General features: G+C 45.0%; 1 protein-coding gene across 1 annotated transcript; it reads left to right on the top strand.

Moving 5' to 3' along the window:
• Positions 1-38,404: 38,404 nt before the first annotated feature.
• Positions 38,405-61,901, top strand: LOC149328660 (acetylcholinesterase-1-like). Its single transcript, XM_089559054.1, has 4 exons — positions 38,405-38,762; positions 58,085-58,274; positions 60,106-61,113; positions 61,754-61,901. The coding sequence occupies exons 1-4, from the start codon at positions 38,405-38,407 to the stop codon at positions 61,899-61,901; spliced, it is 1,704 nt and encodes a 567-aa protein (XP_089415180.1).
• The last annotated feature ends 10,188 nt before the right edge of the window (positions 61,902-72,089 follow it).

The following is a 72,089-nucleotide window of genomic DNA, read 5'->3' as shown; positions in this document are numbered from 1 at the left end:
GAAGGAGCATGCCTAAATGACGGTGATTTCCACCTTGTTCTAACCATGAATTCGGTGCGTTTTTCCACAGCTGTTACTAGTGACAACAACCGGGAAGTCGAAAAGCTGTACGACGTCGACTCTCGTTGCGGCAACGCAGCATTCTTGCTCCAGCGCGTCGACCCTCGCGGAGAGAAAGGCTTTGTTTTCGCGAGAGACGTTCCTGAACCAACGAGTCCTTGCGTGCAAGTCTCGCTCTGCCCGCCTCAGCAAGCTTGAAGACGCTGAATGAGAGAGGAGCTTTGTTCTTGCTTCGATCTTGAAAAATAAAAGCAAAAGAAATTACACACTGACGCCTTTGCTTGGGAGAAAAGTAGAGGGCAATGGGTGCTAGTCATTTCGGCACAAAATTTTTTTAACGAACTTTAACGTCTTTTATCACAGCAGCGGCGTAACTCGACTACGAAATCCGATTTTGAATAAAAATTTTGGTACCTTGGAGGTCAAGAGCCGGAGGCAATTCTTGTTGGCTGAGAGCCCAGCTATTAACGGCGCGCAGCAATTTTCAGTCTTCTACTGTCTTCGTGCTTTGAACAGCGCTGAGCAGTTGGCCTGGACGCCGCATGTAGAGTGGCAGTCTGACAACCGCCGAGATTTGGAATCAGTAGAGCGTGAGATGTGCGCACAAACAGGTGTCTTCAACATATGGGTCTATGGTGAGTTGAAGGATACACTTGAGACGGCTATCTTGATCTAGGCACTCGCCTCCGAGACCACGTAGACCACGCAAGGCACGTGGTATGGCACACCCAAGCTAAGTGCCGTTAGCTCAAGTATTATTGAAAATAATTACCCACATTAAAACAATTCAGATCAAAAGTTTCCCTGAAAAGCACGCTTTTTATTTTGCCTATTTCTCTGCCTTCCTGTTTTCGTTCCCGTGCGCCATTCATATTTAGTAAGAACCTACTAGCCCAAGAGCAAGCACGTATTAGTTTGTTCTAAATATTTTTTGAGTGTACAAAAGTGAACATGAAAAATTTTCGGTTCCAGAGTAGAAGCAACCCAAAATTTGTTATTTGTGATAATAGACTGCTCCCTTTATTAACGGACGTTCGTGTGCATGCCGTTTTCTTTTCCTGTTCACTTTTATCCCCCAGATACTTTCCTTCAGGGCACAGTTCATGCCAATGCGTTGTTTATGTATTCTAAACAAAAACGCAGGTGCGATTAGTTGATCAGCTATTTTTAACCGTGGCTGCATGAGACTCAAACAAAGCAAAAATAAACCACTGCGTTGGTCTGCGTTAAGGGGGCAAATCGATGCATACAAAGGCTAAGTCGGGGCTGGTGCAGCGCAAACCTTGCGGAGTGCAGCTGTTCGCGACGGGATCCGTCAGGGTTCATTTGCGTCGCGATTGACGTTGAATTTATATCAGGATACCCAGGTTTCTATATAGTTTCTATCCGAGGATCATAATCAAATGAAGTACGACCGTAAAGATGAATGTCCTCATGCATCCTTACACAAAATGCGGCCCGAGCTTTTTTCTGGAGCAACGCCGTAGATGTCGTCAGGCCGGCGTTCGGTAAAGGAGGAAGCATCAATTGAGAAAGCATGAATTCCGGGGCAGGTAAGTGCACTCATATTATTATAGGCTCATATCATGCGAGTTCTTTGACCGCCGCAGGTGGAACGATTAGGTAGACTGGCATTTCATTTCAGAGCACTTCACTGCTGAAACACTTAGATCTTGCTATAGGAGATAGGAGGAAGTTATGATGGCTGCCAGCTGAAGTCTTTCTCTCACCTGGATGCGTGTCACAGAGGGGGACCATATGCAGAGATCATCGACGTACGTAGAGATGTGAACGGTGTTAGGTTGTCCGCCTGGTAGGGTTATAAGTGTCACATGAAACTAAGTGGGGCTGAGCACTCCGCCCTGGAGCACACCCCGGTAGGTGTAATGCACAGGTGTGAGGCCGTCTTCACACATGATAAAAAATGACCTTCTGGTCAGATAGGTTTATATCCACCCAAAACATCCTAACACCGATTCCAACAACTTGAAGCGCATCCAGGATAGCCTCAGGTGTTACGTCATCGTAAGAACCTTTGACATCGAGAAAAAAATTGGCAGAGGCTTAGCTTGGTTAAGCCCGGTAAGTTGCGAAAGCAATAGCCCTGGCTGCGCCTGGTTTGGCTGGTAACGTAGAGCGAGCGCCTCCCCCACGGCAGCGGCGCGTGGAGGATTCGCTGGGACGATCACAACGAGCCAAGTTGGGGGGGGGGGGGGCGCTTTTCCACAGCTGGCATGACGATGGACGGACGGACGGACGGACGGACGGACGGACGGACGGACGGACGGATGGATGGATAGGAGCACCCCCTTTGAACGGACGGACTGACGGACTGACGGACTGACGGACTGACGGACTGACGGATGGATGGACTGACGGATGGATGGATGGATGGATGGATGGATGGATGGATGGATGGATGGATGGATGGATGGATGGATGGATGGATGGATGGATGGACGGATGGACGGATGGACGGATGGACGGATGGATGGATGGACGGATGGACGGATGGACGGATGGACGGATGGATGGATGGATGGATGGATGGATGGATGGATGGATGGATGGATGGATGGATGGATGGATGGATGGATGGATGGATGGTGGATGGATGGATGGATGGATAGGAGCACCCCCTTTGAAACGGGGTGGTGGCAATTGCCACCATGGTCAGCTTTTCTTTCCTTACTATTTTTTTGTTTACTGTGTTGGCAATTCCCGTTAAGATTCGCCATACGTCACGTACAGCAAGCGCCCTTCGTGGCAGCGCCGCGTAGCTGCGGCATGGAGGATTCGCTGGGACGATCGCGACGAGCCGACTCGGGGCCCCGCTTTTCTACAGCTGATATGACGTCACACATAGGTCACGCTAAAGGGCAATGGTGGACTCTCCTGGAGGACTGCCAAGAGCGGAAACCTCGAGCAGTATTGCTTTCGCAATAAAAGTGCTACGCACGCTCGCTTGAGGCATTTCTGTTGCTGAACTGTGGACACAAGATCAATGACGATGCCTATAGAGGAGTGACCCCGCTTGAGGCCCGCCATGGCATCAGGGTACACTTCACAGTGTTCAAGGTACTAACTTCACAAGGCGGGTCAGAATAATTCTTTCCATGACTTTCGCCATGAAACTGGTCAAAGCTACTGGCCTGAATGATGTCAGGTTCAGTGGGGATTTCCCTGGTTTTAGTAATGGTATCCGCCCAGTGGATTTCCACTGAGGAGCAACAACACCGTCTTGCCGTGAATGGTTCTAAAGTTTAAGTAGCTCTCTTCGTGCGTCATGGCCAAGCAGGCGCAGCGCAGCGTATGTCATTCCATTTGGCCCTGGTGAAGTCGAACGCCCTACTTTCTGCACGGGCAGCATCGAGTTCCTCACGAGTGAAGATAACATCCATTGCTGATTCTTGTGATTCAGGAGGAACACGCTGGGAAATCGAGGTAGTCATTGCATCATCAGTTGCCCTGCAGATGTTGTTTCTTTTCTTGTTTTAGGTGCAGAACAGTTTTCGGTGAGGTCAGTTGTTTTAACAAAATATTCCTGGTTGGAATCTCGGAGCGATTATTCTCTTCAGTGTTTCAAACTACAACCAGCTCAATATCCACGGTTTCTTACTCCCTCTCACCTTCTATTGCTTTCCTGATTTTTTCAGCGTCTTATATTACGTTTTATTTGGATTGCGTAGCATTGATTCTATTAATTAAATTGCCTCCACATGTTCTAAAACGCAAGCGTTAAAATGCTTTGAAGTGCAGCGCTATTTACGGGACTCTTATGCGAAATATGCGCAGCAGACAAGTTGTGTATCAAACTATGCGTGCAGATTTTAAACCTTGTCTCGTGGGCTAGTAACTCCATTAACACATATCTGTTCCAGCTGCTTTCTCTCAGGGGTTTGAAAACATGAATATCTAGAAAAACTGAAGATAGACAGCGTGTGTTGGTAGCGAGCGCTCGTGTATTCTTTCTTTGTCCATGTCTCGTGTGCCACGCTCAATATCGAGACATTCGAGCAATTTTTTCTAGCCAAACTGCACCAAAATTATCACGTTGCGGTTCAGATTTTTATTCATGACGTTGTTCTTTAGTTGTCTACTAACTCAAACTAGAAATGTGAAATTCCCGAAAATTTTGACTGCCCGAAAAAAAAAATTTGGAAACGTGGATAATAGTAGAAAGAATCTTATAAAGCAACATACGACTGAAGTTTTCAAAGCGAAGAGTGTTTTTCCTGCGTTTCGGTTGTTCCTACCAATACTGCACAATTTTCTTGGTCTAAAATGCCTTAACGGCACTTTTTCATGGCTCTAGCGCGCTTACTATTGCTGATCTGCCGACAGTTTTCAGTGACACCACTCAGCAACGTTAACACGTTCTAGTGTGAGCTTTGGGGGAATATTCAGATGACAAGAAAGTCCGTTTGGGCTTTTGTGATGCTTTGGTTTCCCGAGGACCGCCGTGTCGATGTGCGGCAAAAGCCGCGGATACATTTGGCGGCGACTGTAGTCATAATGAGACCTTGTCCCTACATTTCGGCGAAATTTAACGTATTGAACAACTGCAAGTCAAGAGTGATATGCAGATTGTGCTGAGTCAAAAAGGAGTTGCTGAATGCAATGCGCTTTTGGAGCCACATTGAACAGTGCCTGAAATGCCCATCGGACGTTAGATCCTGAGCACATTCCGTGAAAGACGACACTTCAATCACTGCGTCTGGTTGTAGTCGCTTCTGAAGCACATCCTTTGACGTAGAGTGACCGGGGAGTCTGTCATCAAAAAAAAGGGTCAGCATGACAAATAAAAATGATTCTGGAGGAATAGCCGTTCAAACTGCTTTCATAGGAACATATCTTGACCGATTGTCACCAGAGCTTCAAAACCAGCTTAAAAATGCCCCAGCACTAAATATACACTCCACCAATGGGCAGCTTTGTCACTCATAGAGAACATTAGACAAGAAGCTTTCAAGCATCTATGGACTGCATTTTTGCAGCCTTCACGGCATTCATTGGGGGAGAGGTTTTTAGAGGTTCAGTACGTCCGGGTGGTGGCACGCTGAATATCTCTTCGGTTACTGACAGCTGGGCTATTGCACGCGCGGAGAGAGTCTTGAACTTTGTTGTGGCTACACCGGACCCAATCTTCCACAGCGTCATAAAAAAGATGCCCAGGCTTAGCTTGGTTGAGCCAAGAATGCGTTGCATATTGCGCGGTCTTTTTGTGCGAGATATTGCTTGGCGGCACTCGATTTTCTCAGCAGCTTTTCCTCCTTGACGTATGGATGGATGGATAGAAGCGCCCCCTTTGAAACGGGGCGGTGGCAACCGCCACCATGCTCAGCCATCGTTTTTTTGTTTTTTCTTTCTTTTTTGTTTTTGTTTCATTTTTTTTTTAATTTTTTTCTTTTTTTCACGTGGTTTGGTGACGTCACGTCACCACGCGACGTGACGTCACGTCACGTGGTTTGGTGGCTGTCCGGCCACGCCCAAGGGCTGAACTGAGTGATTGCAATATGCTACGCATAAAAGGTTTGCCATAAGCACACAGGAGAGTATATATAAGGTTATATTTCAAAAGTAAGAGAACATTTTCGAAATGAGGAAGCTTTTGCCTTGCTTACAGACAACGCCTGCAGCAATGAGGCTGTATTGGCGCTCTAGAAGCCGCGGTATCCCACTGTAGCTACGTTCGGTTGTATTGTCGAGCTATAGTTTTGCTCTTGTGAGGCGTGGTTAACGTAGCGTTTTAAAGGAGTTAAGAAAGCGAATAGTATGGTAAAGTGTATGAACTTTCCTCACGTGGTTTATGCTCACTTTGCAAAGGAATAGCAAGAGTGCTGCAATGGAAATTAGACCACCCTCAATCCAGCAGCTGAAAATCACTGGGCAGGCATTGTTATTAACTCGGAAGCCTTCTAAAGAAGATTCAAGCTTTGCAAAAAGTTCTGATCTCCAGTAAAGAATGAGTGAGCAAAGACATTAGAACAACTGTATTTGATGACGACCATTTCTGGAGTGTTTTGCAGAACTTTTGCAGTGTTGAGCTTGATTTCGCATGAAATTTCCGAAACCGAGTCCGACATAGCTCGCTTATCTGACGTTCACGAGATCTTGCGCAAAGTATCTGCAGTAGCGGAAAAGGCCCTGCCTACATTCTACTTTCACGACAAGCGAGAAAGAAGCTGTGGTAGAAATTCGGCGAGGCTGAGGGGTTGTCATCCTACGTCGAGCACATGCTACGGATAATTACTGTTACCTCAGGTACAGAGGATGCTCGTTAAAGGCTAACTCTGGGTTCTTTTGTAACATTTTAATTTGATAAGCACATCATATTTCTTGCAGTTCCTTCACTTTGGTACAAAAATCGTTTTCCAAAATACCAAGTACAGGTATTCAAAAACAGCAATAAGCAGGGGATCGAAACCGAGACGGGGTTTCCAGTTGATGATGGCGACACTGCAGACCGTCCTTTGACGTCGCGGGTACTGTCACAAAACATTGCACCTGCGCGTTGATTGGCCAAACTGGTGACCAACTGAGAGCTTGGGCCGTTATTTTTCTCAAATGGCCAAAAACCAGCTTGAAATTTTGTCTTTCAGCAAAGGCAGAGTGAATGTTGATGGTTGTGCTTCCAGTGACGTCACACAAGCAAGGTAGGTAACTTTGCTCTGACTAAGGACACAAAATGCGAAAATTTTAAATTCGTTTGTGGAGCAACAAAACACCACACTACTGCGAAATTCGGCAGAGCCAGGAAACTGCGGACAACGACGCGCGAAAGTTTCAGTAAAATCAGAGGTGGTTGGAAAAACGCAGGAGTTGCCCTTTAGCTAAGAGGACATGCAACACGCTTTTCATTATATCACGCAAGCTACTGAAGGCCTTGATATGAGCACCAGAAAAATGTGCGTCTTATCTCGCCGAACGCAGAATCCTCTCAAACGCGTTGTCCAGGAAGAGCCTCGACTACTATGCAAACCACATCTCGCAACCCCCCCCCCCCCCCCCCCAACTCCCCCCTCAGTGGTTGCTATGCCTTTGTGCAATTCGGCCTCAGACACCAGTTGACTCCAGCCTTCTACAGGGTCCACCCTTCACTGGTGCCTGTGAACAGAACCGGTGAAGGATCGGCAGTGTGGACACCAACTGCAAGAAGAGGCTCAAAAGAAATATATTTAAAAGCAGGTTTTTGCCCACTCCAACCAAGAGCTCCAGAAGTTTCGTCTGATCAATGACGACGGAAAAACTCAAGCAGCGATTCGGAGTATCCTGACTTGCCTGCAAATCTTCTGCAGGCTTCTGTGCTTTCCTCTTCTTAGTTCGCTGTAGTCTGTTCATGCGATAGATTGCTTGCTGTTTTTTCTGCTTGACAATTTTCGCCTACACTTCAAAGTTTATCGCACTTTTCCATAAATGAAGCATGTAGCAAGAGACCAGTGTTTTAACCATAAACGTTTATTACTAAACTTGAAAATTGAATATCATGCTTTTTATGCTTAATTTTAGCAGACATTGTTCAGCCCTCATTGACATGAGAGGTTTGGTAATAATCGCTTTTCATTCGACACAATGTTTTCTGCGAAATAAGGCACGTAAGATTTCCCAAGCTGGTGACTGTTGAGGCCGCTAGCAATTTTCGCGTCTGATATCACCATTCGAGGCAGTCATCGCCAATGGTGAAACCAATTAAGAAAAAACAACTCAGAGCTCTATTGTTGTAAATGCCGGAACGGAATCCCAACTTTTTTCTCTCTTCTGAAGAGGAATTTGATTTGCGCATAAGTGAACGGCCGGCAGCGAATTCAAAGACAGGTTGTTTCCTGTAGCATCGGGAGACAATGAAACTTCGTGAGACAATGTCTGGGTCCGGCACACAAAGAACGCAATGAAAAAAGTGCAGAAGATGACTACAGATTGCCAGCGTAGTGTTGATTCCAAGCAATTTTGGGCTCTCTATAACGCAGTGTCAAGGCTGACACTTTCATTGCAATTGTAAGCCAAAGCTACTTAGAATGAGGCACCTTGTGACCTTTTTTGTTTTTCTTTGGACGCAGTCATTTCACGCAGTCTTAATGTACAGCAAAATGTTTCCAACGTTTCTTCTAATCGGTCCAATACTGTGACAGTTTTCTGGACGAATTCTATGCCTCTGAAAAAAAAACAACCTGAAATCCTTGGTTTCCGAGCATTGCTATGTGTATTCGAAATGTTGCGCTGGATCAGCACCGCAAGCTGGCTTGTTTTGAATGTATGGCCTTGTACTTCAGCTCCGATACGACGCTGCATCTACCCTCTCTGGAATGTAGGTGATATTTCACTGTGTCTGAAACGAGGTTTTTAGACCACAGTGTATTTTTTTTATTATGAAGGCATTTTGAAAACAACCAGTACCACTGCAGCTGCAGGCTCAAGCGTAGCTGTTGATATAAATTTTTCTCTGCACCACCTTCACTCAGGTGTTCGGTCTTTATGTACTCGCACTTAGTTTAATCACGCATTCTTCACGCTACTTTGGGGTGGATACTGAGTGTTCTTCTCTTTCTGCGTTTTATTTCTTTGCTTGCAGTATGTCGATTCGCACAAGCAATTCGCACAAGCTTGTAGTTATCTTTCGTGTTGTATGTTTTGCCACTTTCGTGTTGTTTATTGTTTGTGCAACCCTCTCTCATTCCTTGCAACAGGCACAAAAAATTGTTCACGTAACTTCTTGAGGTGAAAACAAAGGGCTGAACCCTGTACTGGGTAGTCACAAGTCGTTTATAAAATAGGAGAGCCTGTTCTATGCCGAATGGAATTTCAATTTGCATCTATGGCCTCCATTGTTATTATTTCCGCAGCTTGTTCAATAAAGTACTTAAGACGAAGGCCTACCAAGCGGAAATCTATTACAATAACGGTTACTCTTTCATACAGCAACTTCGTCCATACCTACCGCCATCGCTGGGTGTGAGAGTTGCATCTGTGTTGGTTATTCGGAGAAGTGTGATATAGTGCGCGCTCTCCGCGACATGCTTAAGGCATCAGTTTACTTTTTGGTTTCCGTGTCCTTAGTCTTCAAATACCTCTCGCTGAGGTTTTAAATAACTTGATGACGCGAAGAACTGGTTTGAGCCGAAATTTGTGCACAAAAGTCGTGTTCGTCATCTGGCGCGCTCGATGTCGGCGTTTGAAAGTGACAAAATATTTCGCTGACACAAAGTGCAGAGAGAAAATGAAGTTGATGGCACTGACGCGAACTTGAAAATGAGTTTGTTGCCTTGAAAGTAAAATGTTATATTGACAACCCTAAAAAACATGCCCCGAAAAGAGGGATACATGTCATGCCACTGCGTCTGTCCAGCGAAACGCCAACGGTCTACACTGTGCATAGGAGGTCGCACACAGTCCATGATAGTGGCACCCTAAACAGCAAACATGGTGGTATACGTAGCCGAAACAGTTTTCTAGGCCAAGCAGTAGCCACAACAGATTCCGTCGAAAGCCAAAGAAACGAAAAGTCTGTGATCATGCTAAGCAAAGCAAAAATGGCAGGGTAAAACATGGGAGCTTTCAGTAAAATGTGATGTGTACATTTTGGCGCTGAGTGAAATCGGACTTTGTGATTTATTACGCGTAAAATTAGTAGACAAGCGGGAAAGTGAGTTAACACGAGGTCTCAAGCTGTCTCCGCCCTGTTCCAACTTTTTAAGAGAAATGTTTGCGTCTATTATTTGCTTTTTCTAGCCCCCCCCCCCCCCAAAAAAAAAGAAAAAGCACTTTAGGCGAGAAGAAAAATGAAAATTGGGCTTAAGAAAAAGAAACAGCGCAGTAATTGTCTCACATATCTCGATAAACGCCCGAACCACCCCTGAAGAGGTGGGAGTGAAAGAAGAGTGGAAGAAAGAGGTGCCTCTGTGGAGGGCTGCGGAATAACTTCGACCACCTGGGAGGGTCCTCACCGTTTTGCCTTTGACATCTTTTTTGTTAGAGGATACGAGTATATGTGAGCGAGGGCGTGAGAAATTTGTGTTCGGTTGCCGCATTTTTTCCAAACCACTCCTGTTTTTGCGCTCCTACGAAAGGGGAAGGCAGGGGAACTGTTGAATAATGCTGAAGAAGGCTGGTGTATACTAGAATAAAAGAAAACAGTAGCCATTTTTTTTTTCAGTTTTAGGCTAGCTTGTGTCTTTAAGCTAACGTCTTCTTTGTTCGCGTATACGTGCGATGAAATGAACTGGAAAAAGTTGATGATAGTGATGACGATGCATTTTTTGGGGTAAAGGGTATCCATGGCCGAAGAGCGCCGAGCCACAAGGTTTCTTTTGTGCTCGAGACGGGGTTCAAGGCAAATTTTTAAAGTATTTCATCCCAGGTAAGCCTAGAACAAGGGACAGGAAAATCTTGTATCCAGTGCATCACCGTTGTGTGCCCGGCAGAACTGGTTTCGAGATGGATGTTCAAACTAATAGTCCACCGCTGCTCTATAAACCAAAAAAGATTTGACAACTCCTATAAATTCAATCTTATCAAGGATCAAGTTTTGAAGCCTAAAGTGAAATTCGGTTAGATACGAACGGAGTCCGAGGCTTCTAAGGGTCAAAAGGTCTTCGAAAACAGTTGCTTTGAAAGTATGTTCATACAACCAAGAAACAAAAAAAGCTGAACCTCGCACAACTAAATGAGCTCAAAGCTTGCCGTGATGCGCTCTCAAACAGTGTCATCAAACTAAAGCAGTTGAGCTGGATCTGTTTTTTTCTCTGAGCGCATAAGCCACACTCACGCTCCGCACAAACTGCACAAACTAGCGCACACCTGCGTGAACTACACAGACCTGCCCAAACTAGCGCAGCTTTTTGTAGTAGGCATTCAAGTTTTGCTTGTGTTTTTTTGGGTTTGTCTATGACGCAGGCGTAAAACTGCATTGCTCATTGCCGTTCATCCCCACCGCAGTTTCCGCAGACCTAACTTTTTATGAAGCGTTAAGCATTCTTTACTTTGACTTGCCGCTCGTTCGCATACAAGATTTTGCGTATTAACAAATGCCTGGGACTTGCCTACCACACGGCTTATTTTATCTTTGTGGTTAATTTCGGTTTCCAGGACTCCAGTGCTGTGTTAAAATACTTCTGTCCCTGTGGCAAAACACCCATAAAATTTTCTGTTTCACAACAAACTTTTCAGACGTTTCACAACAAACTCTTGGCGTGACTACAACATTTTTTGTACTATTGTTGACTCCACTGTCGTAACAACAGAGCCGGTTATGTCTCGGCAACAGATAGCGTGACAATACTAAAGAAACATATTTTTTGGGACAGACTTTGTCCTATAATGCGACTAGTAGGGTCCTTGAAAACGGCACTGCACTCGATTCGCCTTTAGGCAACATGTGTTGCAAAGCCAGATGGGCCGATAATGGCGACCAAGTTTGTATCCTCATCGATATATCATTCGTCGAGCATTCGAGCGGGAGCTGCCAAAAAGGATGCCTAAGCCGGTGAAGCTTTAGGAAGAAGACGCTCGCTCTCAACGAAGCTTCGGCCATCGTGAAAGAAGAATATTGTGCTTTAACTAAGAACGTTTCTTTAAGAGCCTTGTGGTAAGTTATAGTTATTTTCTGGAGCGTTTAAAATTCCTCCACGCTTTCGAACTATTAAATATGGACGCATTGAAAAGAAATAATGCGCCACTGGTTTCTAATCTACGGAAGCGAAACAAGTTTAAATTTCAATAAAAAGATACGTTTTAAGAGTCTGGTAAGAAGATCAGGAAAAGATGCAAACGGCCAGTAGGAGTGGGCTAAATACGGGTGCCTGGTATATGTTTCTTGGATATTTCCAGTCTTTCATGAAAGAATATACAACTCTTATGTAGGAAGTGCAGCGCTGTTAAATACACTGTTGTGTCTCGGTTAGAAAAAGAAACGTTATACAACCGCAATTTCTGCAGTCGAAGACCTACTGGCTGGCATCAGCCATGTGTTCACTATACAGGGTGTTTTATTTGAGATTTTACACAATGTTTAAAAATAGGCTTTCTGAGTTAGAAGGGCGCATTTTTCGGCATAGCACTGTGAGCGGTGCAGTACATTAGATTATAGCTAAGATATGCTAACTAGCAGTGCGGCGGACAAAGATTGAGTAGCTAAGTTTTAACTGTTTTGTTACGCTCCTTAATTACTGAGAGGCGCGTAGACTAGCGAGAATAATATTCATATCAGTTATAATAATTTCGAAAACGCCGTTACCCTCGACGGTGTGGCCCAGCAAATTTTGGACATTTCGACGCGGAGAGGTTGCTTTGCCTGCAAGCTTCTCGAAAATGCGTGTATCTCTATGCCATGCAGCCAATATTTTTTGTACCAAAGTGCCGAGGGTAACCACGTTTTCAAAATTCTACAAACGGATATGGATATTACTTACGATGGGCTACACGCCTCATAATAATTAACGAGCCTAATAGTAGTGGTTAAAAAGTTATTTATTTTGCACCAGTTAAACTGCCGGCGAGTTAGCACATGTTAGCTATATGCTGATGTACTACACCGCCGACAATGCTATGCCGGATACAGAGCTCTTCTAACTAAACAAGCCTGTTTTCTAAAACTCCGTAAATTCTTGGGAGAAACACCCTGTATAATGATCTCTCATGCTGTCGATGAGGCGCATCCAACGTTGAACGACAGTGACTTTTTAGGAAGACAAAACGGTGAAACCAAACAAATGGCACTCAGTGCGGCAAGTTACGCATCGATCCTTGCACTGATTAAAATCTTACGCAGTTACCAGCGTGAATGACGTCTGTCTGCTTGTTTATTTTGTCTACTCCCACTGAACCCGTATACTTATGCTGAACATTTTTAATAAAATTTGATTGCTTACGGAGAACTGGATTGTGCTGTATTTTGTAGGCTAGATTTGTGAGCCCGATTGTGAGGGCTTTCTGTTCGTTTAGCCTTTATGTGAGTGCGCAAATATATATGTACCACTTAGGCAATGCCGAAGAACAGGACTTTCTTTTAACCTGTGAGCGAATCCTGGAGTCTCAGGAGGCCAAAGCACGGCAGCTATTCGTGCTTGGCTCTGAATGAAGTCTGGTCCGCAGCCGTGCATGCAGAGTGAACTCAAGGTGCTTTTTTGGTTTCGTATTAAGGAGGCTCAACACGAACATATCCCTGAGCACAGATGCGAAAACTAAACAAATATAAAGAGGCCAAAAGTAGGATTGTCGCAAAAGAAAGCAAGCTTATTTACCAATCTGTAATACAGGAAATGGCACGACGTCTAAAGAAAGAATCAGACTTTTCTAACAAAATGATAAAACCTTCTAAAAAGTTCAGAAAGCCTGGGTAGTCATAGCTGTAGCTAAGATGGTCTAAATCGAATTCGCTTTTTCATGTTATCCTTATATCTAAAACCAAAGTTGCGTTTGGGTATTCAATGCTTTTGTAAATATATTACATACCAAAATGCAGAACGGCGATAAAACTTATCTTTAAAATGTATTTTCAAATGTTAAGTAAAAACACTTTGAGGGCGCGTGAAAGTGAGAAATGATTTAGTAGAAGGAGATAAATAGGAAGAGGGAAGGCAGGGATGTTAAGCGGAGGGTTGTTCTGAAATAATTTTGCAGACCAGCAGAAAGGGAAAGGCGCTCTACATGAAACCAATATACAGAACAGTGAAATACTTTCTGCTCAGAGCTCGCACACCCTTTCAAGCATGATTTTATTGGCAAGCTGTCAGATAATCATACGTGCTTTCAAAAGGTAAAAAAGTATGTTTCAAACTGCTAAAGAAGGAACTTTTTACTTCGACGGACGAGCTAGGAATATTTAGACAATTTTTTTTTACGAAAGAAAACATCATAATTAGTTGTAAACTTTGTGCAAGACAAGACAAAAAAGAAATCATTCATTTCATTTGCCCTGCACTTGCATATATCTTAAAATTTGGTATATACGTTGCGAATTTATAAGTTCAAAGAAGACAGCTAGATTGCCAGTTTTTTATAAAGGGGGTGACATCGATGCACCGACAAAATATCAGCCAATATCTTTTCTTCCCGTCTTCGCAAGAAGCCGCGAACATATTTTTCACTGGAGATTAAGTAGTTGTTTCAATAGGAGATGACTCTTTTTCTCTAGCGCGCTATTGTTTAAAAAAGTTTTGATCAACTAAATGAGCCCTTCCAATACTCAAAGAACGCATTATCCAAGTCACTTAAAATGAGCTTACAATCCCAGGACTCTTTCAGACGTTAGCAATGCTTTTAAGCCTTCATGATGGTGTTTTATCTGAAGAACTCCCATTGAGTGGCGTTCGTGGTCAGCCTCTTCACGTATTGAAATAATGTTTGCAAAATAGGTTTTCTGCTTAATAAATTTGTAAAAAAAAATGAAGCCTCCATAAAAGCTTACATAGTAACTTAGTAACACACGGCAAAGGATTATTTCGTTCGCAGTCATGTCGAAGATTTCTTGTGGCCCTAACAGAACTTCGAATTGGAGCTAATTCAGGGACGCCTCCGTTGTTGAGCGTTTGATGAAAATTCGTGATTTGCTTCTTCTGTTTTGTAAATTTCGTGTTCATAAACCTTGAAAACAGCAAGTTCAGTTTAACACTAAGATCACGATAAGACTACAGTAATTCCTACTAAACTTCGGAATTAATGTCCGAAGTCTGGAAATTTAGCAGGCTACCGCAAACAGAGTTTCAATAACAGAAACGATAGCGCAAAAGCAAAAGACTACTGGCGCCTTACGAGGGTTTTACGGATATCGCACGCTGACGTGAGAACTCGGCCGCTTGGACTAGATCACTCCTTTCAAATGCATCAATACTCTACTGCGGTAGCGCATACAGTAGAAATAAGAAGGTAACTGTGCAAGAACACCTGAGACAGGAAAACATGAAGGATTACTGTTTTCTACATTCGGAAGTGCAATCATTCGGCAACTTCAGCGGCGCAATGAAAGTCGACATTGCAGATTGGCACTGTTTGGCGATGAGTGACGCCCCACTAGAATGAAAATAATATAATCTGCGCTTCGTAGGTAACGGTCTGTTGAAAATTTTGTTATAGAGGCTCACATTGGAGGCGGAAAAGAGGGTTTTCATGCGACAGCGTTAAGGACCCCTTGTCGCAGAAAAGACAGTGTCGTCGTAGGCATCGTTGCCCGTGAGCGAAAAAAATCCTAGAAGCATTAATAAATAAAACCCAGCACGAAATTTGTCGAGATGGGGAATCGAATCAGGGCCTCCGGAATGCGAGACGAGGACGCTAACCCCTTCGCAACGCTAGCTAGATGGTTTGGAACGAACAAAGGCGCGTCTAGTGAATACGATGTTGTTTTTGAAGGGTGCTTCAGAAACATATACAGCCGGCCAAATCATTAGCTGGCGTGCGTGACGGTCACGGTTTCCGTGCTCCTGCAGCTTATGACGGTGCAAACTTGCTAAGATATCAAATTTAAGCGTACGCTCACTAATCCCCTGCTTAATATTGAGATTTCCCTAAGTTTGCTGCGTCACAAAGCGCAGGAGCGCAGAAAAAGCTGCCGTCGCGCACGCCAGCTAAAATATGGCCGGCTGTACAGTGGTGTACATTAGTAATTATGAGCATGGAAACTACAGAAGTCGCAGTTAAGCGAGTAGCAAAGCACGTTTCAGCTACCTTTCATCTTCGCTGGCGCGCACGTAGGCATATGGCGGCACCCACTAAAACCTCCTCCTCGCAATGTTCGCCACTGCCCCAACTTATCCAGCTCGTCTCGTTCGGGCGCAGTGGGGCCGTGCGGGGACGCAGGAGTCACTGAGTGAGCGCCTAACAACGCAGCGCTCATCCAAGGCGCGTTCACCCCGAAGCTTGCGGCTTGCTGCCCGTTCGTTCGGCGCGGAAGCTATGCTGGCGTTAGTGGGATCGGATTTGTTTAGATGCCTCCTAGAGACTCCGAGCGATTTTTCCAAAGGCAAGGCGTCGCGCCGAATGGTCGGTGGCGTTCAGTGGACTCCCTGGCAGGCTGCGACACGCTGTCGCGTTCTACTCTTCGCCCTTCAACCTTTTTTCTTTCATTTTCTCTGGGTTATTACGGTTTCTACAGCTTTCTGTAATTCGCGTGTAGATGATATTGTGAAAAAGACGTAAGAACAGCGGCATTTCTACGAGCTGAAAATAAAAGCATACACCGGACAGTTCATACTCAACTTTCTCAGAAATGCGGTCACCTCTTCATGCCGAAAAAATGCTAATAATGTTCCCGAAGGCCGATCTATGAGCTTGATTAAGTTATATTACTGCTGAGTTTCTTTTCAATGCCCCTCTCAGGAGATACTTAGACCAGAAGAATTCTCCAAGTTCGCAGAAGTGAAAGGTAGATACTGTTTGGTGCTTGCAGGTGCCATCGAATGAGCTGTAATAGCAATGCAACATGCTATTTCATGCGGAGCAGTTAACGATCATGCCAACATCTATATCTAGCTCTTTGGAAGCCGGCGTTATTTACCATATTTCTGTTTGCTATAGGCACCAAACTCAAGCAAAAAGATGCACTGATGGGCACAAAATCGCTTGTCCTCTATGAAAGGGACTATTGCACGAAAAGTGAATGCAAAATTTCGTTCTGAACAGAGTGGCTTTTTCAGGCCGCTTCGGAAATATTTAGTATTTCCTTCAAGGACTTGGTACGAAGTGATGAGTGTTTATCATGCCCAGAGGGATGTCTTTAAAACGACCTGCGGGTGTAAATTTTGCAATCACTGAAGGACTTGATGAGTAATTATATGAGTTTGTTTTCCTCAGTCAGAGGGATATTTTTTGCGGTCACTGCTCGCTCGCTTTAGCCTTCATTGAACCTTGTACAATCCGGGAGCATTCGAGAAAGAGTAGAAATGACGCAACGTATTAAAGTGGTCAATGCAGAGTAACTGAACAAGAAAGAAATAACAAATGTCTCGCAGCTAGAGTCGATAGAAGTACAGGTGTCGTTCTTTATTCTTCGGAAGGAAATCTCATGTGCTCATTGCGATGTTGCCCAATCAGTAAGCTATGACACGAGGCTATAGCTCAGGTTAAATGTGTGACGCGGACCAGAAAAAAGAAAGGAAGGCTATTTACGAAAATAATAAGAGACATTAAAGTAAAATTCCATGCGTTTGCCATCCTAGTAATAAGAACAGGTACAGGAGGTGAGGTGGGAAAAATCTGGCCATGGACACATTCATCGCATGCATAAATGCCTATAATAGTAGCGCTGCTCCAATTTTCAAAGACGCAAAGGGTGTTATAAAAGTTTCAAGAGTGCAATAAAATATTAGAATTGGTGAAGGGTTCAAAAGAGCATACTAGTGCTTTTCTACGCTTTCGAGTTCTGGTACCAATACAATGCCTAGTCGATGCGCTAAAAACCGACAGACACACAAACAAATTCGAGGGCGATGAGAGGGTGTTTCTCCTTCAGAATATTTACCTGCCAATTATTCGCCGAAGCATTGCACCTGAAGATACCTTTGAGAGGCTGTTGTCTTCATGAGGCGAGCGAAGAACACACACCTTTCCGCATTGTACACTGGACAGCGCATAAGATAATGTTCTATATCCCCGCACACACCGCATGTGGAACACAGAGGAGACGAAGACAGGCCCGTCTTATACATCCACGCAGGTAAACGAGCAGAGCCCGTGCGAATGCGATCGAGCAAAGTGGCATGTGATCTTTTTAGTCCCTTGGTCACACATGGCTTGATGGGTGAACTCCATAGGGTGCTCAGATGTCCGAAGAGTGTTTCTTCGGAGAGCCTCTTGACATCTTGAGGAACTCTTCTTGATGGATTATCTGACACATGCTCAGCATTCTGGGAGAAAAATTGAATATTTGAAAACGGTACGGTACCGGTATAGAAATATCGAAGGTAATGGTCTATTCTTCAAATATTTAGGAACATCTTTCTTTTATAGCATTTCCATCGCTCGCATCGAGCAGTTAAGACTGTCATAAGAAAACCAATGGGGCACGCTTTTGACTAAAGCAAAAACGCTAACAGCAAAAACATTTAAGCCTGCCGACAGGACACGTACAAATAATTTGATTGTTATATGGATATCTTGCAATATACAGGGTGTTTCACCTAAGACTTTCTGCAATTTTTAAAAATAAGCCATTTGAATTAGATGCGCGCTTTTTCTGTCATAGCATTGTCAGTGGTGTAGTACATCATAATGCAGCTAAGACGTGCTAACTAGCAGGCTTGTTAACCAATATTTAATAGTTAACTTTTAAACTATTACCGTTGGGCTCCTTAATTATTGAGAGGCATGTAGCCCACCGTAAGTAATGTCCAAATCCGTTTTTAGAATGTCGAGAACGCGATTATCCTCAGCGCTATGGCCCAACAAATTTTGGCTATTTCGACGAGTTAGGTTCACTGGAGAGGTTGCTTTGCCTGCAAGCTTCTCAAACCGCATGCATTTCGCCGCGATGTAGGCGAAATTTGTTGGGCCACAGTGCCAAGGATAATCGCGTTCTCGAAATTCTAAAAACGTATATGGACATTACATACGGTGGGCTGCATGCCTCTCAATAATTAAGGAGCCCAACGGTAATAGTTTAAAAGTTAACTATTAAATATTGGTTAACAAGCCTGCTAGTTAGCACGTCTTAGCTGAATTATGATGTACTACACCACTGACAATTCTATGCCAGAAAAAGCGCGCATCTAATTCAAATAGCTTATTTTTAAAAATTGGAGAAAGTCTTAGGTGAAACACCCTGTATGAAAAAGCGCTAATAAACTCTTTCCTGCTCAAGAATGCTTTTGCCCAGAATTGTTGGGAAGTCATTATGGCCAAGGCTGTCCGTCACCTGGTTGCCTATGACACCTATGTGCGGGGCAATCATTGGGAAAAGTACTGGAGCTTTTGCTGCGCAGATAATGCACCATGCGCAAAGAGCTGAGAGACAAAGCATCCGTACGGAACCCGCGCTCTATGCTTTTAAAGGCGGAATTGTAGTCTGTGAGGATAACAACAGGTTGAACCAGTGAAGACCCTAGCTTCCGTTAAGCGGTCTCAATGACAACGCTCTCGGTCATTGTGGAAGACGCGATTTCACTAAAGCACAGAGACCAGGCAGCATGCGTCCGATTAGCTGGCTGGCTACGGGGGATGCAGCATCTTTATACCACCACAGCTGGTCTTGCTGTGCCAGCTTATAAGGCTTAGGCACTTCGTTTCACACGAAAATTTGGTATAACCATCATCTAAATGAAGTTATGAGCGCTTATTTCCATACAGAATTTGGCTCCGATAATGTTCGAATGCAGGGAATTTAACTCATGCCAATACAATCGCTAGCCATGCAGCTAGCCCTAGAATTGTTCTTATGCATGTGCAACAATATAAATTCTAAATATGACATCTTTTTGTGCCGCTGGTGGGCATCAACACGGAGGGAGCCAGCATTTATCTCTGGACATCCTGTCAGTGAATCCGAAAGTGTGCAGTGCCCTTCACCAGCTGGAGAAGTTCAAGATAAATTGGCAAGAATGTGCACCTGAAATTTAGTATAATTTTATGCAGTAAATTTATAGCTTTAACAAATACGTTTGTGTTTCTATAGGTACAATTTCCTGTATATCTTGCGTTTACTACCCGTATCATTTTTATCTTTCTAATTCAAGATTTTTACAAGATTTCATTTCAATCTAATATTTATTAGATATCGCCTAGCGAACTACCACACATCCACCACCTATTAGCGTATAAGAGCTAAGTGAATTGCATTTACAATTATATAATCTGCGTCACAAGAACGTCCCGCTCAGAGAGACACACATCTAATCCTATAGTTGTCTTTGATTTCACTGAAAACTTTAGTTGGTAACTGATATTAGTATTACTGCTAGATGGCTGCGTGATAAATCTGCTGTCAGTATCATGATAGCCCACTTGACAGACCTCACAAATTTAAATGATTTTTATTCACTTGACTTTGGATGCTTAATTCCTCTGCAACACATGCCTTGACGATCTGGGCTAAGAAGCAGGATTTGTATGTGTACAATTTTTGTTTCTTCTGGAGCATTGTAGATAGGCTTGTTCATTTAGGCGTTTTGGTACAAGTTGCAGCGTAGTGACGCGGCACCTTTACTATTAAGAATATGCAAGGTACCTGAGCGAAGGACATGGCTTGCTCCCCGTTAGAAAATATGAGTGGGTAATATTAATAAAACACTGCATTTTATTCTGGGTGCCTCAGTTCAAATAACCAAACTGTTAAAAAGTGTAGTGTCCTAGCTCAGTAAAACCAACTGAGGGCTTCTGAGATTTGCGTGGCCTAGTCTGCAGTATTTTTTGTCTTTAGCATGTTCAGTGGTTAATAAAGACCAATTGGGAAAATTTATAAATGTTTGATTCAAGAAAAAAATTGTCAATTTCAAAGTTGTACATCGTCATGGAAGAACAGCTTGCTGAAAATTACACTAAGGTACCATTTACATAACATCGTTCTTTACTGGCCTAAAAAGACAACGGTGCTTCTTTTTCGTCTCAAGACATGCCTGAAATTCAAATTCAAATTTATTTATTTCAGCATCGTTCCCATCGACACTAGTGACCGTAGACTAAAATTCACGCAAACGGCTTGACAAGGCCCAAGGCCCCATACACTTGACATAGGCTGACACAGCAGGAAATCGTATAGAGTGCAGAAATTTACACACACTGCCAGCATGCAAGCAGGAAAACGAAACTGCAGAAAAAAGAAGGAAAACCAGAAATTCGCAAAGAGAAGTAAGGTTGCGCAATAGTAGTTAAATAACTGGGAAGCAGAAAACAAAACATTTGCTTTCCGTAGTTAGTGGGAGCCCGGAACTTCCCGCTCTTGCAACGTGTGAGTGTCACGCGCTTTTTTTCTGTTTGTGAGACAGGCAACAGTGTTAAAGAAATTTTTATTGTATTTTATGGCCATTTTAAAGCGCTCATGAAGGGTCATTTTATGAAGGTCACGTATTGAGAGTAAATTGAGGTCTTTAAAAAGGGGTTCGTATGACAGCCATGCGTAGATTTAGTTAGAGCACGGACTCCTTTCTTCTGAAATTTATGAACTTTGGCAACGTTGATAAAAGTGGTCGTTGCCCTAACTAAATGACCATAGTTAATGTGAGGCATGAATAAATTATTGTAAATGGTGAGTTTGATGCTCCTAGGTAAGTAAAACTTTAATTTGCTGAGTATTCAGGACACGCGCGAAATCCTGGCTGTGACCAAATCTATGTGCATGTTCCAGGTCTTATGTTCTTCAAAAAGTAAGCCAAGACATTTAATTTGAGAGACAATTTCAATTTGAGATGTTCGTATTTTATTTGTAAAGTATTGTTTATTCTGCAGTCTTTTGGCCGGAACAGCACGGCTTTTGTTTAAGTTGCTTTATTTGCAAGAGAGTTTGCAGAGCTCCATAAGGAAAGTCTTGCTAACACAAGGTTGGCATCGTTAACCACGTCAGTCGGATCTCGCCCCGTGAAAAGCAATGTGGTGTAGTCCGCGTAAATGATGAATTTAGTGGCATTATCTAAGTTGACTATATCATTTATATAAATACAGAAGAGTAGCGGCCCCCGTATGCTTCCTTCTGGCACACCTGCTATTGTTTCGGCGAAATGTAAAGATTGATTTTTAATGCATGCTTGCTGCTTGCGGTGTTGAAGATATGATTGTAATAATTCGCGAAAGACACTTCCAAAACCGTAATGATTCTCATTTTTAGACAAAGTAGTGTGATTAATTGGGTGAAATGCTTTTCAATAATCCACAAACACACCCCGGGTGCATTGCTCATGCTCAAAAAGTCTAACAAAAGTGCATGTTCTGTAGAGAGGCCCTTCATGAATCCAAGCTGAGTGCTGGTATTTATATGGTGCTTACTGATGAAGGAAGCCATGCGTATATGTATTAGCTTCTCGAAACGTTTTGAAAATACGGGAAGTATGGATATTGGCCTATAATTGGAAAATGTATATTTATCCCTACGTTTGTGTATTGCAGTCACTTTCGCCTCCAGCATTTTTTTTCGGAAAACTTTCTTCAACGAAAGCAGGGCTAAAAATGAATTTAAGAGAGGAGAAGTTACGCCTATAACTTCTTTGACTGGTTTTATTTGCTATCCATCGACATCACGGCAATAAGTATTGTTTAGTTATCTAAACACAGTCACTACCTCAGCTTCTGTGGTAGGAGCTAAGGACGCACTCTCACGCGTCTGAGCCCTAACGAAACGCATGCAGTCTTCGTTCTGGTTGTTGGTGCCACACGGAGATGTAACATAATCATTAAAAGAGGTTGCTAAATTTACACCTGTAATAGCTGTGCCGTCTACGGAGAACAAGTTAAGTTTTTCTCCTAGGCGCTGTCACCAATAAGGCTTTATATGTCAAGTGGGTGACATATATGTGTCAGAAGCTGGTCACATGTCCTTTAACGTAAATAAACCTTTGTAAACGATACCTTGGTGCTAAAGGAGCCAGCTGTCCTTCAAGACGATCTACAACTTGTGAATTGGTACTGTGTTTCCAAAGCCAATAACTGGAAAAAATTAGTTTTACTAAGCACATAACTTTTCAGCCCCAAAAAAAAAACCCCGCAGACTAGGCCACACGACCTGCAATAGCATTCATTTGGTTTCATGGGGCTAGGACACTCCCGTCTTTCTAAAGATTGTTTGCTTTAGGTGAGACCCGAGGTGTACACGAAACACGTGCAGCATAAAAAAAACACCATTGTGTCTATTCCCGAAAATGAACTTTGTCACAGTTGTCACATGACCCCTCTACGTTAATCTTTTTACCACATGAACAATACTGCTGCTGTAGACAACTTGGCAAGTAGTCATGTTGAAAGCAACAAGTCGTGTCATAATGGTTGCACCACATATGCCGTGTTGTGGCGTGACGTTCAAAAGTAAACTGCCCATGGACTGTGATGTGCAGCACATCTGACGTCGTTGCGGATAACGTAGCATGTGGGCGCGAACCTTGTTGCCGCAGAATGCGCCGTACCATACTTCTACGGGACACGTTCACAACGGAGTGGTACAACACATGTTTTGGGAACAAGCTTAGCGCACACATGCTACGTACTTATGCGGGGTTTTATTGCGAAAGCAATACTACTTGCACTTTCACGCCTTTGCCGTGCCGCGGCCGGTGACCACCATCGTGCCGCGGCGGTGACCGCCATTGACCTTCATTTGACCTTGATTGTATTAGATTGGATTAGATTAGATTGGATTGGATTGGATTGGACTGGACTGGACTGGACTGGACTGTATTGGATTGGATTGGATTGGATTAGATTAGATTAGATTGGATTTGATTGAATTGATTGGATTGGATTGGATTGGATTGGTTTGGATTACATTACATTACATTGGATTGTATTGAATTTTGATTGGATTGCATTGGATTGGAGCGGATTGTGTTGAAGTGGATGGCATTGGAGTGTATTGCATTGGATTGGAATGGATTAGTTTGGATTACATTACATTGGATTGGATTGGAGTGGATTGGATTGGATTGCATAGGATTGGAGTGGATTGGATTGTAGTGGATTGCATTGGATAGCATTGCATTGGATTGGATTGATTTGGATTAGATTGGATAACATTACATTGCATTGCATTGGAGTGGATTGGGTTGGATTGCAGTGGATTGGATTGGATTGGAGTGGATAATTGAATTATATTGCAATGGATTGGATGGGATTGGATTGCATCGGTTTGGATTGGATTGGATTGGTTTGGATTGTATAGGAATGGATTGGATTGAATTGTATAACCGATGCATCACCACAAGTCTAACCACAAGCACCACCACCAGCTACACTACCAGCTGTACCATGGCGTAGGTACGGATATTGCTTTCGCAATTACCGGGCTTAACCAAGCTAAGCCAGAGCGAATTTTTTTTCTTGCATGTGCCGTAGCATCGAGGCTGTGTGGGTGAACGAGAGGCAGCAAATCCCGCTGTAGCTACGTTGGGTTTTACCGTCGTGCTATACTTGATCTTGTGAAACGTGGTTAAGGTAATGCGTTTTCAAGGAGTTAAAAAGCTAAATGGGTTAGAAAGTGGGTGAATCCTTCTCAGGTGGTCTCTGCTAATTCTGTAAAGGAAAAGCAAAAGTGGTAAGATGGAAACAAGACCGCCCTCCAACTGGCGGTTGAAACTTGCTGGGCAGGCATTGTTATTCACTAGAAGCCTTCTAAAGAAGAACAAAAAATTTGCAAAAACTGCAATCACGAGTGAAGAAGGAGTAAGCAAAGAAATCAGAACGACTGTATTCGATGAAGACCATTTCCATTTGCGTAGCTTGTATAGCGTTGAGCTTCATTACACATAGAATTTCTGAAGCCATGTTTGACAGAGCTCGGTTATCTGGCGTTCACAAAATCTTGCCAAAAGTTACTTCAGAACTGGAAATGGCCGTGCCTAGTTCTATTTTCACGACTAGCAAGAAGGAAGCTGCGGCAGAAATTCCGCGAGACTGAGGTGATTTTATCCTGCGTCGAGCATATTGTGCGGCAAATTACCGTTACCTATAGCACACTGGAAGGCTGTTAAAGCCCAGCTCCGGTTTTTTTAGCATTCGAGTTTATAATGACCTCACGTTCTTTACAGTTTACTCGCTTTGGCACAAAAGCTAGTTTTTCAAAATTCGAAGTAGAAGTATTCAAAAACAGCAAAAATAGCGAAGCTGAAACCGAGACTGGGTTTCGACCAAACAATGGCGTCACGGCAGACTGTCCTATGACGTCATGGATACCAGCACTAAACCTAGCGTGGGCGCGTTGATTGGCCAAACTGGTGGAAATTTGTTCTAGCTCGAAATTTTGTTTTTCATCTAACACAGATTTAATATCGACGACTGTGCTTCTATCGACGCCCTACGCGCAAGGTTGCCCGTAGATATCTCTCCGACTCAGTTCACGCGCACGAAAACAACACCCCGCTGCAAAATATGGTATAGAGGACCAGAAAACTGCGTAGAAGGTACCATGAAAGTTTCAGTAAATTCACAAGAGCGTGCAGAAACGCAAAGTGCAGCAATTTAATTGAAGGTGACTTGCAACACGCCTTTGATTATTTCACACAAGCTGGTGTGGGCCTCGATATGAGCGGAAGAAAAGTGCTGCTTAATCACGCCAAACGCAGGACACTCTCAGGCGTTTTGTCCAGAATGGAGCCTGACGAGTCTGCAAACCAAATCTCTCCATCCAAGTGATTGCTATGCCTTTCAGCCGTCCAGCCTCTGATGCCAGTTGACTAAAGCTTTCTACAAGTTCCTTCGTCCGTTGCTGACTGTGAAAGAAACCGGCCAAGGACCGGCATCGTCGACACCAACAGCAGGAATGCTCTCAAATGACGTGTAATGCAGAAACAGGTTTTTTTCCGCTCCACCCTAGAGCTCGAAAACTGTAGTTTGATGAATGACGGCGAAAATGACTCCAGCAGCGATTCGCAATAACCTGACTTGACTGAAAGTGTTGGATAGGCTTCCTGTGTTTCCTTCCTCCTAGTTTGTAGTAGTCAGTTCATGTGGTCTACTGCTTGATGTTTTTACTTCTTAGCAATTTTTGTCCACTGTTAAAAGTTGATCGGATTTTTCAGTAATCAAACACTTTCCAATAAACGAATGTCTCGTATCTGCTCAAAAGTCTTGTCGGTGATTTCGCACCCCCAATGTCAGGGTTTCAAACTGACAAAAAATATCGCTGACATAAAGTGCAGGCAGAAAACGAAGTTAATGCCACTGGCGGAAACCTGAAAATTATTTTATTGTCTTGAAAGTACGAGCTTACATGAACAACGATAAACAACACGCTCCAAAAAGAGGGACACAAGTCAAGCCAGTGCACATGCCACGGGAAACGCCAACGGTATATACGGTGCATAGTAGGTCGCACAGTGTCCATTATAGTTGCACACTCAGTAGCCAACGTGATGATATACGTAGCCGAAACAGTTTTCTGCCCCAAACAGCGACAGAAACAGCTTCCACCAAAAGGCAAAGAACTCGAAAATATGTGCTCACGTGAAGTAAAGCAAAAAGTGCAGGGTAAAACATGGCAGCTTTAATCAAAACGTGCTATGTACTTTTTGGCACAGCGTGAAGTTGAGCTAGGTGTTTCATTGCACGTAAAATTATTAGACGAGCGGCATGGTAAGTTAACACGTGCGCTCGAGCTGTCTCCACCTTGTTACAAGTTTTTAAACATAAATTTTATCGTCTATAATTTGTTTTTTCTAGCCCCTAAAACAACAGAGCAGCTTAGCTTAGAAAAAAATGAAAATTGGTTCTGCGAAGAGGAAGTGGAGCTGTAACTATCTCACATATCTCGGTGGACACCCGAACCTAGCCCTAGGGCAGGGGATAAAGGAAGGAGTGAAAGAAGAGAGAGATAAAGAGGTGCCGTAGTGGAGGGCTCCAGAATAATTTTGACCACCTGGGGATCTTTAACGTGCCCTCCCAGTTTGCCTTTTGGCCTCCTTTTTTCGGAGAAGATAAGTGAGCTAGGGAGCGAGAAATCGGTTGTGTTCGGTCGCCACCTTGTTTCCAAAACGCACGTCTTTATGCGTCTTCTACGAGCAGGGAAGGCGTGACAACTGCTGAAAATGCTCAAGAAGGCTGCTGTATACTTGAATAATGAAAAGCAGTAACCATTTTAATGACATTCAGCCGCAAAAAATCTAACTCTTCGTTCAATTACATGCTCAATAACAGCTTAGTCTCTCAGGTGTCTTCTTACATATACCTCTGAGTCCATTTTTCATGTAACTTGTCCTGGTCCACTCATATACAGAAAATAACAGCTAAAGCATCCCGGACCTTATGATACCTAAAACGGAATCTTCATGGAACTCCTGCTACTACCCGTAAGCTCGCCTATCAAACATTTGTTCGTCCGCAACTCGAGTATGCATCATCCATTTGGTCACCTCACTAGGCTTATTTAATTAACTCCCTTGAATCAGTCCAAAATCGTGCTGCGCGTTTCATCTCCAGAAACTATGACCGTCACTCAAGCGTCACAAACATTAAATTATCGCTCTCTCTTTATACCTTGCCATCACGAAGATTAATTGCCCTAGTCTGCTTATTTCACAAGATAGTCTATAGCACTAATCATTCGACTCTCCGTCTTGAGCAACCTCACCGCACCTCGCGCCGTTTAAACAACCATCTCAGCTTCCAACGCCTTTCAGGTAAAACCGTTGCATTCAATTCATCCGCTTTGCCGCAGGCTATTGTTCACTGGAATGGTCTTCCGGAACACATCGTCAATATTCGTGATCCAGCTTCTTTTAGGACCGAAATAACAGCCATTTTTTCTAATTACTGACGCGTCAATAACTATTGCATAATGATGTTCTTATTGTTTTATGGTGAGTACTAACAGTCAGTTGGCATTGTGTAATGATGTTCATAATCATGTCATTTATGCTCCTGTTATTACCCCTATTTATGTCATCCCCCACTCAAACAATACTCCACGCTTGGAGCCTGTGAGGCAACGTGAAGAAATTTTGCCGTAGCTTTAGACTAGCTTGTGTCTTCCAGCTACCATCTTCGTTATTCGGGTACTCCCGGTGAAATAAACAAAAAAGAGGTGATTATGGTGCTGGTGATATATATTTATTTAGAAAGTATACTTGTGGCGGAAGGGCGCCTAGCCACAACGTGTGTCTCATCTACTCAAGATGGAGTTAGAGGCAAATTGCCCATGCATTTCTCCCCAGAGAAACCGAGGATCAGGCACAGGGAATGCTTTGGTCGATGGTTTCCCTGGTGTGTGCTCGGCGGCACCCTTTGCGAGATGGGTGTTCGAACTACTAGGCCACGACTGCTCTATAAGCAAGAAAAGAATTGACAAATACTATAAATGAAAAGATATCATAAATCAAATTCCGAATCCTAAAGTAAAATCCGCTGTGACTATGACCGGAGTTTTAGGCGTCTAATGAGGGAAAGTTCCTTGAAATAAGTTGAATTGAAAGTTATGATCTGCTGCGCTCAGAAACACGCACACCACTTAGAAGACATCACATACGCTATAGCGTTTCCTTCGTGTTGTCCGTATTTCCGAGCGCTGTAGACTTCTTAATGAACAGCGAACTTGCCCAATCAGCTACCCGCTTTGAAAGTGTGTATATAAAGCCAAGAAATAAAAAAAAAATCAACCTCGCGGAACTAAATGACCTCGAAGCTTGCCGTGATGCACACTCGAACGGTGTCATCAAACTAGGACAGTTGACCTGGATCTTATTTTTTCACAGAGTGCATGCGCCACACTCACGCCCCGCACAAACTGTACAAATTAGAGCACCCATGCACAAACTGCGAAGACCTGCACAAACTAGTGCAGAAATTGGGAGTAGGCCTTCCAGTTTTGCTGGTATCTTTTTGCGTATGCTACAGACATAAAACTGGTTTGATTTGGTTTATGGGGTTTTACGCCTCAAAGCGACTAAGGCTATGAGAGACGCCGTAGTGGAGGGCTCCGGAATTTCGACCACCTGGGGTTCTTTAACGTCCACTGACATCGCACAGTACACAGGCCTCTAGAATTTCTCCTCCAAAGAAATTCAACCGCCGCAGTCGGGATCGAACGCGCGTCTTTCGGGTCAGTAGCCGAGCACCATAACCACTGAGCCACTGCGGCGGCACAGATAAAACTGCTTTGCTCGTTGCCGTTCACCCTCGCCTCTGTTCTTGCAGACAAAACTGTTTATGAAGCATTAAGCAATCTTTGATTTGTTGGTAGTTCGTGCACAGGATTCTGCGTATTAACAAATATGCCTGGGCACCATAACCACTGAGCCACTGCGGCGGCACAGATAAAACTGCTTTGCTCGTTGCCGTTCACCCTCGCCTCTGTTCTTGCAGACAAAACTGTTTATGAAGCATTAAGCAATCTTTGATTTGTTGGTAGTTCGTGCACAGGATTCTGCGTATTAACAAATATGCCTGGGCCGTGCCCCACCAGAATTTTTGGGTTTGTGGTTAATTTCGGTTCCCAGGACTCCAGCGCTGTCTTCAAATACTACTGTCTCTATTGCAAGACATTCAGAAAACTTTCTGTTGTCACAACAAACTTTTTCCTAGTATTTTCGGACGCGATTACAGAAATTCTTGGCGTGACTGCAAGATTTGCTGTAGTATTGTACAGCCCCCTGTCGTAACGACACAGCCAGTTCTGTCGAGGCAACAGATAGCTTGGCAATACTGAAAAAAAAACATCTGTTTTTTGGGACATGCTCTGTCCTATATTCCGACTTAGTAAGGTCCCTGAAAACGGCACTGCACTCTATTGGATTTTTGGCAAAATATGTGGTAATTTCAGACGGGCTGAAAATGGCGACCAGGTTTATATCTTCATCGCCACACCGTTCGCCGAGCCTCCGACTGGGATCTGCGATAGAGGATGTCCGAGAGGGTGAAGCTGTGGGAAGAAGACGTTCGGTCTCAAAGAAGCTTCCACCTACATAAATTCCAGCCAAGAACTATTCTTTCGGAATCTTGTGGTAAGTTATAGTTCTGAATGTCACATTTCTGTGGGGTTTAACATTCCGCCAAGCATTTAACTATTACACATGGACAGACTGAAAAGAAATAACACGCCACTGGATTTTAATCTACGAAAGCTAAAAGAGTTTAAATCTGAAAAAAGAAACGTTGTTAGAGCCTGTAAGAAGATCAGGTTTAAGTGCAAGCGGTCTGTAGGAATGGGATAAATATGAATGTCTGATACATGTTTCCTTGATATTTCAAGTATTTAATAAACAATAACCTCTTGGTTAAAGGGTTCGGCGCACTTAAAGGCACTCGTGTGTCTCGGATAGAAGAAGAAATATTACGCAGACACAATTTCTGCAGTGTAAGACCTACTGGCTGCCATCAGCAATGTGTTCAGTATACAGGGTGTTTCACCTAAGTTAATACAAAATTAAAAAAAAATAGGCATTTTGAGTTGCAAGAGCGCTTCTTTCGGCATATCATTATCAGGAGTGCAGGTTATCAGAATACAGCTAAGACCTGCTAACTAGCAGGCCGGTTAACCAATATTGCATAGTTAACTTTTAACTACTGCTTTTGGGCTCCTTAATTATTGAGAGGCGTGTAGCCCAGCGCAAGTAATATCCATATCAGGTTTTGCAATTTCGAGAATGCGGATATCCTCGGCAGTATGGCCCGATAGTTTTGTCCATTTCGACTAGCTACGTGCACTGGAGAGGTTGCTTGCCCTGCAAGCTTCTCGAAAGCGAATCTATTTTGTCGCCATGTAGCCAAAATAACATATTTTGGCTACATGGCGCCAAAATAGATAGGGGGCCAACATGGCCCCCAGTGCCGAGGGTCACCGCATTTTCGAAATACTAAGAACTGATATGGATATTACGCTCGGCTACACGCCTCTTCTTCGAGCGCCTTTTCGGCGCAGCATTGTGAGTGGTGTGGTGCATCAGGATGAAGGTATCATGCGCTATCAGGCTCGCTAACTAATACTGAATAAGCTTACTAACTACTACTGTTAGGCTCTTTAATCATTAAGAGGCGTGAAGACCACCGTAATCAATATTCATATCAATTTTTATAATTTGAAAAACGAGATTACCATCGGCGCTGTGGCCCAATAAATTTTGGTAACATGGCGCAAAAATACATGGGCTTTAGAGAACTTTCCAGGCAAAGAGGCAAAGCAACCTCTCCAGTGCGCGTAACACGAAGAAGAAACTTTGTTGGGGTGACAGCTCTGAGAGAAAGAGCTTTTCGAAATTAAAAAAAAAAACTGATGAGAATATTAACTATGGTGAGGTACACGCCTCTCAATAATTAAAAAGCCTTACACTAATAGGTAAAAAGTTCACTATTCAATATTATTTAAACAGCCAGATAGTTAGCACGCCTTAACTATAGTCTGATGAGCTACATCATTCGCAGTGCTTTACCGAGAAAAGCGCTCTTTTAACTTTTATTTATTTATTTATTTATTTGTTTATTTATAGATACTGCGATCTTGTACAGATCATAGCAGGGTGGGACAAAACAAAATACAAGCATATAAACACACACAAATTCACAACATTTACAGGCACTTTTCAAACAGAAGTAAAGAATTTTGATTAACAGTCTCGCTATTAAGTTTATTCCAATCAGTAATTGTCCTCGGAAAAAAAGAATATTTAAAGCAGTTATTTCGCGCGTTCAAAGGGGTGATTGTTAGTGCATGCCTTTGTCTCGTGTTATAACCTGAGGAGTAAGAAAAATAATTAGAGGTATCAACTTTATAATGTCCTTTTATAAGCTGGAAAAAAAACTTCAGTCGACAAACACGATTGCGCTCAGTGACGGGGGGTAACCCACTTCGCCTCACGAGCTCACTTATAGATGCACGGCCATATGAGTTAAAAACAAATCTAACCACTTTATGCTGTATTCGCTCTAATTTCTGAATGTTTGTTAACGTGAAAGGGTCCCAAATGATTACGGCATATTCTAGTAATGGACGGATGAGAGAATTGTAGGCCAATAGACGAACACTAGATGGGGATGACTTTAGGGAGCGCCTCAAGAAAAATAACTTCCGCATTGAGTTTGCTACTACAGCGTCTATGTGTTTTGACCACGAAAGGTTGTTAGTAATCCATAGGCCCAAATATTTATACTCTGTGACTTCTAATAATGATATGCTGTTAGTACCGTACACATAATGAAGAGGCATTTTCTTGTTTGTAATTTTCATGAACACGGTTTTTTCAAAATTAATGCACATCTGCCATTTGTTGCACCACGCAACCACTTTCGCTAGGTCATTATTTAGACGCACCTGGTCGTCAACTGAAGACACCACTTGATAAAGGATACAGTCATCCGCGTACAGCCTCACGCGAACTGAAAGATCTGCCACAATGTCATTAATAAACAAAAGAAATAAGAGTGGTCCCAAAACAGATCCCTGGGGGACGCCAGACATAACCCGGACACTGCTAGAAGAAATATTGTTCAGAGTGACGAACTGACATCTGTTCGAGAGATAAGCTTTAATCCATGCAAGTATCCTGTCATTTTTAATGTAATAACTTAATTTATGAATTAGTTTGTTATGTGACACCTTATCGAATGCTTTACGGAAATCCATGAATATTGCGTCTGTTTGTTTCCCCTGGTTAATCGACTGAGCAAAGTCATGCACAGTTTCAACTAATTGTGTACTTGTGGAAAACCCGCGCCTGAAACCATGCTGAAAATCGGTAAGTACTTTGTGCTGTTCCAAGAAACTTAATATATGTTTATGAATTATATGTTCTAAAATTTTACATGATGTGGAAGTTAGAGATACGGGTCGGTAATTCTCGATGTGTGCTTTTTTTTCCGGTTTTGTGCAGAGGTTTAATCGCGGCTGTCCTCCAGTCATCCGGTAAAGATCCGTCATGTAAAGATCTGTTGAATATTACTGTCAAGTACTTAGCGCACCACTCCGCATAGCGCTTCAAAAAAGTGTTTGGTACGTTATCGGGACCTGCTGATTTTTTGACATCAAGGTTCAAAAGCAAGTTACAAACACCAGTCTCTGAAATTACAACATCAGATATGGCAGGGAGTGCTGCAGAAAAGTTGGGCAGGCATCCATTATCCTCTGTGAATACTGACTGAAAAAATTTGTTGAACGCAGAACAAACAACAGCCTCATCACGCACAGATTTGCCGTCTACTATGAATTCGTTCGTGGAAGAAGATTTGGGCGTGATTTGGCGCCAGAATCTCTCGGGAGACGTTTTAATGAACGAGGGCAGGAGCGTTCCGTAATACTTTTCTTTGTCGCAAATTATTTTCTGCTTAAGTTCCTCTGAAATTGCTTCCACAATTGGTTTTAATGATGAATTCCTGCCTGATTTCTTTTTTAACCTTTTAAGCCTTCGTTGCAAGCGTAACGTCTCCCGAGAAATCCAAGGATTGCGGTACACAGACTTTTTTGCAATTTTGGGAACGAAACGGGCAATACAATGGGAGACGATCATTTTAAAAGTAAGCCATAGGTCATTCACACTATCAGTGCTATTCCTAAAATTCTCATAACATGAATCAAGCATGTCCAGAATAGATTCGTCTTCCGCACGCGAAAAATTGGGAAAAAATTGCACGCTAGTTTGACGATCTGGGTACACATTTGACAAGCTCAGCAGCACAGCTTTGTGATCGGATATTCCGTTTGTGACTTCACAGGCTACCAAATTGCGGATGGCACCACTGACAAAAAATAGATCAAGAATTGATCCCGCGGCTCCTTGCATTCTCGTAAAATTATTTACTACTTGCAGCAGGTCAAATGTGAACACAATGTCGAGCATTACAGTATCAGCATTATGGGCAGAGAGTGATGAAAAGGTGTGCCAGTCAATATTAGGCAAGTTGAAATCACCAGCCAGTATTACTCTATCATCTCTTTTTACATGGCATTGTAAATATGCTCTTAAGTTTTCCAAGACCGCAACAGAAGAGTTGGGAGGCCTGTAAAAAACACCAAGAACAAAGCGAACCCTGTTGATGTATGTTTTGCAAAATATGGCTTCAATGCCTTGAGCATCAGGCATCCTGAAAAGTTGCAATGATGATTTCATTAAAATTGCCACTCCTCCACCTCTTCTGTCACGGTCACTACGAAAAACCTTATAATCTTTAGGTACAAATTCACTGTCAAATATTTCATTGCTTAGCCAGGTCTCGGTAAGCATGGCAACGTCCGCGTCATGTGAGAACAGCATGCCTTCGAGTTCTGCAGCTTTGTTTACGACGCTGCGACAGTTTATGTTAAGAATTTTGAAAACCAGACTGTTCCCTTGTTGGTGTCACTTTTGGTTCCTCGGGATTTTATACCGAGTGTTTCTTGCATTATCCCATCCGAACATGTTACCGTCGATGCTAAGCTTGTCAAACACCAGCTTAACCTTGGCACCATTGCTCTTTTCCCGAGATGCGCTTTCCCATAACTTTTTTCTGACGTCACGAATTCTTTTTGAGAAGTCTTCACTAACCGAAAAATCTGTGCCTTTCAACTTCGGGCATGCCTTCATTATTGAAGCCTTTTCTCGGTAGTCACTCAATTTTATGATGACAGGGCGATTCTTTGTTGATTTCATACCTATTCTGTGGCACCTTTCTATACTTTTTATTGCCACTCCTAACTTCTCGTCAAAAATTTCCCTTGTTATTTTCTCCCTAAGCTCTGCTTCTGATTCTTCATTCTCTTCTTTTATTCCGAAAATAAGTAGGTTGTTCCTACGGCTCCTGTTTTCCAGGTCGTCTGTTTTATTTAACAGGTATGTAATGGTGCCTTCCATTTTAGTTACAGTCGACTTCAGGTCCTGTAATTCCGTTTTTAAAGTATTGATCGTTGCTACCTCATTTTCAAGATTTTTAATCCTATCTGTCAAGCCATCTATCTTTTCTTCAAAAGAACCCTGTTTTGCCAGAATGTCGTTCACAGACGACGCCAGGGTGCTTTGGCCCAAGAGTAGCTGCTGCAGCATTTCCTTTTCTGTCATATCTGGGCCTGGATTTGATTCTATGTCACCACATTTTAACAGATCGTCTTGGAAAGAATAAACGTAAGACAAAGCATTTTTTATACACAGTGGGCAGGGCAGCAGCAACAGAAAGCGGTTATCGCTACGATAGCAACTGGCAGATAAATAGTTACCAACCTGCGCAATGAAGCAAAATGGGTTCCTGAGCATTGTGCTCGATGTGCTGCTGCCGAGCCCACTGGATGCCGGCGGCGATGAGGAGCTTCTTATATAGGCGTCGATACCCTCGTGATGTGACGTTCCCAGTGATGGCGCAGTCGCAGAAACGGTGGTGATAGGCACGCTGGGGTGGTTAATCAAGCAAAGGGTGGCACGTGCTGGAGTCTCGAAGCAAACGTCACTTGATTGATATGAAGGCACTTCGAAGAAATCATAACCGATGCATGATGGTTGTACGGGCAGCAAGACGGCCAAAACCTGCGCAATGAAGCAAAATGGGTTCCTGAGCATTGTGCTCGATGTGCTGCTGCCGAGCCCACTGGATGCCGGCGGCGATGAGGAGCTTCTTATATAGGCGTCGATACCCTCGTGATGTGACGTTCCCAGTGATGGCGCAGTCGCAGAAACGGTGGTGATAGGCACGCTGGGGTGGTTAATCAAGCAAAGGGTGGCACGTGCTGGAGTCTCGAAGCAAACGTCACTTGATTGATATGAAGGCACTTCGAAGAAATCATAACCGATGCATGATGGTTGTACGGGCAGCAAGACGGCCAAAACCTGCGCAATGAAGCAAAATGGGTTCCTGAGCATTGTGCTCGATGTGCTGCTGCCGAGCCCACTGGATGCCGGCGGCGATGAGGAGCTTCTTATATAGGCGTCGATACCCTCGTGATGTGACGTTCCCAGTGATGGCGCAGTCGCAGAAACGGTGGTGATAGGCACGCTGGGGTGGTTAATCAAGCAAAGGGTGGCACGTGCTGGAGTCTCGAAGCAAACGTCACTTGATTGATATGAAGGCACTTCGAAGAAATCATAACCGATGCATGATGGTTGTACGGGCAGCAAGACGGCCAAAACCTGCGCAATGAAGCAAAATGGGTTCCTGAGCATTGTGCTCGATGTGCTGCTGCCGAGCCCACTCTGCTGCCTATTTTTAAGAATTGTGTGAAGTCAGGTGACACACCCTGTATACGTTGGGTTGACTGTACTGGATAAGATAATGAATCAGAATTATATGCGTTCATAGACCGCAGCAGCACGATCAACGCCTGGTCGACAGTATTTTAATGTTTAAAATGCAACTCACGGAGCATGCCCGGAGTGATATTTAGGTGAGTTTACTACGTATATTACATCTCTAGAAATTCTGAGGAGTGCTTTGAGGAACTCTTTAGCCTCATTTCTGACCAACGCGGAATAAACCTGCCCTAAACATTTTTAATACTAAAATATTACATACCACTGGAAGCTGCGACTTCAAAGCTTTTTGTCCAGAGAGAGTTTTGAAGATATTTTGTTGCCGTGATGCTGCCCTTCTATCGTAGACCAGAGACGATAATGTTGTATGCCAGGTTTGACAGTGCGCTGCATTTGAAGAATTTTGATGTTAAGGTTCGTGTTTTACTCGTACTTTAGCCACGAAGCAGTATTTAATGAGTTCACTTGTTCGAGTGAAAGTTTTGCGAATCATGTCTTGAAGCAAATCCTTTCCTTAAGATTTCATATGACACCCAGCCCACTGATTGGATTTGCCTAATCTCTCGCACCTTCCCTTACTTTCTCATTGTGTCAATGAGAGATCGTGCGTTTCATGTGGTCTGCGTAGCTCTCGATGGCAGCGGTAAAAATGTCTCCCTACATATGGTCTATAGGCAAGCCTTGGTGTTCTGCAGAACGGAGCGGCATATACAACACTCTTATGAGATTGATATCCAGCACACAACCATCCTGTGAATCTCAGCACGGGCAGATTTTTAAACATTCCTCGAGGGCATGTTGAGCGAAATCGATGAACGCAGGTCTGTCATAGCTCATATATCTTGGATGTTAGAAAACAGCTCCCAAATAAGCAGCCAGTCTGATAGAGCTCTGCCAGTAGCCGGAACAGTGGGCGCATTACGGGAATGAACGAAGGAGACAAAACGACTGCTGAGTAACTGGAAATTTGTTTGGCAGTCAGGACTAATTTCTTTACACTATCGCACTATATCACACTTCGCTATATTCACACTACCAATCAGGTGATAGAGAAACGCGCAGAATATAACCACCCCCTATATGTATCCTTCGTTGATTGCGAGAGAGCATTTGACTCAGTGGAAACCTCAGCTGTCATGCAGGCATTGCGGAATCAGGGTGTAGAAGAGTGTTATGTGAAAATATTGGGAGATATTTGTAACGATTGCACAACTACCGTAGTGCTCCATAAAGTAAGATATATTTTTAATAAAGAAAGGTGTGAGGCAGGGACACACGAGCTCGCCAATGCTATTCACAGCCTGTTTACAGCAGGTATTCCGGGGCGTGAGATGGGAAGAGTTGAGGATAAGAGTTAATGGAGAGTACCTAAGTAATTTGCGATTCGCTGATGACATTGCCTTGCTAAGTCACTCTGGACATGAACTGCAAAGCATGATGAATGAATTAGACAGGCAGAGCAGAATGGTGGGGCTAAAAAATTAACATGCAGAAAACCAAAGTAATATTCAACAGTATAGCAAGAGAACAGTGATTCGCGATTTATGGAGCAGTGCTGGAAGTAGTAAGAGAATATGTCTATGTAGGGAAGGTAGTGACAGCTGATCCGGATCATGAGAGGGAAATAACTAGAAGAATAAGAATGGCGTGGAGCGCATGTGGCAGGTTCTCTCATATCATGAATGGTAGTTTACCAATATCCCTCAAGAGAAAAGTATACAACAGCTGTATCTTACCGGTATTCACCTATGGGGCAGAAATGTGGAGGCTAACAAAGAGTGTTCAGCTTATGTTAAACGCAGAGAGCTATGGAAAGCAAAATGATAGGTGTAACGTTAAGAGATCGGAAGCGGCGGAGTGGGTGAGAGAACAAACGCGGGTTAATGACATCCTAGTTGAAATCAAGAGGAAGAAGTGGGCTTGGGCAGGGCATGTAATGCGAAGGCAAGATAACCGCTGGTCCTTAAGGGTAACGGAGTGGATTCCAAGAGAAGGGAAACGTAGCAGGGGGCGGCAGAAAGCTAGGTGGGCGGAAGAGATTAAAAAGTTTGCGGGAATACGGTGGCCGCAGCTGGCAAAGTACAGTGTTTATTGGAGAGACATGGGGGAGGCCTTTGCCGTGCAGTGGGTATAGTCAGGCTGATGATGATGATGACTAATTTCTTCCTTAGTCCATGGCTCGTGCGTGACGCTGAACGACGTACAAAACGTTCGCGCATGTTTTTTTCCGCTAGACAATACATATATTATGACGTGCCGTCTTTGTTTTTTAATTATTATGTCAGTGTTTAGTCGCCCACTCAAAAGATGGCACCGCAGCACAAACCAGCCTGTTGTGAACAAACTGACTTCTATGCAAGCCGCGCCACCGTGCTACATCTACCTTGTTAGGCTTTCATGCGACAGTACTCTGCGCGTTCAATGAGGCTATTAGACTGCATGTATTTTTTTTTTTATTTTGAAAGCATGCAGCGCATATCCAGCTCCGCTGCAGCTGCAGGCACGAGTCCTGATGTGGAAACAGTGTTTCCTCTCAGGTGTCATACATTCTTTTTTTGTACCGCAGATAGGCTTCGAGTTGCGGCAGAATCAAAATGTCAGCCAGGTCAGCGAAGCGTCCCTTCATTGCGTTCCTCTTGCTTTGCTTGCTGTTCGGACTATCTACGGCGTCGGAACTGCTTTCGAATATTGCTGGGTCTCTGCGAGGCGCTCCAATAGTGAATCCACCGGTGGGGAAAATACGCGGTTCTCGGCGCATTGCTGCGGCAGGCATTGAAGTCTACTCTTTCACGGGCATTCCGTTCGCTCAACCTCCCACCGGTGATCTCCGATACAAGAAACCAAAGCCAGTTGTACCTTGGGGTGACAGTACATTTGATGGAACGAAGACGCCACCCTCATGTATGCAAGTCAACGTGTTTTATCCAAGACACATATTGTGGGTACCATACGGTAAGTGCATATTCTCGTTTACCGGGCTTCACCTGCCAATAAATGTAGTGATTCATGTTGCCTGGTAAAACTAAAGAACCAAAATTATGAGGAAGCGTCACCAGAACGATTGGCACTTAACATTCGACATAACGCGTAGTGTGATTGTGTTTAATGTTTAGCTTCTACAATGCAGGTTTAGGCGGGTTACCGTAACTGTATGTACTACCTGCAGATACTTGCTGTGTATTTGAATGCATAATTTTGCCCCATTACCATCCTTTTCACATCGTCAGTGCGCCGAACGCCACATCTCGGTAAAAAAAAGTTTTTAGGCTTCAGATTTAAAGGGGAAGGACGGGAAGAATAGTAAGTTAATAGAATCATCATAATATCATATAGCTTTTGAGCACAACATGACAACCAATGCGACATCACAGCAGCTAGTCTGTTGCTTTTGAGTTTTGTACTGCGTGATCTGTTGACGAAGAAATATTTTGTGATGAACACATTAAGTTATATATCTGATTTATATATAAAGTTATACCTGCGCAGTTGTATAGAAACAGAGCACCACAAAAACGAAGCATATAATCTCACTTCACAAAGCTCCAAAAGCTTTTCTGAAACTGAACGGATTAAATCATAGGATTATCCATTGCTCCCAAGAAGCAATCATGTGCATGACAATACATTTCTGAAAAGTTGAAAACGACAACTTGTCAAAGCTTATATATAGCAAAGTACAAGTGCTACGACGGGCGCTGTCTTTTTTCCTTTCTGATCAATATATTCAGTTTGTTGTTTCTTGACCTTCCACAGGGCCACAGGGCACACTTCCGACAATTGTGGTTTACATGTCAAAATGGCGGAGAGTCGCAATGGGAGCTCGAGAGCGGTGGCCCCTCTTTTAAGCCGCACTCTTGTTAGGGTTCTGAAGAAGCAAATGCGCGGCGCGTGCACCTACTCTCCCGACTACCGGCGACTTGCAAGTGTTCCGTATTTGACGATTTTCTCGATGTAAGGCGGCGTTGCATATTTGACGATATGGTGCTTTAAGGGAAGACAAATGCACTGTCTCAACGCATGCTGGAGTAGCTAGGAGGCAATACTGATTTGTATGTTTTAGCGCGATGAGATTAAGAAGTTTGCGGGGATACTGTGGCCGCAACTGGCAAAGGAGAGGGTTAATTGGAGATATATGGGAGCGGTCTTTGCCCTGCAGTGGGCGCAGTTAGGGTGATGATGATGATGATGATGAACATGATAGCGTTAATGGCCCGCTGTCCAGAAAATCCGGTGTAGGAGTTGTGAGGGAATAAACCCGAGCATGACTCTGCCAGGTTGTGCCCAGAGAGCAACATGGAAACAGGTGGGCCACTTGGTCACGTTAGCTTGCATCGTTGTGAAAAGCTGCCAGCGGATGGTGAGCAAACGGCCTACCTTGGATTGGTCGCTCAGAATGAGCAACGTGGGTCGCACAAGGCCCTTGCCTGGGAGCACCTGCCATCGCTGAGCAGTGGCGCATTGCTTAACCGCTTCACCACTGCTCCAAGAGGGGTATGAGGACTTCCAGGGATCCATGAATACATAATAGGAAATGACATTCTGCATATATGAGAATTAACTCAATACGTTATAGCGTCATACCCCTGAGGCCGAGCTTAAGCGTCCATACCCAATTTTTCGAAAGGTAACATGACGCTTTTATTTCGACTCCGAGTTCGCACATTATTCACCTTCACACTGAGATCATCCCTGAAAGAAAAATAACATGTAAAGGTGCAGAATGTGCCCAACAAATAATTAGTTTTTTTTGGTGGAAAACCTATTTGTCTGCCCTATGCCGCAACTCGTTGCTTTCGTGGATTTACGGAACGTTAACCCCCCCCCCCCCCCCCCCCCGGCACTCTCACAGGGCATTCTTTCATGCCGTCGCTCATGCTGTGCTTTACACGCATGCGCCCCTTGTGCGTGCGCTGGGATAATGACCCCTTACTAAAGTGACATTAAAAGAAATCCTAGCTGTGCGGCAGACCACATGGGCACAGTGCGCTATTCCTGGGTGCGTAATGGAGAAAAAATGACAGATGTGAAAAAGGACCGCTGCGACAATAACTTATGGCGCCCCCTTTTGAGTTTACAGACAACATCAGCGGCAATACAGTTGATTTGGGTCGTCACGGGGTTTACTCGGATCATCAGCGAGTGACGAGTTGATTATGGTCCTCCCCATCACGGGTGAGGTAAAATTTCGACGATGCTGGGTACAGACAGCTGTCCGAGGTTCCTCTTACATTACTTGAGGGATCCGGACTTTCGCAACCAATAGCCTCGCTTTAATACGGACGGAGATATGCAGTGAAAATGAGTCTGTACACAAGAAAAACGCATGGAGTAATTGGAAAAGAAGAAAAGCGCGAGGAAATGTTGTCCTGCTTTTATTGAAAGGAAGTATCTTTATATACAGCAATAGCGCAGCAACATCGGTCTAAGTTCGTAGAAGCGCATACCCACACAAACGTCAATGTAAATGTTGCCCTTGCCCCGGAATTATGTCTGAGCAATGCCGTCTGTTAGCCCGAAAGTTCGTTTACTCTATTTAGTGTCTATTTGAGCAGCGAATAATTTGAGAGCCATCATTAGAAGGAACCGAATACAAGATCCACAAGCGTCACATCCGGTGCTGTGCCAGCTGAGACCATAGTAGAGCTGTTCCCTTGTTCCACTCTTTTAAAAAATTAGGTCGTGAACGTTCACTCGCTCCACAGACGGTTATTCTCGCTTAGAAGCATGTTACAAGCCGAACATCCGCTCCCTAAGACGTGTCACATGCGGCTTTAATCTGGCGTAGCAGTAAGCTGCCTCTGGCGACATGCTATTTTTTTTGCACACTATATACTTGCGTGAAACATCAATTTCGTCGTGCTCCCAATGATTTTGTACGTATTTTGATTGTGCGGCTGGCAGTCTTTGTCGGTGTGTCGGTGCCATAGTTACTAAATAGGGTTCACGTGTCAAGGGGACCGTTTCGTGCAGGTTTCAAAGACGCAAGCATCGCATGCGCTTTATCGCGTATGTCCATCCAGATGTTAAAAGCACTGCAGTGTATGCGACATCCTGTCACTGAGTTTAATTGTGGAGCAAGTCCATTTACCGCAGGTACGAAGGGGACCGGTGTGGTAGTAAAAAGAATAAAACCAAGGCTATTCGTTCAGTCGCGTGTGATGTTAAAAAGTGCTTGCTCCAGAGCCCCAGATTGATGAATCCCGAATAGATGGCGTAACGTCCGATTCAGCGACAACTGTCGAGATATTTTCATTCGCAATGTGTTGCGGCAAAGTAGTTGAAAGCAATATACATATGTGCGTAGTTATAGAGCGGTCTTCTCCAACATGCATATCTATATAGTTAAAGACTAATCGCTTATTTTTTAAAAAAATATACACGCCTTTGGAGTAGTATTTGTCTGCCATGCTGTGCGCCCTGCCACCACCGCTGAGCCTCTCTTCGTGGGGTTCGTTTTGCAGCAGCCGACGCAGACAAAGCGTCCCAAAATCTTCCTCTCTATCCATACTCTGCATACTCCTTACAAATTTGAAGGGTTTATATGGCTATTCGACAGTGAAGCTCAGCTTCGGCAATGACCGGCAGCAGTGGTCCCGAAAATCCCAGATGACGTAAGCGTGGTATAAAAAATAAAATAGCTTGAGAAGGTGCAGGGAATTGAACCAAGTGCTCTAAGACTGCGAGGCGAGCACGCTACTCACAGACCACGAAAACGCTTTTTTTTTCTTTCATGGTATTTATTTACACGGTTTTGTACAGAAAGGATATATACAGGGTCTGTTCTGAAAGTAGTAGGACTGGTTTTTTCCTCGGCGAACGGGCGGACGAGGAGCGGTCTGCGCGTTCAGGATCGTTTAAGCGGGATATTGGGAATGCTGGGTAAAATCGCCACTCGGCTCTCGGCCGTTGAAGAAAGGAGGTCGCTTGTACTGTGAACCCCTATCGAAGCGCCTCGTCACGCAGAATCATGGAACGTTTACTAGATCAGCGATACGCGATAAAATTTTGCGTAAAACTTGGTAAAACGGGCAAAAGGACTCACGACATGATTAAGAATGCCTACGGTGATGCTGCCATGGGTAGATCAGATGCTTTTGAGTGGCGCAAGCTGTTCCGAGAAGGTAGAGAAAGAGTGGAAGATGACGACCTCTTAAGACGCCCTTCGACCAGCAAGACCAAAAAAATGTGTCGCGAGTGAAAAATTTACTAAACAGTCATCGTATGATGAGTGTCAAAATGATTGCGGATGACTTGAGCACTCCACAAACCCAAGTAATTGAGATTGTGACAGAAAACTTAGCCATGAGCAAAGTGTGCGCGAAGTTGGTGCGGCGAGTGTTTTCAGAGGAGCAGAAGGCGAACCGGAAAGCGATCTGCCAGGACCTTCTTCATCATGTGAATGAGGACCCCGATTTTTTGGACAATGTAGTGACTTGTGAAGAGACGTGGGTGTCTGAATACGACCCTGAGAGCAAGTGGCAGAGCTCAGAATGGCACACCGCTTCTTTCCCACGCCCCAAGAAAGCGCGAATGAGCAAATCCAAGCAAAGGCCGATGCTCATTTTTTTTTTAATCGACATGGAGTCATCCACAAAGAGTTCGTACCGCTCGGAAATACAGTTAATGCAGTTTTTTACGTGAAACTCCTCAAAATACTGCAAAAAAGCCATTGTTCATGTCCGCCCAGCCATCGCAAACACTTGGCGGCTGCATCATGAAAACGCGCCGAGCCACACAGCCTTCCGCGTAGTTGAGTATCTTGCCCAGCACAAGGGGGCAACGCTGCCTCAGCCACCCTACAGCCCCGACTTGGCCCCGTCAGACTTTTTTCTATTCCCGAGAATAAAATAGACGCTCAAGGGGAAGCATCACGGATCGGTAGAGGCGGTTCAACAGGCCCGTGACGAGGGAGCTAAGCAGCATTCCGGTCCAGGCGTTTCTGGAGGCGTACGAAAACTGGAAAACTCACTGGCAGCAGTGTGTAGATACGGAAGGGTGTTACTTTGAAAAATTCTAATCATTTGTACTACTCAAACGAATAAATGTTTTTTAAAAAAATGAGTGCTACTACTTTCAGAACAGACCCTGTATACATGTGCGTATGTGTACACACACACACACACACACACACACACACACACACACACACACACACACACACACACACACACACACACACACACACACACACACACACACACACACACACACACACACACACACACACACACACGCGCGCGCGCGCGCGCACGCACACACACACACACACGCACGCACGCACACACACGCACGCATGCACACGCACGCACACGCACACACGCGCACACACGCACACACGCGCACACACGCACGCAAACACACACACACACACACGCAAACACACACACACACACACGCACACGCACACGCACACACACACACACACGCGCGCGCGCACACACACACACGCACACACACACACACACACACACACACACACACACACACACAGCTATTTACAGAGCACCAAGGAAGGCGCTACGTGGCACGAACATAATAGTATTACATTATTTTCGATTATCAGATTATCAGCACGGTTTTCGCAAGGGAGTTTCTTGCGATACTCAATTAGCTGGCTTTATTAATGACTTACAATTATCACTTGACGCGGGCTTTCAGGTCGACGCAGTGTTTCTGGATTACTCAAAAGCTTTCGATCGGGTTCCTCATCAAAGACTTCTACTGAAACTAGCCCAGCTTAATATACACCCTAACGTGCTCGCTTGGATTGAGGACTTTCTATCATCTAGAACTCAGTTTACCTCCGTTAATAATTCTAACTCTTCCTCTGCTAATGTGACATCTGGGGTACCACAAGGAAGCGTGCTAGGGCCTTTGCTTTTTAGAATCTATATTAATGATTTACCTGCCTGTGTAACATCTAGAGTTCGCCTTTTCGCTGATGACTGCGTAATTTACCGTAACATTACTACAGACAGTGACCGCCAATCCCTAGAATCTGACCTGAACGCAGTAAGCTCTTGGTGCTCATCATGGTTAATGACATTAAACGTTTCTAAAACTAAACTAACATCTTTCACTCGCCGTACAGCTCGCATTCCCACATGGCATCACCATATCGACCTCACACTAGCATCTGCTAGCCGCTCACTTGGTTTTCTTAACGTAACCTCAGATACGCCCCTATACACGCTAAAAAACTTACTTATATAACTCTAATACGCCCTAAAATCGAATATGCTGCGGCCATTTGGGACCCTATTCAAGCCTACGTTATCACTAACATAGAATCCTTGCATGCAAAACCTTGCAGTTCGTTTCATATTTTCAGACTACTCACCCTTCACAAGCGTTTCAACATTAAAAAAACGTGCCGAACTGGAAGATTTGTCATATCGCCGTAAACTTGCTCGCTTGACCCTTTTCCAAAAACTTTATCGCCACACATCACTTCGCAGTGATTTGTTTCAGTCACCTGATGCTCTCTTTCCACGCCGTGGTCATTTTTTCAAAGTTAAACGCGTAAACTGTCATTCATCGTCTTATGCCAATTCATTCATTTCCCGTACTATCACTGAATGGAATAGTTTGCCATCAGTCATCGCCACAGAAACTGACAATAAAAAATTCCAAGAGCTTCTTCGCTGTGACGGAAATGTGCAAAAGTTTGCTGTTTTTGTTAGCGTTCATTTTTTCTTTGTGTGATGTCTTATGTTTTAATTAACGTTTTTTGTTACACTCACTTGTTAAAATGTATAGAGATTACTTATGATTGTACCCCCCCCCCCCCCCTATTTTATACACTCTTCTGGAGAGCCTTTAGGGGTAATTTGAATAAATAAATAAATAAAACATATTATAAATAAAAGGCCGTGAAAGATATACAGCGCATCAGGAGAGCAAACCAATCCGGTAAAAGTCCAATTCTTTGTAAATGTCCGTTACCTGCAGCAACATTTGGCTAAACTGAATTCTGGGCGAAACAACAGGTTCAACGTTGCGGTCTTGCATGCGCGTTTTCCAAAAGCTATGAACTCAAAATCAGAAGAGTCATGTCATAGCGGCTCGAGTCAGGTTAGGAAGCAACAAGGTAGTGCACACTGTAGGAGAAAACCTTTCTGTAGCGCCCTCCTAGAACAAAGATGCAACTAATATATACATTGCCTTACGACTGCATACTAATGAGTAGGGGTGCCTTCATAAAAGAAGTGAAAAATTAAAAAGAAAAGAGAAGTAAACAGGAACTAAAGCTTTCGTATTAAAGCACGCAAGTAGTCATAACACTTTCAGTACTAAGTGGATGAGTGGCGGGTCATACCTTTTATTCATTTTCTACACGCCGCGGTGGCTCAGTGGTTACGGCGCTCGGCTGCTGACCCCAAAGACGCGGGTTCGATACCGGCCGCGGCGGCTGAATTTCTTGAAGGCGTATTCTAGAGGCCCGTGTGCTGTGCGATGTCAGTGCACGTTAAAGAACCCCAGGTGGTCGAAATTTCCGGAGCCCTTCACTACGGCGTCTCTCATAGCCTCAGTCGCTTTGGGACGTTAAACCCCAATCAACCAACCAACCATTTTCTACAGCCACGAATACCTAGTCACGCGATGAAGCTATGGGACTGATTTTATTGGGAAGAATAAGGAAGATCTCGCAATAAAATCTGTCTTACGGCTTCGTGATCGCGTAGCCTGAATAAATCCCGAGATCCATCTGCCAACCACGACGCAGTAAACGTGTTAAGTGCCCTAGGTAATTTTACGGTAAAACCACTCCGGGTTTTTAGAGTGACAAGCATCGACCGGCTGCGCGGTCTTTTGCTCTCGCCATACCACACTCTTTCCAAAGTGACCCTTCTTTTTAAGGTAGGTACTATTCAGGTTGTTCTCCAGGCAACCGATCACCGACGGCGCATTCCTCTCCTCCCGTCATGCCATTGAACTTCCACGGTAACGCTCCTCTGCATCCTTAAAACGGTGGTCAACCTTCCAGTTGGTCCTGTGGCGGCCACTTTCTGGCTCTGCGTTCCTCAGCTGTCGCCATAGTCTTCCCTGGTAACCCTCCTTCTCCGTCTTTGAAGGCAACAACCCTTTACTTGGCTCCCACTCCAACTACCTTTCGGTTGCGCATTGGTCCGCTGTCGCCTTAACCACCCTCTTTCCACGCGAATCGCATTGCAGTCACATGTTCCTTCGCTCTTGCTACATCCTTCTCCTAGAGCTAAGCTTTGGTTGCGCATTCTTCCACTCTCGCTGTACCCTCCTCTCTGCTAGATCACCTTCCTCTCTCTCCTTCACCGTGGTTACCACCTTCTGGTTACCACCCTCTAGTAAGATTGCGGTAAATTGGTTGGTTGGTTTATGGGGTTTAACGTCCCAAAGCGACTAAGGCTATGAGAGACGCCGTAGTGAAGGGCTCCGGAAATTTCGACCACCTGGGGTTCTTTAACGTGCACTGACATTGCACAGTACACGGGCCTCTAGAATTTCTCCTCCAAAGAAATTCCAGCCGCCGCGGCCGGGATCGAACCCGCGTCTTTCGGGTCAGCAGCCGAGCACCATAACCGCTGAGCCACCGCGGCGGCGATTGCGGTAAATTCAGTCAACGGGATATTAACAGCTGCTGTCGCGAAATGCTGCAGTGAAATGTGAAACAGGCGATCGCACGATGGGGTGCGACAAATCGGCGTTAGCAGTACTGGTTGTAATTTCGCTTTTACGTTGATCGCTTTCCCATTGACTGTTTGAATAGCATTCCGCTTTCACTCTTTCATTCCAATGCTGTGTGATTATGTTCTGATAAGTGGTGGATTCGGAAAAATGTGCTTCTTGAATGTGGATTTTTGTTAGAGAGTGGGAGCTCGTAAGTGGCCGGCGCATTTTTACCGGCGGGTGTTGGGAGGTGCAGCCATCGGATTGTTTGCAAAGGGTGGAACCTTCACGCACACACGTACGCACGACCACACATGCACGAATGCGCGCACGCGCACATGCCCACACAGATCACGGCTTTTTCGTAGAATGTATGCGATGCAGCTGAATCCCTAGAATGAGAAATATAACATTTATCATCAGCTTGAATGCAGGCCTAGTGTCGGGAGTGCATGGTGATGTGCTGCTTGCCGTGAAAAGAAAAAAAAAGACGATTTTAAATATAGAAAACGGCATTATGGCGGTCTGGCAATGGAGTAAAAAAAATGAGAATAAATGCGTCAGTAAAATATATTTTCACAGGCAATGAACATCAAGCTCGACTGAAAGAAAAAGAAAGGTACTTCTCGTCATGCGAACGACTGGCGAAGGATAAAACTCGTGCAGGAAAATAACCACTCAACGCTATTTCAATAACAAACCAGCAAGCACCAAACAGCATCAACCTTTCACTTCTGTGAACTTCAAGAATTTTGTAGTCTAAATGCCTTCTAAAGAGACATTGGCAAGAATACCAGCGCTTCGTATTACCAATGCATTGGCAAAAGTGTGACGGAAGTCTAGTCAAAATTTAGGATTAAAAAGTAGGGCCACTAGTAACTTTGTCGTTGTTGCTATGAAAATGTGGGCAACTACCAAAGGCGTACGGCATCCTTGTTGCTAGGGGCCATTGTTGCTAAGGGCCTGAGTGCCCGAGTGTTTTCTCGGTGATGTCGGATAGGGGCTTTCGGCAGGGTGTGTTCGGCCTTGCGTGTCAAGTCTCTATGCCTCATGTCGCGACGTTTCGAACGCATGTAGGTTTGTTTTTAAATACGGCGAGTAGCTATTGATTTGATACTTTGCTCGAACAACTTGATGTGGTGGCGCGGAGCGATCTATGAATTGAAAAGAATCTCACGGTAATGTGGCACTACGGAGTCGTGCTTCAACAGGCGAAGGAGCGTTGATTGTTTAGAACAGAGGAGTTTTGGGGCTCGCAAAAGAGCACAGAAGCATGAAACCGCTCTCGGCGATGCTGAGCTGCATTTTGGAGGTATTACCGAGGAGGATGGTGCGCTGCGTAAAAACGTTCATCGCACCTGTGCGCCGGTCTGTGTGTAGATGTGTGTTTGCGGGGACGTAGATGTAGAAGTATTGCCATGAGCGGCGTGGTTTCGAGCTATTTCATTTAACGAAGCGCTTGAACAACGTATAACGTTGGTGAGGTTCCTGTTTGAAGTGCGCTCTGGGTGCTGGAATCGGTTCACAACGGCGCATATTTCATCCTAGCTGATCTTTCGCAGCCGATTTTTGCGTTGACATTTTAAACTACTGACGAGTGTCACATCTGATTAATTAAAAAGAAACAAATTGCCCCTTTTGCAATTCCGGGATGCTATTAGTGTGCAAGTTTTAGTTGACAAATAAATTTACTCCCACGTGCAGGTACGAAAATAATTAGTAAGCAACTCATGCATATACACCATTAAAAATGCCTTTAGTCGTACGGCTACACTGCAACAGAATTTTTTTAAATACGTGCTTCTTTTGCACCACATTTTAAACAAGACCATCAGGAAAACCTAAAATGAGGCCCTTCCAGCTTGTCAAGTGCATTTGTTTGCATAAAATCAGCAAGCACGATGTGCACATGCAACCTTTGCAGAACACAGCATCACTCGAAGCTTTGTGTAACAAGGGACGTCTTGTGATGCCACTAGTGAGTGCATATGGGATATTTGATTTATGCCTCTTCATCACATGGAGTGCACATCCAGCGCAGCTTATTGTTGTCCTAGTTCCAAGCATGGCCACCTATTTTCTGCTGGCTAATGTCTAAGCAGTGGGCGCAATATAATGCCGAAAGTCTGGGTTTTTGCGATACATTGGTTGTTTAATATTGTCACGCAGTGGTGAAATCGGCTGCACAGGGCAGTAATTTGCAGTTTCTAAGAATACTCGGAAGGTATAGATTGATTTCCCGCGGTAAAAAGACGAATTCAGATTCCTCTTCAATGCACCTTTAAGACTCATGAGCACCAGTGCACCTTTAAGACTTCATGAGCAGCCACTGAACACATATGGGCTGTATTGCGAGAGTAGGAGTAAGCCACTATAAACACTGCTACCCCACACTGAAAGAAGCACAAATGTTTTGGATAAGAAAGTGCTAAGTGTTAATGTTAAATGTTGGCTGTCATCTGCAGTTATTACGTGTCTGCAGCAAAGCATGTTCATAATGTGGCCTGCATGCATTACATAATTTGAAGACCAAAACTTGAGAAATTTCAGAGCAAACACATGATGTCCTGCTCCTAATGCAGTTTAAAAATCTAGATCATGTGTTTCATGCAAAGAGGACATAAATAGGCCTTAAAAGTAAATAGGCAATGTAAAATCATACTATGAAACCAAATGATCGTGCAGACTGTTAAACATGTACAGAAAAAAATGTTTCACAAAGCGTGTTTATATATGCATTACTCCACATGAAAATAGTGGAGGGGAAGGGGGCACATCCTGCGCTTTGACAGAATGAGTCTTGCTACCGCCTGCAAAAAGGGGATGCTGTGGTACTAGTGCATGAGGCAGAAATCAATGCCGTATGCACAGAAATGAAATAAATTAGCACTATAGCACACGTGCCTGGTTACATTCACTTCAATCGCTGAGAATGGTGCACAAGAAAAGCCGAATGCTCCTTCACTGGCCGTTCTGGCACAGATGCTACATAATTTCTCTGCTTAGCATAAGTTGCAAGTCTTATCTCAGCTATAGCATTCACGTTTCACCGCGAAACTGAGCGAAAGTGTTAAAGCCCCCCAAGGGGTGACATGAATTCGTGACAGATGTTCACTGCGGCATCTCTTCCAGCTACAACACAGCTTCAGAACATGAACTGCTAAAAAAAATAGAGTAATCATTACAATAACAGGTTACATATCCTCGCATCGACCAATTCATGCATGATCACAATATGTCATGGAAGAGAGTGGGCAGGTAGATGGGTTTCTTGTCAACACAAAGGGACCAAGGGAGGAGGTGTCCTCAGGGAGATTGCCAGTGTTTAGACAAGAGGACCTGTCTTCGCTCAGACGATGACAAGTCCTGTTGTCAAAACATAGGCAAGAGCCCTGAGGCTCCTTCCACCCTAGCTCACTTTGTGATGATCACACTCATGTCATGCTAGCTGAAAAGAATGTACAAGTGTTCTTTAAGCATTCTCTAGCACAACATGCAAATCAGACATGCAAACCTATGAAGAAAAGATTGCATTTGTAATCTAATAGCAGCATGTGTAAAATATATATAAGCTACCCATCTTCAGATTTCAGTGAAGAACCAGAATAATTTGAAGAAAAACAGATGACGAATTAATCTCAGAAAACTTACAATGGAATCAGCTTGAAGTGTGCAAAATACAAGTGTCATCATCATCATCATCATCTGCCTGACTACGCCCACTGCAGGGCAAGGGCCTCTGCCATGTCTCTCCAATTAACCCTGTCCTTTGCCAGTTGCGGCCACTGTATCCCCGCAAACTTCTTAATCTCATCCACCCACCTAACTTTCTGCCATACGGTGCGCAAAAACGGGTCTCTTGTGCCCCGAAAAAACAAGAAACGATTCACCAGCTGCCGAAGAAACAAATGGCGCAGTCCCAGCCCACCTTCCTGTACCCGTCTGAACAGGTTGGTCCGGCTGCAGCGCTCCCAGTCAGACGACCAGATGAAGACGGCGAAAATCCTGTGCAGCTATTGAATGCTTAACCGTGAACAGTGCAACACCAGCATGTCGTACCAGAGCCAGCTGATGAAGAACAGGTTGCAAACAGTGGCTCTGGCAAAAATTGACAAGGTCGTCCCTTTCCACTTATCCGCTCTCTCCCGTATCTCTTTGACCTGCACTGTCCAATACTGTTCGCTGTCACGGTACGCATCGAGCGGAACGCCCAAGTACTTACCTGGTGTCGTCGTCCAAGGCACACTGGCGAACCGTTCAGGCGTAGAGGCCCACCCGCCATGCCACAGCCCGAGGCACTTCGACCAGTTAACCCCGCTTCCGGTAGCTTGGCTGAAATCGCGTACACATTTAACTGCCTCGCTTATGCCTCCCTCGTCCACGGCAAACACTGCAATGACATCAGCGTACGCTAAGAGCTTAACTTCGGCTGCTTGCAAACCGAATCCGTTTATACTCCTGTTTTTCAGTATCTTCAAACAAAGGGTCTCCTCATAAATACAAAATAAAAGGGGGCTGAGGGGACAGCCCTGGCGCACCGAACGCTGCACGCTAATGGGGGCCCCCAGACTCTTGTTAACGATCAATCTCGTCGTGCATTTCCGGTACGCCAGGGCCACACCCTCGCGAATAACAGAGCCAACATTAATATGGCCCAATACGGCAAACAAAATTTCGTGGGCGACGCAGTCAAATACCTTATCTAAATCGATCTGGAGAATTGCCACCTGGCCACTAGTGTCATCACAGCATTCTAAGACACTGCGCGCAACGTGAATATTTGTAAAAATAGACCGCCCTTTAATCCCGCAGGTCTGATGCGGACCAACTAAGTAATGAATCACGGTCTGCAACCTTCGCGCCAGAACCTTCATGTAAATTTTGTACTCGACGTTCGTGAGTGCTATCGGCCGGTATGCTGTTACCAATCGTAATCTGTCTATGTCGTCCGTTTTGGGAATCAGCACAGTATGGGACGTACCATAGGATGGAGGCAGTGTTTTTATTTTAAAGGCTTCATTGAAGATAACCTTCAAGACCGAGGAAATTAGAAGTTTAAATTCTTTGCAGAATGCCGCGCTGAACCCGTCGGGTCCAGGCGACTTACCTGTGTTCAAACTGTCTATTGCTTGCTCAAATTCCCCTTGAGTTATCTCCTGCTCTAATCTTTCTTTCGTTTCGTCGTCCAAACGCGGCATCTCGGCTAGAAACGCCTCCTTAAATGTGACAGCATCTACCGGATGCGATGCGAAGAGCGCCTGGTAATGCTCCAAAAAAGCTGCTTTGATGTGGTCGATGTCCGTTTTTAAAAGCACCTCCCCATTCCATTTCGTTAATGTGATTTCTTTTGGCACGGGCCTTTTCTAAACCAAGCGCTCGTTTCGTTGGCGCTTCCCCTGCAGCCATGTCTTCTGCCCTTGCCCTCACCAATGCTCCCCGATAACGTTCTTCTTCGATAAGCTCTAGCTTTTGTTTGGTTTTTCTTATGTCTTCTATTCATTTACCAGGCGCTCGGCATTCCTGTTTTATCATCTTCTGAAGCAGTGCCTTTAGCTCCATTTCCTGTTTTTTTTCCTCATGACGAATACAGGTGGCTCTTTCTATGGCTTTTAATTTTAAAGTTTCTTTAGTGAGCTCCCACTGCTGCCATATCCTCATGTTGCTACTTGGTTCGATTTTTGCTATTTCTTCCCTCACAGCTCGGTTATAAAATTCGTCCTGAAGTAGCTTGTCGTTTAACTTACACATTTCCCACGAAAAACCATTCCCCTTCTTAACGATTCCTATGCAGCATTGAACCCAAGAGTGGTCAGAAAAAGAAACCGGCAGTTCTACATAACTATTGCATTTAGGTACAGTATCCGCGGATGCATAAATGCGGTCTAGCCGTGCGTGACTTGAGCCCTCCAATCGTGTGTACTTTACAGCACGCGCTCCTTCAAGACACTCGGCCACATCTTCGAGGTTGCAGTTAACAATCATTCGTAACAACACTTGAGTGCTCTTATCTCGGAAACTTCGGACGCTTGACCTGTCGCGCGCACTAAGGACACAGTTGTAATCGCCCATAACAATGAGCTGTCTGTCCGTGCGAAGCCGTTCTTCGACACTTCCAAAAAACGCGGCTCGGCCATCAACCGCATTAGGTGCGTACAGGCAAACAATGCGCCAGTCAGTGTTGCACAGCGAAAAATCTATCGACACGTATCGACCCGACAAGCACGAATGATGACCGTGTACCACTAGCCCCGGCAACTTCTTAACAAACAGAATACAACCAGCAGATGTGCCCACCGCATAGCTAACAACAGCAAAATATCTAGACGTGAAACGTCGCACCATGCTACCGGTCTCTTCCTCACCGTCTACTTTAGTCTCCTGCATTGCCACTATATCAATATCTTGCTCCGTTATCAGTCGGTACAGCTGGCTTTGTTTTCTTTTACCTGCCAGGCCTCTGACGTTTAGGGTGGCGACTTGAAACGGAGTCGCAGAAGCCATTTTAACTTAGGAAGAAGAGTCCGAAAGCATGGTGCTTACCTCCCGCGCCTAGCATGCCGCTAGACGATGCCGTCGCCGCCGGTGTCATCCGGCGCGAGCACGCGCTCCTGGTCAGGAGGCGCCTTGTCGCCGCCACACTTCTCAGCCGGAACCTTTGGCCGCGGCCGCAGACTGGCCAGTCGTGCTTGCGGCGTCTTTGCAGGCGGTTCCTCGACGCTGGGCTCAGCTGCCTTTTTTCCCCGTCGGCCTTGGTCTCGGCGTGCGGACGCTTAGCAGGGGTAGTGACGCCGGTGTTCATGCGGACGTGGGCCTTCTCGTCGTGGTTATCGCTGGCCGCCTTTGTTCCCCCGTCCACGTGCGCTGGCGGGCTTGCTCCAACTTCGGGCGTCTCCACAGGCGTCGAAGATGGGTCTGTAGTCGGCGACCCGCTCTCCTGTGCGCCAGCAGCGTCGGTGTTTCTGCTCGAAACAGCAGGCTCAACCCCCGCCGTTTTGCCCGTGTCGTCGATGCCGCTGGCTGCTTCCTCCGCTTCGACGACGTCCATGAGCTCTGCGGAGTCGCTCGCCGCAACACGCCCGGTAGCCGACGCGTAGGTGCGCACGCAGTCAGCCTCGGAGTGTCCATAGCGTCGGCACTTCGAGCACCTGGCACATTGCAATCACGGCGCACGTGCCCCGTGCCGCCGCAGCGCAGGCACTGCATCGGCCGCCCGGGCACCACCACTAGAGCCAACTCGCCAGCGATACGAACCTGGTGGGGCAGGTCGTCCACCTTCATGCCAGGCTTCATCTTTAGCAGCACGGTCCTCGTGGTGGACCCGTTCTCCTTCATGCCGGCGACGCGCCAACGCTCCCGGGTGACCTCGGTCACGTTGCCGAACACCGCGAAAGCTGTCCAGATGTCCTCGTCGGCGACGCCGTGTAGCACCCAGTGCAGGCGCAGCTTCACTTGGTGGTCTTCTGGGTCGAAGACGGTGCAGCGGCGTCCCTTGACTTCCAGCTCCTTCATGGCGGCCAGTTTCTTTGCGGCGTCGGCGCTGCTAAAGGTCACCGCCCACACGTGGTTTATCTGGTACGCCTCCAACGCCACGACGTCGGGGAGCGCACCAACGTTTGCGAGGGCGTCTCTGAAGTCTTCGATCCGGTAGGGTCGCACACGCACGTTACCGTGGAGAAAAACCGTGTTTAAAACAGCACGTCCGGTGGGCAGGGTAGGCAGAACGATCTCGTAGTCCTTATCAGCGTCGCTGGAAAACCTGTTTCCGCGGCCGGCAACGGCCGCTATCGCCGCTCCGTGGAAGCTCATGATTCTGCGACCGTCCGCTATCGCGTCTCCGCCATGCCAGCTCGATGGTTTGGAGTGAACAAACGTGCGTCCAGTGAATACGGCGTCTTCGCTCACTCCCATCCTCCTCCCTTCTCTTGCGGCGAGGTTTAGGTGTCCACCAAGATATCAGAGACAGATAAATTTCCTTTCCTCAAAAACCAATTTACCGACGAGCGAGGCGTAGAACCGAATGGGCGATGGCGTTCTATGGACTGCCTGGCAGCGTTGCAAGACGCTGTCGTAGCCGTTGCTCTAGAGGTGGCGGAGGGCTAAAGAACCGGGCGGTCACTAACAATACTTACGGACTCTCAAACAGCCTGCCGAAATTACATGAATGGCAGGATAGGTCGTCACGCGCTCCGTATACTCCTCGCAGCGAGTGACAGAATTAAAAACCGGGAAGAACAAAACGACAAGACCCTACACAAAATTGTGTGGGTACCGGGGCACACGGGGGTTGCAGGGAACCGAGGATACTAGAGGATACAGGAACGATACGAGGAACCGAGGAGCTCGAGGATACATTACTTTCCGAGCTTCCGACGAGACCGCGGAACTCGCGCCAGCACCCAGGGAATACTCGGCCATACTACAAAACTATAGAGGCAGAAGAATGCGATATCCCCCACCGCACAAATCTCTCAGCAGAGAGGAAGCTGTCACTTGGAGACAATTACAAACAGGCTCTTTCCCAAACCTACATATACTAAACAAAATGCACCCTACGATATACACGAACAAATGTCCCTGGTGCGACGAAAAACCTACACTATACCACATCACATGGGCCTGCCAAAACATAGACGTGGTCCCCAAAATACAAAACCCGAGTGCGGAGCAGTGGGAGACTCTGCTGTCCAGCGACCGCTGCGAAGACCAACAAGGTCTGGTACAGCGAGCTCAACGGGCGGCAGTGGCCAGCGGAGCCCTGGACTGAGGGCAACCGACCACTGATTAGAGGCGGACGACTTCGACAGAGAAGGGGTAGAACCAAGGGGGTAGAACCTGGTTCCTGGGGGTAGAACCAAGATGTCTCTGAAGAAGCCCCCAAACCGCAGGAAAAACCATTAGTGTAAATAAAGTTTTCCCTTCCTTCCTTCCTTCCTTCCTTCCTTCCTTCCTTCCTTCCTTCCTTCCTTCCTTCCTTCCTTCCTTCCTTCCTTCCTTCCTTCCTTCCTTCCTTCCTTCCACTCTTAGAGGTGAAGCTTACATCTTAACCACACATTAGTGACCGCACTTTAGGTGAAAAAAGTGACCTCCTGAATTTTGACGGGTGTCCACCGAGATATGTGAGACAGTTACTGCATAATTTCCGTTCCTCAAATACAATTTTAATTTTCTTCATTACGGTTCCTCGTTGTCTTTCTTCTTTCACTCCCACTTCCTCCCTTTGTCTACGGTGCGGTTCAGGTGTCCACCGAGATGACAGAGAATTACTGCGCCATTTCCTTTCCTCAAAAAGCGTTGTGTTCAAAGGGCAAGGCATCGCGCCTAACGGGTGGTGGCGTTCCGTGGACTCCCTGGCAGCGCTACAACACGCTGTCCCGTTCCACTCCTAAAGGCGAAGCTTAAGCGTCATTAATTAGCAGTTGATTAATATTCAGGTAATAATCAGTAATTAACCATTAATTAGTGAGTTGTCATCACTTAGTAATTAGTACTCAATTATATGTGACGCCACCAGTGCCACAGAGGTAGTCAAAGTGGTGCGGAAAACGCTTTCGCCTCTACGCACTTTAGACAGTCAAAGTGCCCCCTGTATTTTTTTCGATAAATTTATTGAGCAGAATTTGGCGGAATCATGCTCACGTAGTTTCTCTTTCTGGTAATGAGAAGTGTCCTAGTTGACTAGACAACGTCCTAATTCTAATTTTTGGTCGCATTTCGTTCTCAGAGGTAAGAAGAGATGACTTTACGGTTAACAGTGGTGCTCACAGCGAAATGAATCGATCCTTACGATTGTGACAATGGTATGCCAATGGCGTGAGACATCACTGTGACAATAGCGCCAGGACTAATTGCAGTAACTACAATCCTCCTTCTTAAAAGGTGTAATAAAGAACGGCGCGTACTGACCAGACTATTTGTTGAAAGCAAAAAAGGAAATAAGGAAAGTGTTGAGTTCAGAACTTTTGCTACTTCTGTGACTGCTCAATCAGCATTCAGAAAAATTATATTTCCGTGGTTAGTGAAAGCGACATTTTGTCTCCTGAGGCAATACACTTTCTTCCTTCCTGCCGCGGTGGCTCAGTGGTTACGGCGCTCGGCTGCTGACCCGAAAGACGCGGGCTCGATCCCGGCCGCGGCGGCCGAATTTCGATGAAGGCGAAATTCTAGAGGCCCGTGTACTGCACAATGTCAGTGCACGTTAAAGAACCTCAGGCGGTAAAAATTTCCGGAGCCCCTCACTACGGCGTCCTTCATAGCCTGATTTGGTTTGGGACGTTAAACTCCAATAAACCAAACCAATAAACAATTTTTTTCCTAAATTATCTCTCGTATCTGCCTTCGGCTGGAATCAACTTTCGGCAGCCCGTAAATGTAGGTCTGCCCGCAATTACGGCGCGCATCTTTCCTCGGGAGGCTTGATGATAAGCCGATTCATGCAGCTGGTTTTTTATTCTTTTATTAGTACTAGTTATATCCGCAAAATATTTATGCTGGAGAAAATACAGGTGTGGACCTGAGCAAAATGCCTTGGAAACCGTTACTTTTTGTTTCCTGTGTGTTTAGAAGAATTTTAGTGGATTGTGTTTGGTTAATACTTGAATGTAATAGAAGGCCGTCATTTCTTCTTCCAGGTCTACCAAAAAGTGAAGACTGTCTGTACCTGAACGTATGGACTCCGACGCTGAACCCGTCATCGCGGCTTCCAGTCATGGCTTGGCTCCATGGCGGCGAGTTTCAAGTTGGATCAGCTGCCATGCACTTAGATGACGGAGCCAATCTGTGTGCTCTTGGAAAAGTAGTGGTTGTCACCATTGCCTACAGGTGCTTTTTTGTACCGTAGTTACAAGTCGTTGCATAGTGCAGCTTTGCATGAGCGGAGAGAAGCAAGGCCATTTATTTTCGCTAAAGTTTGAAGAGCATGCTTGAAGTTCAGCAGGTAATGTCTCCCAATAAAAAGACAGCAGACAGTTTCAGGATAAAAAAAATGGCGCAAGGGTAATAATGGTCAATATTTTATACCATGTAATTATCAGAAATCCCCCAATTCAATTATTCATTGCCATTCGCCTCAGCGCGTTCCTACTGGCACAGGTCTCTTCTCAAGCTGTAAGAAATAGGCTAGATAGATGTGAACAAGTTAGTAATCGATAGTACGCAAGCTTCCTTGAGACAGATATATGATGAAAAAAAAAAACTGGAGCAGAATTTCGAATTTTCACATAAGGTGGTTGAAGAGGCATCCATACAACGCCTTAGTGTGTTATCAGCGCAAAATAAATTTCGATGCTGATTTCGAAGTTTTTGGCCAGCCTAACTTTCAAGACCCTACCTCCGGTGAGCTGCGCTGATGTAGCGCACACATCAAGAAACAAAGAGATGATGCACACTTCAATAAAGGCTCAAGCTTCGCTTTAGACGAACTTCTATTTGGGCTAGATGGTTCATTGTACTCGAAAATGGAAAAACAGTAGCGCCGAAAAACACACACACACAGCTCAAGAACGACGTAGGACAAGCGCTCAATCCTACATCCTACATCGCTTGTCCTACGCCGTTCTTGAGCTGTGTGTGTGTGTTTTTCCATTTCAGAGCTTAGCATTAGCGGTGCCTAAAATTTCCGACCTTCATATTTCAGCTTCCGGCATGTATTGATATTGTGAATCACCTTAAGTCTTGGTACTCCGCTGATACATCATCATCTTAGCGCCATCGTCATCTTAGCGTCATCTTAGCGCCAACATTCACCCATATCACACACGGCACACAGAACACTGGGAAGTTCCCTCATCACGAACAAACTATGGAATGCAAATGTTGTGTAATGTAATTCCAAGACTGTTAAATAATCTTAATAAAGGCTATGTAATGCATGAACTTATTAGAAACCTTGACATCTTGTACAGTTGATTTTATTTATGGTATATGAATTCTTATGAATGCAGTTGATATGTGTATGTGTATGTGAAAGTGGTGTGTATTATGTCGACATTTTTTTTACACGGAAATGGAAAATTGCCACTCTATGGTGTGTGAAATTTACATGTTATTAGAGTATCTATGGAGTTGTCATCTCTTTTTATAATAATTGTTATCTAATTACTCTAATGGCTTTACAAAATATGTAATTCCTTATGTTTCGGGCATGTACTGTGTCTGCCCTTGTCCATATGTAATAGGGGGTGCGAGCTTGTCAAGCTGCCCGTAAAGCAGCTTTTTTCTCTCGCCCCCTCATGTCCTTTCAGTACATGAAATAAATAAAATGAAATGAAAGAGAAACTTTGGCAGGGGGGGGGGGTACTTTGTCACAGGCCGAGGACAACGATTGCGAATGCCACAGATTGAAGGCGGGCAGTGAAGCCTAAGACAATCTATCTCTCCCCAGCACCGCGGCGCTAGGTTGTTTTAATGTATTATTTAAGTACATGCTTGCCTTAACAATTTGCTACCGAAAAGCATTGGTCCTACATCGCTCAATGGGTGTTTTGCCGCAAAACGTTTCATGTTGATTCTAGTATGAACTGCTACGTACAGCCTTGCGCCGTCACACTAGTTTGGGTTTTGGAGGGCAAATGTTTATGAACATTTTTCTATTGGCAATTTTCACTCAACATTTCAAATTGACAATGTGTTTATGCTTTACCCTAACGTTCAGGCTACAGTCGTATGGTTTCCTGTATGACGGGACAGAAGACGCTCCCGGAAACCAGGGTCTTCACGACTCAAGGTTGGCACTCCAGTGGATACAAGACAACATTGTTGCCTTCGGCGGTGACCCAGCCGAAGTGACGTTAGTCGGATGGAGCGCTGGTGCTCTTGCCACAGGTTTCCACCTCTTATCACCAGGAAGCAAAAATTTGTTTAAGCGAGCGATCATGCAGAGCGGGCCAGCAACAAAAAAAGATCGGTCGAGAGAGCCATCGCTGATGCTCGGATACACAAATGACTTTGCTGAGATTTTTGGTTGCAGTAATGGTAGCGGAGACACCAACATGTCGTCAGCGTCGGTAGCGTGCCTTAGAAATATAAACGCCAGTTTAATCTCCGCAGTTGAACAAACTTTTGTTGACGAAGGCAATGGCCTGTTTGAACCAATTTTCGGAGATGAGTTCCTGCCCGTGAACCCCAGTGAAGCTACATTTCCGGGTGACAAAGACGTTATAATTGGATACGTTGGTAATGAAGGAAGCATCATGCTCTACAAGGCTTTCAGAGACACATTCTCTCAAATCCTACCTAGTAGAAGAATTAACAAGGTAGAAATGATCCACTTTCTGGGGACCTTTTACTCGGATCTGTCTCTCACCGACTTAATCCACCTCCAGCAGACCTATATGGGGAAGATAGGAGAAAATGATTACAAAGGATTGAGACAAGCACTGGTTGATATCAAGGGCGATGAACATGTTGTCTGCGCGACCTTCCAAACAGCAGAAAGATTGGCCGACGCCGCAACATCAGCTGGCGGCGGCCATAGCGTCTACGTCTACGAGATGAATTACGTGCCAGCCTGCAACAAAAGACGAGATTGGTTTGGTATGACGCACGGAGACGACATACCTTTCTTATTCGGGAGAGCCTTTGACTTTGACGGGGGATGTATAAAGGATATTCCATTCAGCAGGGCCGTCATCGAGTTATGGAGCAGCTTCGCTAAAGGCAGGTGAGCCATGAGGTGTTGGGTTCCGTCTCTCAGTTTTGTAGCCGTCTTGATAATGTAGATCTCAAGTCCGCAGAACATTTGCAAATACTCACGGCTCGTCAAACACGAACGCTTCGATACGCGCGTTATTCTGCAGATAATGTGGCACGTTTACAAACAGTGAATAAGTTTATTTTTTACCAAAGATGTGCTCGTTTGTCAGTGCTGCAGCAGACAGCGTTCTTTACAATAATAAAAGTGATTGCTTGCGGGCACATAATCTGTAATCTGAGGTCAGCATCAAATAGTATTTTATCGAGAACGATTATTATAGGAAAGAATATACATCCCAGATAATTGTGAATGCTACATCTGATCAAGTATTTCAGGGCGAGCAATGAGATAGGCAATATTCTTGATTGTATACTTTGAACGAAGAAGTTAGCAGCAGGAAAGCGTGATTTCTCTCCTTAAGAAAAAGAAGAACTTCGTTATCTCTAATTCGATCAGATGTGTACTCTCGTTTCGCTTCTTATATGCGGCAGAATATATAATGTAGAAAGTATGCACTGTGCTTATGCAACAGGAGTGATCATATTTGCCACAAAATGCGTGTTGGGCATCTCTTTTGAAACTCTTCTCTTTCGATTCTCTATTACAGATCACCAATAGGTCCGAATGGTACGAAGTGGCCTATATTTTCGCCAAACTTCACGTCAGTTCTCAACATCACGTCGCGAAACTCTGCAGTTTCAACTGTGAAGATGGACCCTCGATGCAGCGTACTTAAAGAGCTCGGGCTTTACTAAATTGCAAGGATGCTGTTCTATGAAGCATTGAGCCCTAAGATCTCGCGTTGCTGATGAAACTGAGCGATAGTAATAAATTGTTGTTCGTTTATATGCTGTCTCATCTAAAATCTGCTTCATGAACCTTGCGTTTAACTACAAAAGATGGCTGCCATTCATGATATGACTGAACTGAAGAGGATTGTTGGATGAATAAAGGTAAGTTATTAGAGAGTTTTAGAATAGGATCGGGGCAAATAAGGTGACCCTATCCGCATGCGCTTATCGTCAAGAGAACGGGTTCATGTTTTCTATCTACCGAATAGGGTCGTGGATGGTCGCCTTCCCTTGCTCGGAGGCAGCGCCATGACGGCGGCAAAGAGAAGCTTTCAGAACAAATCAGTTACTATATATGCTGTATTTTTTCATTGTGCAAATAAAACTACGCGCAGACTGTTGTAGTTACCAATTTCTACTTAGAAAATATAAAAAAAAAGTTATTCAAATATTTTTTTTATATAATGGGCACATATTCAATCCGAGCCAAGGCTATCCACACCGCAAATTGCCACCGCTGACAGCCGATTGCCTCCGTGAGCGTTCCTTGCTTTTTTTTTTGTGCCTAAGTTGTGCGCTCGCTTTGGGGATAGCTGTTAAAGAGATGCGTTTCACTTTTTTTATTGTTTGCACTTGCAGCGCCATCTCGGTCGGCACCCGCAGTGGTAACTCTAACAAATGTATTTATTTTCAGTTTTGTTTACGTCCGCGCGAATAAAATATACTGCGTAAATAAGAAAAGTATGTTACCGGGAAGCGAATTCTTTGTGACCCCTTTTTGGGACCAAAATTGCAAACCTCTGTGTGGAGATCAGTAGTTCGAACCTCCCGCTCTAGCCTAGCAGCTCTGTAAACACAGAAGCCATCTGAAAATTTGGCGTGTTTTATTGTTAAATCTTAGTGGTTCAGGCAACTTCCGCCAAAGCGAAAGCTTCGCGCGCCTTTAGTTTTCTGTGAATGCGAGCCACAGAGTAGAGGCAACGACGAATCGGTGACGAAGCGAGAGGCCACGCTTCGACGGGCGCCGCCATGTTGGCCGAACGTAAAGCAGCGTTGGGGCGCAAGTTATTTCGCCGATTTAGCGTTAGCATCGCCCGCTCACCCAAAAACACCCAAGGGCCGTTAGCGTTATGCGCATGCGCAGTAGCGTCCCGCTATTCTCCTAGGCGCCAAAGTGATAGGGTGACCCTATACGAAACCTCTCTATTTACTTAGAAAAGCAGCTTAAGTCACGTTTCTTTATTCCCCTCCGCGGTGGCTCAGTGGTTACGGCGTTCAGCTGCTGACCCGAAAGACTTCGGTTCGATCCTGACCGCGGCGGCCGAATTTCGATGGAGGCGAAATTCTAGAGGATTGTGTACTATGCGATGTCAGTGCACGTTAATGCACCCCTGTTGTTCGAAATTTCCGCAGCACTTCACTAAGGCGTCCCTCATAGCGTGAGTTGCTTTGTGGCGTTAAACCCAAATAAAGCAATAAACCAAACATTGTGTTCAGAAAAGAAAAACAGCGCTAAATTCTACACAAACCACACAGAAAGACGGACAGGACGGGCGCTGACTCCAACTAAGTTTATTGAAAGCCACATGTAGCATATATATAGCCCGAATAAGGTGAACGCATGCGCATTTCCCACATGGCAACAACACCCACACACACACGGACGATAACTTCTCATAATCGCGTATTTTTTAACAATCTGTGCTCACTTCCTCGTAGGGAAACAGAAGTGGTGCTGACGCACATGCCACCCCTCTCTTTGATAAAAAAGGCTTCCGCCAGTTCGCGAGCTAATCTATCTTTACTTCTGGTTAGAATTTTAATCTCATCAAGTCGTGGTGCACAGTGCTTTTTATTTTCATCAATGCAAGAGCGGCAATGGGCGGGAAGGTTTTCGAAAGAATCCGATGCGTTCCCTAAGGACCTTCTGTGTTCCCCGGCACGCTCGTTGACGCAGCGTCCGGTCTGACCGACGTACACTTTGCCACATGTAAGGGGGATCTCGTAGACCACTCCCGTGGCACACCTTACGTACGGCTTTGAGTGTTTCTTCCAACACCCAGATGTGGCTTTCGCACCGCTGCTAATCTTGGGTCACATCTTTGCCAATTTGCAGGGGGCGGAGAAGACCATGGGGACTCCGTACTTGTTGCCAACTCGTTTTAAATTGTGGGACACCTTGTACATATACGGTATCACCACTGGTCTGGCTTCGCCGAAAGGTTCTTTCCTCCGTTTCCCCTTTGGCTTGCCCTTAAGTTTCTGCAGCAATGCCTCGGTTACGGCAGCCAAGACGTGGTCAGGGAACCCTGCTTTACGCAGTCTGTTCACCTCGCCCTCGAAGCACTCGCTCATCATGTGAGAGCACGACTTGAGGAGTGCTGATTTCATAGAAAGGGTGGCGATAGCCCTCTTGACTGTTTTGGATTGAGCCGAATCATACGGTAAAAAATCTTTCTTGGCCCTGGGCAGGTAGTGCCAGCAAACACTTACGTCCCCCAGCTTAATATTAAGGTCCAAAAACTGGAGGCGGTCCTGTTCAGGAAGCTCAAATGTGAAAGAGAGCCCCTTCCCATGTTGTCCGAACATTTCTAAAATTTTTATGGCAGTCTCCTCATAGCGGCCTGTGTCATGTCTCTTTAAGATCACTAAAAAATAATCAACATATCTAAAAATCTTTAGGACAGTTCCGTTGTCAGTTAGTGATGCCAAAATGTTGTCAATGGATGCGAGAAAAATGTTACATAAAACTGGCGCGACACATGAACCGATGCAAATGCCCTGGCGTTGTAGGAACCGCCGGTTGTCAAACCGGATGAAGGTGGACTTAATATAAAACTCGAAAAGAGACATAAAATTATCAACACTCACCCCTGCCTTATTTTGAAATGCAATAGTGCCGCTTGCCTCAATACATTGTCGAACAGCAATGAACAGGTCGCTATGGGGCACAGAGTAAAAAAGATCTACAACATCTATAGAGAAGGCGTAACCAACCTCCTTTTCCTTCTCCAACTCGCCCACTACATCTAAAGAATTTTTCGCGAAAAAAGGATCAGAAACGTGCAAATCCCTCAGGTTCTTAAGCAAAAAGCGGCTGATGTGTTGCTGCCAAGTACCTTTCTCACTAACTATGGCCCTAAACGGTGCATCTGGTTTATGGGTCTTAACAGCAAAGAAGATTGACAGATAATTCACGGAAGGGTTCAAAACACCTCTTGCCAGGCTCTGCAGCTCCATGGATTTGCACATGTCAACCGCCTTGCCCTTGATCCTGGTGGCGGACGGCTTGATTTCCACTAAGTTCTTCGATATTGCTTGACAGGCTTTGTCATTGTAGAGGCCCGAAGGCATGAGAACAAAGTTCCCTTCGAAGAACTTTGTGCTAGACTACAGTGAATGAGCGCTTCCCTAGCAAGAACTTTGTGCTAGACTACAGTTCACACAGCCGCGATCTGTGCGTGTTTGTGCCACGTTTATTGTCTTCTTACGTAGCCCACCTAAACCTTAAACTGCCATTCTCTAACCTCTATTCACGATTCTCCTCCGGAACTGGCTACACCCTAAAGAATGGAAACATGGAGGTTTCACTTTCATCCATACAGATTTGGTCTGCGGGGCCGGTAAAAGCAGTGAAATGGGAAGACAAGGTTGCTTAAATGCATGCATTATAGCTACTTTGCTGATAAACAGATGCACGCTTGATCGAAAGTAGACAGTGAAGATGACGAATGAACAAGTCCGCACGAAACTCATAGCAAAAAAAAAAAAAAAATACACGTCACTTTAAACAGCTCGCATCCTGGCAAAATTAGGGGTTGGTGAGCATAGTATTAAGTGCAGGATTCTTTAACGCGGGTTACAAATGAACTTATAAACGAGAAGTTTATTGCGCAAAATTGTGGGCTTTCCTGTGTGTAAGGCTTGGAATCTCATCCAGATTTCATGTTTGGCTCCATATACTCTTCTTGCCTTGTCTGACCCTAATGGGAAGGAGACTAACGCAAGTCGCACTGCTGGAAGTAATGCCGTCCTTTCGTCAGCTGCTGGTAAAATACCCCCTTTGCCCAGCCACCGAACGGAGAGATGCGAAACAGGAAGCCGCAGCCAGTAAAGCCACGTTGAGACATATTGCGCGATGCCACCAAGAAGTCGCCTTCCCGCATGAAGATCAGTGTGTTCGAACCAAGGCACTTCTAGTGGATTTTTTACGTCCTTCGCGAAGTAAGGCAGCACTAAACATGCAATTTGGATATTCTATACGGACTCCATTTTAATTCTGTGTTATTTTATCCCTACACATTAACACCAAAATGAACTCTTTCTAAGTATTGTGGGAGTAGACATTTCAAAACCTTTACAATTATGTCGGAAATACGACTTTTGCCAGTTTTTTATACAGGCTGTTTAACCAAATATTTTACACAATTTTTAAAAGTAGGATTTTTAAGTTGGAAGGGCGCTTTTTTAGGCTTAGCATTGTGAGCGGTGTAGTACGCTAGAATACAGCTAAGAGGTGTTAACTAGAACAATGGTTAGCTAATACTGGACTGTTAACTTTTGAACATTTACTTTAAGACCCTTAATTATTGAGAGGCGTTTAGCCCATTGTATATATATTTTAAGAATTTTGAAAACGCGGTTACTGTTGGTACTGCGACCCAACGAATTTTGGCTATTTACGCCACTTGCGTGCACTGAAGAAGTTCCTTTGCCTGCAAGCTTCTCCGCAGCGCATGAATTTGGCCGCGATGTAGCCAGAATTGGTGGAGGTTTCTTTCTCGTGTCTAAAGTTGTTCTAGTGAACAAACGTGCAAAGTGATCGCCATAGATATGCACTTTAAAGATGTTTTAGAACGACTCCTAAAATTTCTGCCAATCACTGTCAATTGTACACTGCCTGACTATGCAGTATAATTCTCATGCATATTCACCGCTCGTTCTTTCACCCAGTCTAATGAGACAGAAGAAAAGGCTGCGCTTGTTTTGTTCGTCCGCACTGCCAAAGAATTTTGTTGTCCGACGCTGTGAGGAAGCAAACCTCACCTGTCTTGCCATCCTCTTCTCACAGACTCTTTGGTGTGCTTTTTTGCTATCAAGGATGTAAGAATGCCATAGCGGGACGCCATAGCGCCGTGGCGGGTCTTGAATAGACATGACCTACTGAAACGCTCCCCAGGCAACACAGGGCGTCGGCCGAATGTTGTACATGCGTTTCCAAAATCCGGTCCTATAAAAGACCAGCGTCGACACAGTTTCTTCAACAGAGGCAATTCCACTGTTTGACGATTACAATACTGACCTTGGATGTCTCTGTTCTCCCAACACTAGCAGCGCCGCATCCTTAAATTGCCAACAATGGCCCTTCAACGTTCCTTCTGGCTGTGCGAATTGCAGAGCCAGACGTAAACGTTTTTTATTTTATAGGAAGGGCTAGGCCATAAACGCATGCTATTCGTTTGTTTAATCGCGTCACCTGCCATTTGCATTGTGTAGTTGACATTTATACGCATGTCGGTCTGCTATCGGGTCATGTCGAATTACTGGCATCGCCTTCAGTTTTTGCACGAAGCCATTGTGGTGAGTGGCGCTGAGCACTTCGAAGCCAGGATTACACAATTCTTGCGGGGCCTTGACCTCCCCGTCACCGTTGGTGTGCTCCGCGGTACATCCCATCTCGCCTTGTTACGCTTAAACGAGCCTCTCCAGCTGCTGTATACATCGGTCTCCATTCTAGACGCGCAAGTGCACCTATTTCTTTCTCGCCGTTATACTGTACAGTGCTTCCTTTCGCCTTTAGTGTTCGCACCTGCTATTTCCTTTTCAGAGCCTTAGCTTTCACTCTTCTTATTGTTTCATCCTCACACACTCCCGCCCCTCCCCCTATCCAGCAGCAATAGCGGCCCGAGCCCCAGGAAGGTTTCAACAAGCCTTCAACCACGTCACTTACGTCGAAGTAGAAGAACCAACAGGCAAAAAAGAACCAAGGCAAGAACCAAATAAACCGGGATCAGTCTAGCATCTCCTCCGCTGAAAATAACACTAAAAATTATTAATGCCCTGAAGAATGTACGTGCACCAGGGAAGAAAACAAACAACTGAAAGCGCAGGCGAAGGAGTGATCAACGCATGCAACGCCTAGAATCGATGCTTAGCAAGACAACCGACTCAATGGCAGGGCTGCAACGCGGAAGAATAACCTACCAGCCCCCAGTCCCTCCCACCTTAGGGAATCGTACACCTCCTCGCTCCCCGGCCCGGCCTCCGCAGCGGCAGGCCAGAAAACTCTAATTACCCTCGAAAACATAAATGCTACAATGCAACAGATGCTTGACGCACTGGGCCAAAGTAAAGGAGAACTCACTAAGCAGCGAAGACTTTGAAAGACCACTACGCAAGGTGGAGTGCTGCTCTGGCTATCGCGTCTACAGCGAGATCAGCAACCCACGCACCCAGGCTTAGAGCCGAATAAACAACCCGTGTGACGACAGCGGCGCCGACCAATATGTCGACAGTAGCATGAATGTCAGCAATGCATAAAAGCGCAAGCGGTGTGCAGGAACACTTACACATTTGGCTGGGGAATTGGTCTATCAACAAGAAGGCAAGCTCACTACAGCTCTACATCCAAATCAGCCATACCTTCCGACGGCATCTGTTATCAAGAGGTTTGGAACCAGCTGTTAAAGCTACGAGGTTACTACGCAATTAAAGTCATTGGATCATCTAGAGTGCCGCTTTTAGTTCAGGCATCGGTGACGGCATAGAGAAGGCTCTACGAATATGTCGATGTCAAACACGTGCCAACGGAAGTTCTCCCTCTGAAGAGCGGTTGACGTAGCACTGTAATTCTAAATATTCAGAGTCCGCCTAAGGCTCACAAGGACGACTTACGCATCGCCATTTATGAGAGTGCCATAGCCGCCACCACCAAGCAGCTGGTAGTGGTAGGAAGAATGAACGCCAGGCACGGTTGACCCTCTACGCGGTTGACCAAACGGGCCTCGATTTGGTAACCAACTTCTGCCAACCAACCCGAAGAGGCAATAGTGCCAGTCAAGACACGTTTCCGGACTTGCCAAAAACGTAAGGGAATGATCGTGGGGCCACCTGGGCGATACACGTTGCAATGATCCGCTTGACGTCAGCACCTCGGTAACTACCCGTAACTCCCGAGAGCAATCGGCGAAAATAGACTCACAAACCGGGAGTGGTGCAGGCAGTTCCCCCCCTCCCGAGAACAGTATAACGGGCATTGAGGAATAGATGCAGTACCTTTGGGACGCACATAACCAAACCATCCAGCTCACAGTCAAGAGGCCTGAAGCAGACGCCGGCTCATGTACCTGTGGGAAGCCCGCGAGGGCTTTCCCCCCCGATTAGTTCCTTTCACAGCAGTTCATCCACTAAGTTTGCGTACGGCATGCATTTTCGGCAAGAGGAGCTTCGTGTGAAAACTCTGGGACTAACAGCTAGCTATAAGGCGTAAAGCTGTCTTTGCTCTCCACATTGGCAGTTTTTTTTCTCAGTGCCGCTCGCAGTGTGTCACACTTTGCTGCGCTTACTCTAAATTCATCGTTTTGTCGCACTGGGATGGAGACAGTATTAGCACCGCTGCAATTAATCCAGTGATTCCTTTAACTCCGAGCAAAATACGCGGTGCAACGCTTATGGCCGCAGAAGGCATCAATGTATACGCCTTTACCGAAATTTGCCTTGACCAGCTACCGATGGGAGAGCTGCGGCACACGAAACCTCATTCTTTGAAGCCCTAGGGTATTGATGTACTCAATGCTACACGATGCCGCCTTCTTGCATGTAGCTCAGTGTGTTCGAAGCAAGTCGCTTGTTGTGAGTTTCGCATGGGGAATAGAAAAATTAGCTTCCCGATGGCTTCCGCATAGCTTTTCGGTTTGTACAAAACAAGCGGGCTTCATATTCTGTGACAGGAAACTTTACGCTATCTAGAAACGCTGTACCTAGTGCTACGGGCGTCATGAGGATACATAGATAACGGAAAGGAGGATAGCGTATGATGTTTACGCGCTGTATTTCATATAGCGCCTGCAACGGCTGCAGCTTTCATGAATAAAAACAAAGAGACCGGAAAATAGAATTAAACAAAAAAGTAAAGGGAACCAAAATGCATGGCCCACCAGTTCCAAAGCCAGACGAGGGCGGCAAGTGTGAATGTGACAGTCTAAAAGCCAGTTCGACAGCCAGAAAACTTGCGCTCGGTACGGAAAGGCTTTGTGAAAATTTGCACATTGATTTTCAAGAAGTGACCCTGGTAGAAGTTTCTTTCTCGTGCTTAAACTTCTTTCAATGAACAAACCTACAACGTGATCCGCAGTAGGTACTACCTACTGCATTAACATTCTAAAGGTGTATTGAAATTTCTACCACTCACTGTGAATCTCCCTGCTGCTTCGTCGTCCCAGTACTACCGCCACACTGTTACAGGTTATATTTACAAAGGCTATTTACATACGGTTCGACAAGAGCTTGGCGCGTCAGCACGGAGAAGCCAAGCTTCTTCTTCCGCGCCCCACCTTTTCTTTGTTCCTTAAGCGTCCGCACGTAGAGTGTGAAAGTATAAAGTATGACGTTAATGTATACAGCGTGTTTCACGTAAGACATTCGTCAATTTTTAAACACAGGCTTTTTGAGTTAGAAGGGAGTTTTTTTTCAGCGTTGCACTGCCAGCGGTGCAGTACGTCAGAATCCCGCTAAGATTGTGCTAACTAGCAGGGTGGTTAACTAATATTGAATCGTTAATTTTAATAGCAATGTTAGTCTCCTTAATTTTTGAGAGGCGTTTAGCATACTGTAAGGAATATCCATTTCAGTCTTTAGAATTTCGAAAACGCGACTAACCCCGGGGCTATGCCCGATCAAATTCTAGCTATTTCGAAGAGTTATGTGAACTCGAGAGGTTGCTTTTCCTGGAAACGTCTCGGAAGCGCATGTATACTGGCTCGCTGCAGCCAAATTTAGTTTGGCGTCAGCGCCGAGGTTGACCGTGTTTTGAAGGTTCTAAATAGTGGTATGGATATTACTTATGGTGTGCTACACGCCTATCGCTAATTAACACGCCTAAGAGCAATAGTTAAAAAGTTCACTCTTAAGAATCGGTTGACCAGCCTACTACATCGCACATCTTAGCTGTATTCTGATGTACTGCACTGCTGACAATGTTATGTCGAGAAAAACGCACTTCTTACTGAAGACGCGTATTTTTAAAAATTGCAGAAAGTCTTAGGTGAACCTCTGTTCATCCCTTCGCCTTTCACCGAGTCTAACGAGAGAGAACAGAAGGCTGCGCCAGCGTTGCCTGTCTGCAATGCCTAAGAATTTCGGCGTGCTGTGCTGCCATGAAACACAGCCTCACCTCTTTCTCCAACATGTTAACATGTATTCCAGTGAGCTTGTTTGCCCCTAAGACGGAAGGACACGCCGTGACGGTTAATGAATTTTTATAACCTAATCAAACGTTCATATTGTTACGTGGCGGCCAGCCGAAGAATCAGGCGTGAAGAACGATGGGTAAGCGATGATTTAATGGTACTGGCCTAGCGCTACCGCTCCATCCCCCGCAACTGCCAGCTTCATCTGTTTCGTAACATTACCCGGGGCCACCGAGCGATCGTCCCGGTGGTAAACTGAAGAAGACATAGACGAGGGGATGTGTGATTCAGCGACTGTTGTCGTTTCACCTCTTTGAGAAGAAGACTGCTGGAGTTGCCCTTACAGCATCTTGGCCTTAGTTTGAGCAGCCCACTCTTGCTATCATTTGGCGCCACCACGCTTGGTTTCAGCCAGAGGTCTGTTTGTGACGCTGTTCGAAATTTCTTGCTGGAATCTCATCGACTGCCCAACTAAAGCTTACAGTATTTTCTTTTATATGATTTAGTATATTCCGAATTATTCTCTCTCTTTTTTCTTTCTCTTTTTCTCTGTCTCTCCAATCTAAACTCCTACATTTATTTATTTATTTATTTATTTATTTATTTATTTATTTATTTATTAGTATTTTTTTCACTCCCTGCCCTCCTTGTGCAAGACTCCTCCGGTGCCTTTACTATGTAAAGGTGAATAACAACCTTTACCTCCCGCTTCTTGGCCGATCTCCCAGTGTGGGTATGTGCCATT

This window comes from Amblyomma mixtum, chromosome 9 (assembly GCF_055824585.1).
Source record: "Amblyomma mixtum isolate Tamu chromosome 9, ASM5582458v1, whole genome shotgun sequence".
Lineage (NCBI taxonomy): Eukaryota > Metazoa > Arthropoda > Arachnida > Ixodida > Ixodidae > Amblyomma > Amblyomma mixtum.
This window is presented reverse-complemented; position numbering and strand designations above follow the sequence as displayed.

Excerpts from the sequence above, each read along its gene's own strand:
- LOC149328660 (XM_089559054.1), top strand. The coding sequence starts at position 38,405 with ATGTCAGCCAGGTCAGCGAAGCGTCCCTTCATTGCGTTCCTCTTGCTT. Across the intron at positions 58,275-60,105 it reads GTTGTCACCATTGCCTACAG|GCTACAGTCGTATGGTTTCC; the intron begins GTGCTTTTTTGT and ends CCTAACGTTCAG. Across the intron at positions 61,114-61,753 it reads AGCAGCTTCGCTAAAGGCAG|ATCACCAATAGGTCCGAATG; the intron begins GTGAGCCATGAG and ends TCTCTATTACAG.